Raw genomic sequence first — 65,649 nt, forward strand, 5'->3', positions numbered from 1 at the left:
ATACTTGATTTACAGGGCATAGTCATGTAATTTTTCCTGTCCCAACCGTAAAGCAAATTCTCTCAAAATAGATGCTGCCTACAAGCGCCAATATAGCTGCAACCAGTGCTGCTGCCAAGTAAGTTTGCTCATAATGGATGATGAATTCAGGCTTGGAAGTAAGATCAGTGCAAAAGCCATTACTGCTGCCAAAAAGTAAATTCCCTTAGAACACAATGAGCTTCACTTGCAATCGCCAATATGGCATCCACTGGTGCCACTGCCGTAAAGCAAGTTTGGTCAAATGAGATGCAGTCTTGGGATTGGAAGGCACAAGAGTGAAACAGCTACTGCAGCTGCCATAAAGCAATTTTCCTCACAACAGATGCGACCTAACTCCCTGAAATGGAAGCACTGAGGCAGTCAGTCAATGCTGCTGGCATAAAGCAAGTTCCCTTAGAACGTAAGTGGCCTAGACTCCAAAATGCCAATATGGTGACTGCCTGTGCAACTAACATAAAGCAACCTCCCTCAGAACAGACGCTGTCTGGGGCCAGCAGTGAGGTATCTTCTGATGCTGCATAAAGCAAGTTCCCTTAAAAGACAAGTGGCCTACACAGCAAAGCACCAGTATTGTGGCCACTGATAAAGCCATAGTAAAGCTAGTTTCCTCAGATTATACACTGCCTCACGCCTGGAAACACCAGCATTACAGAAGTCATGTCACTGCCATAAAGCAAAGTTCCTCCTAACAGACTCAATACTGTCCCTAATTGCCAGTATTGAGGCGGCTGGTTCCACTGCTGTGAAGCAAGTTTATTCAGAATACACCCAGAATATGACCCAAAAGCAACATCAGTGTGGCAACCGCTGCCTCATTATAGGTCAAGTTCTATAAGAAAAGTCTGCCCATTCCATGAAATGCCTGCAGTGAGGCAACTACTGAGGCTGCCGTAAAGCAAGTTCCTTCAGAACATATTCAACTTCCACCCGTATGCGCCAATATGGCAGTGGCCTGTGCAGCTCCTCTAAAGTTAGTTCCCTTAGAACAGATGTGGCCTCAGGCTTGAAAGCAGCAGCACTGAGGCACTCACTGCTTCTGCTGTAAAGTAAGTTCACACAGACCAAGTGTGGCCTCTCTTTTGAAGTGAAAGTAGTGTGGCTGCAGTCTTTGAAACTGCTGCCACACCAGCTATTGCTCCTTCAGTGTTCATGTGAACTCGGACATAGTATATGCACAGGTAATAGACAAATAAATCCTGAGTGATGTCACGTGATTGGCACATGATTTTCGCAAAACCATCATGTGATTCTGGCCTGATCATCAAGTGATTCACACATGACCACCATGTGATTTGAACGTGATTCCCATATGACCATCACGGGACTAACTCATTATTTTCACCTGATGGTTACATGATTCCCAAGTGATTCCCATGTGACCATCACATGATTCCCACATGATTTCCACATACCCATCACTTGATTTTCTTGTGACTACCATGTGATTCTTGTGTGACTGCCATGTGGTTTCCATATGGTATTTATGTGACCACCAGGTATTTCCACTGGATTCCCATATAACAGATACGTGATTTCTGGGGACAGTCATATAATTTTTGCTGCCCCTGCCATAAGGCAGGTTCCCTCAGAAGAGGCGTGCCTACACTTCAGAGTACAAATATGGTGGTTGACTGAACTGCTGCCATCAAGCAAGTTCACTCACAAAAGACGCAACCTCAGGCCCGGAAGTGGGAGCAGTGCAGCAGCCATTTCTACTTCCGTAAAGCAAGTTCTCTTAGAACACAGTGAACTATACACCAAATTGCCAATATGGCATCGCTGGTGTCACTACGGTAAAGCAAGTTCCCTTAACAAGACAGCCTCGGGACTGGAAGCCACAATAGTGAAACAGTTGTTGTGGTGGCTATAAATCAAGTTTCCTCACAACAGATGTGAGCTCTCACTCAGTGAAATGGAAACAGTGAGGCAGCCGCTGCTGCTGCCATAAAGCAAGTTCCTTAGAAAAGAAGTGGCCTCGACTCCAAAGTGAAGATATGGTGACCCCCCATGCCACCACCATAAAGCACCTTCCCTCAGAATGAACGCTGCCTTGGGCCCAGAAGCACCAGCAGTGAGGTAGCTGCTGCTACCGCATAAATCTAGTTCTCTTAGAAAAGAAGTAGCCTATTTGCTAAAGTGCCACTATTGCAGCCACTGGTGAAGCCATGGTAAAGCAACTTCACTCAGAAAAGATGGCACCTCAGGCTCAAAAGCACCAGCAGTGAGGTAGCTTCTGCCACTGAATAAACCAAGTTTCTTAGAACAGAAAAGCCCTATACACCAAAGCACCAATTTGGCTACCTGCCGTGCCACCACAGTAAGCTATTTCTTTCAGAACAATGGCTGCCTTGGGTCCAGAAATACCAGTAGCATGGTAGCTGCTGTTGCTATAAAAAGCAAATTCCGTTAGAACAGAAATGGCCTATACACTGAAGCACCAGTATCATAGTCACCGGTGAAGCTGTGGTAAATAAAGTAAGTTCCCTCAGAACATTTATTGACTCGGGCATGGAAAGACCAGCAGTATGGCAGCCATATCTTTGTGTAAGCAAGGTCCCTCATAACAGACTCAGACTACTGTCCCTACGTGCTGATATTGAGTTAGCTAGTGCCACTACTGTGATAAGTTCTTTCAGAACACACTCAAACTAAGGCCCAAAAGTGACAGCAGTGTGGCACTCGCTCCCACAGCCATAGGTCAAGATCCATAAAACAGATTCAGCCTCATTCCCCAAAATGGCCGCAGTGAGGCAGCCACTGCCATTGCCATAAAACAAGTTCCTTCAGAACATATTCAGACTTCTGCACCTATGTATCACCATAGCATCAATATGGCAGCCTGTGTACCTGCCTTAGAGCTTATTTTCTCAGAACAGACCCAGCCTCGGGCTTGAAAGCAGGATCAGTGCGACATTCGATGCCAATGTTATAAAGTAAGTATACTTACATCACACACAGCCTCCTCCTGCAAGTGGAAGCAGGTTGGCTGCAGCTCCTGAAGCCACTGTCACACCAGCTATGGATCCCTCAGTGTTTATGTGAACTCGATGAAAGGATATGCACACATGATGGGCAAATGAATCCTGTGTGACCATCATGTGATTGGCACATGATTCCCACAGGACCAACACATGACAAATTTTCATTTTCATCTGACAGTCATGTGATTCCTGAGTGTTTCCCACGTGATTCACATGTGATCTCCCCATGATTTCCTCCTGACCATCATGTGATTTCTCATGGCTGCCATGTGATTCCTGCATGACTGCCATGTGATTCCCATGAGATTCACACATGGTACCTACACGATCACCATGTGGTTCCACTTGACACCCATATGAGAGATATGTGATTTCCAGGGGACAGTCATGTGGTTTTTGCTTCACCTACAGTAAAATAAGTTCCCTCAGAAGAGCTGTACCTACACCTCAAAGCACCAATATGTTGGCTACTGGTACTACTGCTGTCAAGCAAGTTTGCTCACAATAGCTGTAACCTCAGGCCCAAAAGTGGGAGCAGTGTGGCAGCTATTGCCGCTGCCCTACAGCAAATTCCCTTAGAATACAGTAGGCTACATTCCTCATCACCAATATGGCATTGCCCAGCTCCAATGCTGTAAAGTATGTGCCCTCAGATGAGACTGGAAGCCACAAAAGTCAAACAGCTGCTGGGGCTGCCATAAAGCAGTTTTCCTTACAACAGATGCGACCTGACGACCTGAAATGGCAGCGGTGAGGCAGCCACTGCTGCTGCCATAGAGCACATCTCCTTAGAACACAAGTGGTCTACACCCTGGAGTGCCAATATGGCGACTGCCCTTGCCGCTGCCATAAAGCAACATCTTTCAGAAAAATAAATGCTGCCTCGGGTCCAGAAGCACCAGCAGTGAGATAGCTGTTGTAGTTCATAAAACAATTTCCCTAAGAACAGAAGTGGCCTACACTTTGAAGTGCCAATGTGGCTACCTCCAGTGCCACTGCTGTAAAGCACACCCTCAGAACAATTGGTGCCCAAGCCTGAAAACACCAGCAGTGAGGTAGCTGGTGCTGGTGCATAAAGCAATTTCCCTTAGAAGTGGCCTACACCCCAAACAGAGTATTGCAGCTGCCATGGTAAAGCAATTTCCCTCAAAACATAAGCTGCTTCAGGCCCAGAAACACTAGCATTGCGGCAGCCATGTCACTTCCATGCAGCAAGATTCCTTGAAAGAGACTCAGACCACCATACCTAAGCACAGATATTGAGGTGGCCAGTGTCACTTCTGTGAAACAACTTTTTTTCCAAATGCACACGGAATAAGGCCTGAAAGTGACAGCAGTGTGGCACCTGCTGCCACAGTTGTAGGTCCAGTTCCATAAGGAGACTCAGCCTCATTCCCCAAAATGACAGCAGTGAGGCAGCTATTGCCACTGCTGTAAAACACGCTCCTTCAGAACATATTCAGACTTTCACTCCAATGCAACCATATGGCGATGGCTTGTACAGCTGCTGTAAAGCTAGTTTCCTCAGAACAGATGTGGCTTGGGCTAGAAAGCAGCAGCAGTACAGCACTTGCTGCCACTGAAGTTCACTCAGGCCAGACACGGCCTCTTCCTGAAGTGGAAGGAGGGTGACTGCAGCTGCTACAGCCACTGACATACCAGCTATGTCTTTCTCAGTGTTCATGTAAACTCAGTCAATATATATGCACACTTGATAGGCACAGGAATCCCCCATAATTGCCATGTGCTTGGCACATGATTCCTCCAACTTACTGACTATCATGTGATTCGATGTGACCGGCACGTGACTAGCGCACATTTCTCTCCTGACAGTCACATGAATCCTAAATGATTCCCATGTGACTGTCACGTGATTCCCATATAATTCTCACAGGGTTGTCATGTGATTCTCTCGTGGGCACCACATGATTCCCACGTGACAGGCATGTGATTCTCACATGATAATAGCATGACTTCCAGGTGGTTCCAAGTGATTCCCACATGAGAGGTATGTGATGTCTAGGGGACAGTCATGAGATTTTTGTTACCTCTGCCATAAAGCAAGTTCCCTCAGAAGAGATACGGCCTACACCTCAAAGAGCCAAAGTGGCATCTGCAGGGACTGCTGCCATCAAGTAAGTTTGCTCACAATACATGCAACCTCAGGCCTGGAAGTGGGAGAAGTGAGGAAGCTGTTGCTGCTGCCACAAAGCGAATTCTCTTACAACACAGCAATCTACACTCCCAATTGTCAATATCGTGTCCGCGAGTGCCACCGCCATAAAGCAAGTTCCCTCAGATGAGACATAGCCTCAGGACTGGCAGCTGCAAGAGTGAAACAGCCACTGCATTTGCCATAAAGCAGTTTTCCTCACAAAGATGCGACCTCATTCCCAAAACAGGAAAAGTGAGAAAGACACTGCTGCTGCTATAATGCAAGTTCCCTTAGAACAAAAGTGGTCTATACCCCAAAGTGCCAATATGGTGACCTCCTGTGCTACTGCCATAAAGCAACTTGTCTCAGTAAAACATGCTGCCTCAGGCCCAAAAGCACCAGCACTGAGATAGCTGATGCTGGTGCATTAATCAAGTTTCCTTAGAACAGAAGTGGCCTATACCCTGAAGTGCCAGTATTGTGGCAATTGGTGAAGTAAGTTCCCTTAGAACAGATGCTGCCATGGGCCCAAAAACACAAGCAGTGACGTAGCTGTATCCTCTGAATAAAGCAAGTTCCCTTAGAACAGAAGTGCCCTACACCCCAGAAAAACAGTATTGTACCACCAGTGAAGTCATGGTAAAGGTGGTTCTCTCAGAATATATGCTGCCTCAGGCCCAGTAACACCAGAATTGTGGCAGCCATGTGGCTATCGAAAAGCAAGGTCTCTTGTAACAGATGAAGAATACTGTCCATAAGTGCTGATATAGCGGTGGTCAGTGCAACTGCTGTGAAGCAAGCTTTTTCAGAAGACTACAGGACTATTCCCAAAGGGAGTATCAGTGTAGCACCCGCTCATGCAGCTGTAGGTCAAGTTCCAGTAGAAAAGACTTGGGGAAAGAGTTCCAAAATGGCAGATCAGGTAAACGCTAAGCCTACTGCATCCCAGGGTCACACCAAAATTACAAATAAATTATAGAAAAATCAACCTCAAGAATCATTTGAAGACTAGCTGAATAGAACCCCTATAACTATGGATATAAAGAAGAGGCCACATCAAGACTGGTAGGAATGGGGGAGACAAAAAGCAGGCTGACCCCAAGCCCATAGATGGTGGTTGAATGCCAAGATGGATGCCTCAGTGGCAGAGGTTTCCTCTGAAGAGGGAAGGGTCCCAGCCTGACGTTGGGCTCCCTAACCCAAGGATCCTATGCCGGCAAGGGGAGTTCCCATGGCATCTGGCAGTGAAAATCAGCGAGGGCTCTATTTGCCAGTTCTGCTGGGGCAGAGGGTGGCTGGAAACCCAGATGCCCATTTATAGAGCCCACACACTCACTTGCAAACACACACATGGTCTCTGGTAGAGGGGCGGAAGCTCAGGAGGCCCAGGGACATGCGGAAAAAGACTGAGTTGTGTGGTTTTGGGGTGGGAGCTGTAGGGACAGGAGCCATTGTTGTCCCTGTGTGGAGTCTAACACATGTGTGGCATACATAAGGGCACCATCTGTTCAGTGTTAAGCAAGCCTCCAAAGGGCCAAGTCTGGGACAGCACTGGTCTGGTGGAATTCATACATTCACATCACCTTGGTGATGCCCTGGGTCCCCACTGCTTACACAGTTGGTGCTACATTGCCCAGACACTCTTGACTGTTGTGCTGCTGGCCCACTCTACAGGATGTGGAAGGCTTTTTGTTGCAACTGTGGGCCCTCAGCAGCCTGGAAATTTTTCCTGGTGGGTAGTAACCCAAGACCTATACTGCAGCATCTCTTAGACAGCTCTCAGGAACTAGTGAACCTGAAATGGGTGGTGGCTGGCTGTGGTGTTCTCAGGATGTTTTTGCAGGTTGGTCACAGGCCCAGCACCTGTGTGGGAGTGGAGACTACACTGACTTTGTAGAAAACAACCACACTCCTTAGCACCTTAGAACACCACCCTGCCTACCTAGAGATGCATTGCCAGGAGCACTCTGGGTGCGTTAGTGGCCAACCTTGCCCCACAAGCCACAGAGGCCTTTTATAGTAGCAGAGAGCCTGCAAGAGACTGGAGAAATTTTGGGGGTGGACAATGACCCAAAACCTGTGCCACAGCCACTCTTGGGCAGCTTTTGGGAATTTGCAAGCTTGAGGTAAGCAGTGACTGCCTGTGGTGTTCTGAGGGCATTTCACAAAGAAGTCACAGACCAGGCACTGGTGTAAGAACTGAATCTGCATTAACTCTGTAAAAACCACCGGCCATGTCTTGTGAATCCCTGGAATTTCACTGCACCCAGATTGTGCTGCATTGCCAAGTGCATTCTCAACACCAGTTCAACAAGCCTGGCCCACACACCTAAGAAGGCTCTTTCAACATCTGAACCTTATGTACAGCGAGCAGGTGGCAATAGGCCTAGTGAGTCCTGGGTCTTTTGCTAAGCTACCTCAGGCCCACAACTGGTGGCAGCCAACCTCAGTTCACAGTGAGGCCATGCACACATCTCCATGTCCAACACAGGCAGTAGCCAAACACATATAGCTTTGTGGTTCCTACAAGGTAACCTCAGGCTAATAACAAGCAAGATTGAAATTGGCCTGCCAAAAGACACCCTACCAAAACCCACCAGAAACAGCACAGGTGGGAGCCAGCTGCAGACCACACCAGAGCACTACCTGGTTAGCCCTACAAGTGGCACACCCAAAGGGGGATCTCAGCAGGCACAAGAGCCCACTGGGGCAAAGCCTCCTCTGAGGGGTCAGCCCCCACAGAGCAGCTCACACACTGTGGGTATAGCCAATCCTCACAGGCAGTCAGTCTAGGAGTCAATCCCTCCTACTGATGCGTCAAAAGCAATCAAGGCTCAACTACAACAGGAGAACACACACAACATACTCAAGGGACATTCCTGGAACACATGCACAGGAGATCAGGGTGACTGCACCATTGGACCACATAGGACATATACTATTACATAAGGCCACCCAGCAAAGTCTGAGAGACATAGTAAATCTACCTAATACATAGAAGCAAATACAGAGCAGCACCAGAAATAAAGAAACAAACAAAAAAAACATGTCCCAAATTAAAGAGCAGGAAAAACCTCCAGAAATAGAATTAAATGAAATGGAGGCAACAACCTACTAGAGACAGAGTTTAAAACCCTGAATATAAGAATGCTTAAGAAGTTAATGAGAATTTCAACAAAGAGATAGCAAGCATAAGGACATAGAAATCATAAAACAGAATCAGAAATAAAGAATACAATAAATGAAATGAATACACTAGAAGGAATCAACAGCAGATTAGATAAAGCAAAGCATCAAATCAGTGATCACAAGATAGCAGAATTCACCCAATCAGAACAATAACAAGACAAAAGAATAAAACAATGAACATAGTTTAAGGGAACTGTGGTACAACATCAAGCATAAAAACATTTGCATCATAGGAGTACCAAAAGAGAAGAGAGGGAGAAAGGGACTGAGAACATAGTTGAAGAAATAATAACTGAAAACTTTCCAAACCAGGTGAAGTAAATACACATACAAGCCCAGGAAGCACAGAGTCCCAAAGAGGATGAACCCAAACAGGCCCACACCAGGACACAGTATAATTAAATTAGAAAAGGTTAAAGACAAAGAGCAAATCCTAAAAGTAGCAAGAGAAAGGCAACTAGTAACTTATAAGGGAGCTCACATAAGACTGTCAGTTGATTTTCAACAGAAACTTTGCAGGCCAGACGGAGTGGCAGGAAATATTAAAAGTGATGAAAAACAAGGGCTTACAACCAAGACTACTCTACACTGCAAGGCTATCATTTAAACTTGAGGGAGAGATAAAGAGCTTTCCAGACAAGAAAAGGCTAAAGGAGTTCATTACCAATAAGCCAGTATTACAAGAAATGTTAACAGGACTTCTTTAAGCAGAAAAAAGAAGAAAACAAACAAAACAATGAAGATCGAAAATATGAATAACAAAATGGTAGTAACTATGTGCCAATCAATAATCACTTTAAATGTAAACGGATTAAATGCTCCAAACAAAACACATAGGGTAGCTGAATGGGTAAAAAAAAACACAATACCCCTGTATATGCTATCTATAGGAGACCGACCTCAGATTGAAAGACACACACAGACTGAAAGTAAAGAAATTTTAAAAAGATATTTCACACAAATGGAAATTAGGAAAAAAAAAACCTGGTGTAGCAATACTTACATCAGACAAAACAGACATTAAAATGAAAACTATATAAAAAAACAAAGATCCTTTTATTACAGAATAAGAAAGGGATCAATCTAACAAGAGTGCATAGATGTTTAACCCTATTAAAAATCTATGCACCCAACATAGCAATACCTAAATATATAAAGCAAATATTGACCGACATAAAGGCAGAGGTCAACCGTAACACAATCATAGTAGGGAAATTTAACACCCCACTACAATCAATGGACAGATCCTCCAGATAGAAAATCAACACAGGAACAGAAGCCTTACATGACACACTAGATGAGGATTTAATTGATATTTTTAGAGTATTTCATTCCAAAATGCACCTGGAACATTTTCCAACACAGACCACATTTTAGGCCCAAAACAAGTTTCAACAAATTTTAAAATATTGAAATTATGTCACGCATTTTCTCTGATCACAGCGGTATGATACTGGAAATCAATTACAAGAAAAAAAACTGAAAAGCACAGAAAAACATGGAGACTAAATAATATGCTACTAAATAATGAATGGGTCAACAATGAGATCAAGGAAGAAATCAAAAGATACCTTGAGACAAACGAAAATGAAAACACAATGACCCCAAATCTATGGGATACAGTGAAAGCAGTCCTAAGAGGGAAATTCATAGCAACGCTGGCATACCTAAAGAAACAAACAAACAAAAAATTAAAAATTAAACCAACAGTCTATCTTTACACCTAAGGGAGCTGGAAAAAGAATAGCAAAAGAAGCCCAAATTGAGTACAAGGAAGGAAATAATAAAGATCAGGGCAAAAATAAACAAAATAGAGACCCAAAAAACAATACAAAAGGACAACAAAACCAAGAGATGGATTTTGAAAAGGTAAACAATATTGACAAACCTTTAACCACACTCATCAAGAAAAAAAAGAGAAAGGATTCAAATAAATAAAATCAGAAATGAAAGAGAAGCGACAACCAATACCACAGAAATATTCATTTTAGGAAAATACTATGAGCAACCATACACCAACAAATTGGACAATCTGCAAGCAATGGATAAATTCCTAGAAGCATACAGTCTTCCAAGGCTGAATCAAGAAGAAACAGAAAATCTGAACAGACCAATTACTACCAACGAAATTAAATCACTAATCAACAAGCTCCCAACAAATAAAAGTCCTGGACCAGATAGCTTCACAGGTGAATTTTACCATTCAAAAAAGAATTAACACCTATTCTCCTCAAACTATTCCAAAAATTCCAGGATTTCCTCCAAACTCATTTTACAAAGGCTCCAAACACATTTTACAAGGCCACCATTACCCAAAACCAGATAAAGACATTACAAAATAGCTGATATCCCCAATAAACATAGATGCAAAAATCCTCAACAAAATAATAGCAAACCAAACTCAGTAATTCATTTAAAAGATCATATATCACGATCATGTGGGATTCATTCCTGGTATGCAAATTTGGTTCAATATCCACAAATCAATTAATGTGATACACCACATAAACAAAATAAAAAATAAAAATCATATGGTCATATCAATAGATGCAGAAAAAGCATTTGACAACATCCAGCATCCATTTGTGATTTTAAAAAAAAAACTTTCAGCAAAGTAGGAATAGAGGGAACATAACTCAACATAATAAAGGCCATATATGACAAAACCGCAGCTAACATCATGCTCAATGGGGAAAAGTTAAAAGCATTCCCCTTAAGATCAGGAACAAGACTAGGATGCCCACGTTCACCACTTTTATTTAACACAGTACTGGAAGTTCTAGCCACAGCAATCAGAAAGGAAAAGAAATAAAAGGCATACAAATATGAAAGGAGGAAGTAAAATCGTCATTATTTGAAGATGACATGATACTTACTACATAGAGAGAACCCCAAATATTCCACCAATAAACTATTACAACTGATAAATGAATTTAATAAAGTAGCAGGATATAAAATTAATATCTAGATATTGGTTGCATTTTTATACACTGAAAATGAACTATCAGAAAGAGAAATTAAGAAAACAATCTCGGGGGTGGCCGGGTGGCTCGGGTGTTTGGAGTGCTGTGCTCCTAACACCAAGGTCGCTGGTTCCATTTCCACATGGACCAGTGAGCTGGAGCTGGGCCACTGTGAGCTGGGCCGCTGTGAGCTGGGTCGCGGTGAGCTGCTGCCGTGAGCTGTGGGCAGCCAGTGTGAGCAGCCAGCGCAAGCTGCCCTGAGCTGCCGTAAGTGCCGGCTGGCAGCCGGTGACCGACTGACTCAGCTGTGTAGAGCTCAATGCTCATAATACCAACATGAGTCAGTGAGCTGCATCCTCCATAACTAGACTAAGAACAATGGCTTGACTCGGAGTTGGGGGAGTGGGGAGGGGGAAAGGGGAAAAAATAGAAAACAGTCTCATTCATAATTGCACCAAAAATATTTAGGAAAACATTTAATCAAGGAAGCCAAAGACCTGTATGTAGAAAATTATACGATATTGAAGGGAGAAATTTGGAAGGTACAAATAAGTGGAAACATATACCATGCTTATGCAGTGGAAGAATTAATATAGTTAAAATGTCCATACTACCCAAAGCAATGTATAGATTCTATGCAATCCCTATCAAAATACCAATGACATTTTTTACAGAACTAGAACAAAATAATCCTAAAATTTATATGGAACCACATAATACCCCAAATAACCATGGAAATCCTGAGAAATAAGAACAAAGCAGGTGGTATCATGCTACCTGATATCAAATTATACTATGTGGCTATAGTAATCAAAACAGCATAGTATTGGCATAAAAACAGACACATAAATCAATGGAACAAAATAGAAAGCTCAGAAATAAATCCATGCTTATATGGTCATTTAATTGATTACAAAGGAAGCAAGAATTTACTGGGGTAAACACAGTCTATTGAATAAATAGTGCTGGGAAAACCGGACAGATACATGCAAAAAAATGTAACTGGACCACTTTCTTATGCCATATACAAGAATAAACTAAAAATGGATTGAAGACTTAAATGTAAAGGTTCTAGAAGAAAATACAGGAAGTAAACTCTTAGAATTACCCTTAGTAATATCTTTACTGATATATCTCCTTGGGCAAGGGAAACAAAGCAAAAAATAAACAAATGGGACAATACCAAACTAAAAAGTTTTTTCACTGTAAAGGAAATCATCAGCAAAAAAAAGACATTCTGGGCCAGCCCGGTGGCTCAGGCGGTTAGAGCTCCATGCTCCTAACTCCGAAGGCTGCCGGTTCGATTCCCACATGGGCCAGTGGGCTCTCAGTCACAAGGTTGCCAGTTTGATTCCTCAAATCCCACAAGGGATGGTGGGCAGCGCCCCCTGCAACTAAGATTGAACACGGCACCTTGAGCTGAGCTGCCGCTGAGCTCCCAGATGGCTCAGTTAGTTGGAATGCGTCCTCTCAACCACAAGGTTGCCGGTTCGACTCCCGCAAGGTATGGTGGGCTGTGGCTCCTGCAACTAGAAAATGGCAACTGGACCTGGAGTTGAGCTGTGCCCTCCACAACTAAGACTGAAAGGACAACAACTTGAAGCTGAGCTGCGCCCTCCACAACTAAGATTGAAAGGACAACAACTTGACTTGGAAAAAAGGCCTGGAAGTACACACTGTTCCCCAATGAAGTTCTGTTCCCTTTCCCCAATAAAATCTTAAAAAAAAAAAAAAAAAAGACATTCTGATGAATGGGAGAAGATATTTGCGAAGGATACATCTGATAAGGGGTGAATATCAAAAAAAATAATAATAACTTATAGAACTCAACACCAAAAACAAACAAACAAACAAACAATCCAATTAAAACATGGGCAGAAGACCTGAATAGACATTTCTCCAAAGAGGACATACAGATGGCCAATAGACATATGAAAAGATGCACATCACTAATCATGAGAGAAATGCAAATCAAAACCACAATGAGATACCTCCTCACTCTGTCTGAATGCTTATCATCAATAAGTCAACAAACAAGTGCTAGTGCAGATGTGGAGAAAAGGGAAGCCTCGTGCATTGTTGGTGGGATTGCAAATTGGTGCAGCCACTGTGGAAAACATTATAGAGGTTCCTCAAAAAATTAAAAATAGAACTACCTTATGATCCAGGAATTCCACTCCTAGGTATTTATCTAAAGAAATCCAAAACTAATTTGAAAAAAATATATGTTCATTGCAGCACTATTCACAATAGCCAAGATATGGAAACAACCAAAATGCCCATCAAGATGTCTCTTGGATAAAGACATTGTGGTACATTTATACAATGGAGTATTACTCTGTCATAAAAAATAATGAAATCTTACCATTTGCCACAATATAGACAAACCTAGAGGTTATTATGCTAAGTGAAATAAGTCAGACTGAACAAGATAAATCCCATATGATCTCACTTGTATGTGGAATCTAAAGAACAGAATAAACGAGCAAACAAAAGAGAAATAGACTCATACATACAGAGAACAAAGTGATTGTTGCTAGATGGGAGTGGGGTTGGGGACAGGTGAGGAAAGGTAAAGGGATTAGGAAGTATGGGAAATACAATCAATAATGTTGTAAAGACTATGTAGGGTGTCAGATGGGTACTGGACTTATTGGTGGGATCACAGTACCACTGTGCTGTACACCTGAAACTAATATAAAATAAAATAATATTGAATGTCAACTATAATTAAATATATATACCAGGGGGGTGCCAAAAAATGTACACACATAACTTGTATTCATCTTTTGTTATCGGTATATATTGAGTATTATAATTTTAATACAGTTTTTTCCTTTCTTAAAATGTGTATACATTTTTTTGGCACCCTCTGTATATATTAATATATTTTCACAAGATGTAAAGTACAACATAGGGAATATAGTCAATGGTATTGTAATAGCTATGTATAATGTCAGAGGGCGGGTAGACTTGGTGGGGTTCTCATTTTGTGAGGGGCATAAATGTTTAATTATTACAATGTTTTTCATATTTGAAACTAATAATAAAATTTAATCTAATTTAAAAAATCAACACACAAAACTCAGTTGCATTTTTACACACAAATGATGAATTTAAAACAGAAATTATGAAAACAATTCCATTTACTATACCATCTAAAAGAATAAGATACTTAGAAATTAACTTAGCCAAGGAGGTGAAAAGACTTGTACAATGAAAACTATAAAATATTGCTGTAAGAAATTAAGGAAGACAAATAATTGGAAACATATCCCATGTTTATGGATTGGAAGATTTAATATTTTTGAGATATCCATCTTACCCTAAGTGATCTACAGATTCAATTCAATCCCTATCAAAATCCCAATAACATTTTAAATAGAAATAGAAAAACTCACACTGAAGTGCATATAAAATCTCAAGGGATACCAAATAGCCAAAACAATTTTGAAAAAGAAGAAAAAAGCTGGAATGGTCACTGTCATGCAGGGTGTCATGCGGGGTCTCAGTTCCCGTTCCCCACATAAGAACTCAGGATATGGTGAGGCCAAAAAGGAACACCCACAGAGCCACAGATAGGGGAGTCATACCACTATATTCTCGCTGGCAGCCAGGTAAGACGCACAAAGTAGGATCCACATGATCCACAATCTCCCATCTGCTTTTCTGCCTGTCAACCAACCAACCAACCAACCAATGCAGTCATGGCAGTTACATCAGCAGCCAATTGGCCAACCAGTAACAGCCGACAGCCAACCAGTCACAACCGACGACCATCCAATCACAGTTGATGGTCATTTACTACTTGATGGTCACTTACTACCTTTCCACATGAGGCCGAGAGCTTGGAAACTGCACTCCTGGCTCTGTCCCCACAGTTACAGTTCCTGATTTCAAAACTTGCTATAAAGGTACAGTAATCAAGAAAGTTTGGTACTGGCACAAAGGCAGACATTTAGACCAATAGAATGGAATAGAGAGCCCAGAAATAATGGCCAAATTACTTTTGACAATGGTGCCAAGACCATTCAATAAAAAAATGACAGTCTTTTCAACAAATGGTGCTGGGGAAAACTACATATCCAATTGCAAAGGAATGAAGTTAGACCCTTACCTTATCCCCAAATACAAACATTTTTACTAAGACCCCAATGTTTGAATCTGCCTACCTGTACACACTGGCCCAAAGAAATACATGAGTAGAAGTTTGCAACATAGAAATAAAAATCATTTCATACTGAATTGGACTATCCAGAGAATATTGGAGCTATTGTCTTATAGACCAAACTTTCCAGTGGTGTGTAGGTTACAGATTATATAAGGCAAAATCACAAGACACTATGGGTTTGGGGGTTCGGGGTCATGCTGGGAGCTGATTGGTTAGTGATGAGGTAAGGGTGATAAATCATTTCTTCAGGTCTTGAGGACAGCTCTGAGGTCTGCTCCAGTGTTTCTCTGCCTGGTTTCATGGGAAAGTAACCAAGGGGTTTTTCTACCTTAAGTCTCAGGAGCTTAAACATAACTTAGGTCAAGTGTTATCTTTAGTCTGCAAGAGATCTAGACTTTGTGACCATTAGTCCAGTCCAGGTTATTGTTTTCTGCTGCCTCAGAGGTTGCTGATTATCTGAGGGAAAGTCTAGGTATCTGAGGAGTACAAATATATAGAAAAAGATAATTTCTAGAGCTAGGATTTAAAGCTAAATTTATTTAAAGTCATAAGGTATCTCAATTTCAGTATTAACTAAAAATGAAGACCTAAAATATAAGACCTAAATATAAGACCTAAATATGAGACCTAAAAGTATAAAACTTTTAGAAGAAAACATAGGGGAAATGACATGGGATTTGGCAATAATTTTTTGGATATGACACCAACAGCACAGGCAACAAAAGAAAAAGTAGGTAAATTGGACTACATTAAAACTTAAAATTTTGTCCATCAAAGTCCCTATCAATAGAGTGAAAAGGCAATCACAGAATGGGAGAAATATTTGCAAATCATGTATCTGATAAATCATATATATCCAGAATATATTAAGAACTCTTGTAACTCAACAACAACAAAAATAACCTGATTTTTACAATATGCAAAGGACTTGATATTTCTTTGCAAAGGACTTGACATACAAATGGCCAATAAGCACATGAAAAGATCCTCAGCATCACTAATCAAAAGGGAAATGCAGACCAAAGTCACAATGACATACCATTTTTATACCCTTTAGAATAGCCACAATCAAAAAGGAAGAAAACAACAAATATTGGTGAGGATGTGGAGAAATTATACCCCTTGTGCATTACTGATGGGAATGTAAAATTGGTGCAGCTGATATGGAGTGGTTCCTCAAAATATTAAATATACAATTACCATATAATCCAGCAATGCCACCTCTGGGTCCATACCCAAAAAAATTGAAAACAGGGTCTGAAAGAGTTATTGTACACCCGTGTTCATAGTAGCATTTATCCACAACAGCTAAAAGGTGGAAACATCCCAAATGTCCATTGATGGATAAATGGGTAAATGTAGTCAGAATGTAGTCTATAACTATGGTCGGATACCATTCAATCTTAGAAAGGAAGGAGATTCTGATGCATTCTACAACATGGATGGACCTTGAGAACAATATGATTAGTGAACTAAGCTAGTCACAAAAGGTCAAATACTGTATGATTCCACTCATATGATGCACCTAGAGTAGTCAAATTCATAAGACACAAAATAGAATGGTGGTTGCCTGGGGCTGGTGGGAGTGGAAAATGGGAAATTGCTGTTTATTGACTAGAGTTTCAGTGGGCAAGGTGAAAAAGTTTTAGAAATGGATGGAGGTGATTGGTACAGAACAAAGTGAATGTACTTAACACCACAGAACTGTACACAAAAATAGTTAAAATTATGTTATGTATATTTTATCATGATGAAAAAAATTCTCATCTTCTTATTCAATAAATGTTTTTTGAGCTCCTGCACTGAGCCCTGGGGATTCAGTACTTAAAGAAGCTCTTCACTCATGGAACAAGTAAACAAGTGGTTAAATTACAGGGTGTTAAATGCTATGATAAGGGGAGCAAGGGCCTCCAAACCACCAATCTGGGTATGTGTATTTCTGTGCTTATGGAGGGGAATTCAGGAAAGACTCCCACAGCTACTGGAGTCCAGATTCACATTTAAAGGAGGAAGAAGTAGTCAACTGGAGGGGTGAATAGAAGAACAAAGTATTCCTAGTAGTGGATATCAGCTGTGGGAGGTAAAGAAAGAATGTGAAGTAATGGAAGTGCTGGGAAAGTCAGTATGGTTGAAGATTCTAGGGTTGAGAAATGGGGGAGTTGCCAGATAAGAGGCAATGACATTGAATAGGAGCATAAAATGTCTTTAAAGTCAGGATAAGGTTTGAGTTATATCACCATAGAGTTTTCAGTAACAGATGACAGCTCACTTGCATTTTGCAGCCTAGATGAGGAAGCAGGTGGGTTAACACAAACCACAAATTTTAGAAGTTTAATACAAATCTTGAGCAAGTATTTCTAAATCACAATGATCTGACATGAGAGGTCACTATGCAAGTGTTTCTTAGATTTTTTTCACCCCTCTAAATACTCTAACTTCTTGAAGTTTAGATATTCCCAACCCCAGTTCTTTCCACCTATGCACTCTCCTGTTTAACTGTCTCTACCCACAACAGGTAAGGTGGAGGAAGAGATAAAATAGATCTAGCCAGACCCTGGTTTGCATTGGGGGGGCCAGCGGGGAAAGGTATCTGTTTACGGGAGGGTAGATGTAGGGGCTGGGGCAGCTGTCATTAATTCACATAAATATATATATATATAATCACACACAAGCGCGCGAGGTTTGATAATTAAGTTCACAAACTCATCCTAGAAAAAGTGCCACATACCTCATTGCTGAATATCACTATGGTCATCTTTGAAGTACTCCCCTTGGGAAGCTATGCACCGATGCCAGCACCTAGTCCATTCTTCAAAGCAATTCTGGAACTCTTTTTCAGGAATAGCCATCAGAGCTGTCATCGTATTAACCTTGATGTCCTGAATGTCGTCAAAATGTCTTCCTTTCAATATTTCCTCTACCTTTGGGTAAAGAAAGAAGACATTGGGGGCCAGATCAGGTGAGTAGGGAGAGTGTTCCAATACAGTTATTTGTTTATTGGCTAAGAACTCCCTCACAGACACTGCCGTGTGAGCTGGTGCATTGTTATGATGCAGGAGCCATGAATTATTAGTGAAAAGTTCAGGTTGTCTAACTTTTCAACTCAGTCTTTTTCAGCACTTCCAAATAGTAAATTTGGTTAACTGTTTGTCCAGTTGGTACAAATTCATAATGAGTAATCCCTCTGATATCAAAAAAGGTCAGCAACTTCGCTGCAACAGGTTCCCAAACTTAATTATCAAGATAAATATTATATATATTTATATATATTATATGTAATATATAATATATTATATATATACTATATATCATAAACATATATATATACATATATATATATATGTATATATATTCACGGAAGACTTACAATATGATTTATAGAGTGTTAGTCTCTGAGGATACAATGGTGAATAAAACTGACAGTCTTTGCCCTCATGGGATTGATTGATTGTGTCCTGAAAGAGAAAAGCAATAAAATGAATCACCCTGTGTGGTTACAGACAGTTTCATAATTGTAACTTGTAATGATGAGCGGGAAAAAGAAAGGGGAGGGACACATGCTAGAATGGAGCTAATTAATTTATTTATTATCTAATCAATTTATTTATCAATATGCAATAGCAAAAGTCAAAGGCAATTAATAGAATATGTTAATGTCATAAAGTAAAGGTTAAGACTAAACTATATACATTGATAACAATGTTATATCAAAGGAGTACACATACATATAAGTTTAAGAGATCCCGGAGACATCATCAAAATGGCAGCGTGAGGTGAGCCTCTGTAAAGCTCCCCTGGAATTTACAACTAATCGAACAACAATAGCTCCACAAAGGACTCCCTGCACAGCACAGCAGACAGGCAAGACAAAGAGGCCCACTACTGAATTCACCTAAAAGTGGGCGAATCATGCGAGCTGGGGAGGAGGGAGCGACGAAGTGCGGGCACAGAGACACATGGGCTCAGGACGCAGACCTAGCTCAGTGCTCCGAGCTCGCTGCATCCCGGAGCTACCGCAGCTGTGGGAGAGGAAAGAACTCGGACTGCTAGGGCTCCGCTTATGGACCACAGGCCTGAGGGGGCAGCATATAACACGGCTGAACCCAACGCTCACCTCGGAGAAACCTCGCACAGACCTCGGAGAAAAGACTGAGGGAAGAAGGCTGAAAATGGTGGTTTAAGCCCTCACTGCCAAGCAGAGAATGGAAGACTTAGGCACTGAGACTAGCCACCCCCTTCCAACTCTCCAAGAGCTGGCCCCACCCCCACCTGCCTGGCGCTAGAAGCTGAACAGTAGCAGTGTCAGATCAAAAGAACAGAATATTTGCTGTTCTGAGAACTGTGGACCACAGACACAGATTCACAGCCCAGTGAGTTCCAGCAAAGGGGAGGGAGCTGTGGACGCAGGACTGGCTGTGGTGGTGGTTGCAGCCATTGCTCTGGGCCACCTCTCACAACTCACCCCACCCCTGTCCCCACCTATCTTGGTGGATCACTGCAGGAGTAAACAGAACTGCTGAAATATACGGGCTCTGAATCTGGTGCAGAAAGAGCTTTGGAACTTCAAAAGCTCTCTGCATACCCACACGGACACTGGGCCCTGTGACCCAGGTGAACTATTAACAGAGGAGAAGTCTGTCTCCAGGGAATCCTCCCATTATGTGAGAAGCTGAAATAGTGCAGAGAAAACATAGCACTACTATGTGAGAGAGAGAAAAAGGCTGCAGTCGGAGAGAAAATAAAACATTCTACCAACAAGTACTGGAAAACAAAAGAAAGACCTCTTCCTATTAACCTATTGCAGAAGCCACTCCTGTAGATATCCAGGAAGAGAAATAATAAATCAGTAATTGCCATGAATAACCAAGGCAACAAGACATCTCAGAAAGAAAATGAAAAGTCTCCAGAAAAGAAATTTAAAGATATGGAAATATGTGACTTAAACGACAGAGAATTCAAGATTGCAGTTCTGAAAAAACTCAACGAGATGCAAGAAAACACAGAAAGGCAGTTTAATGAACTCAGAAATGCAATCAAAGAACAACATGAGCATTTTACAAAAGAGATTGAAATTTTAAAAAGGAACCAAATAGAATTTCTGGAGATTAAGAACTCAATAGAAGAAATGAAGAATGAAATAACCAGCTTAGGTAGTAGAGTTGACCAGATGGAGGAAAGAATCAGTCACATCGAAGATAGAAACTTGGAAATGACACGGATGGAAGAAGAAAGAGACTTGAGGCTTAAAAGAAATGAAAGAATTCTACAAGAACTTTCTGACTCCATCAGAAAGAGCAATATAAGAATAATGAGCATACCAGAAGGAGAAGAAAGAGAGAAGGGAACAGAGAATATATTCAAACAAATTGTCGATGAGAACTTTCCAAACTTGTGGACAGAACTGGGTCCTCGAATCCAAGAAGCAAACAGAACACCTAATTACCTCAATCCCAATAGGCCTTCTGCAAGGCACATTGTATTGAAGCTGTCTAAAATCAACGACAAAGAAAGAATCCTCAAGGCAGCCAGGGAAAAGAAGACGGTAACCTACAAAGGAAAGCCCATTAGATTATCATCAGAGTTTTCAGCAGAAACTCTACAAGCCAGGAAGGAGTGGAACCAAATATTCAAACTATTGAAAGAGAGAAATTATGAGCCAAGAATAATGTATCCAGCAAAGATATGCTTTAGATATGAAGGAGAAATAAAGACCTTTCCAGACATACAGAAACTGAAGGAATTTTCTAATACATGACCTGCACTACAAGATATATTAAAGGAGGCTATTCGACCACCATCAACAGGGACAATTTGTGGCAACCAAAACATAAAAAGGGGGACAGTAAAGGCCTGAACCAGAGTATGGGAATGGAGAAAGTAAGCGTGCTGAAGAAAATGGAATACTCTAAAGATCAAACTTTCTTTTAAATAAACTTAAGTGTAACCATTCAAAAAAAAATCCAGAACTGAAATATATAATGTAATAAAAGAAGAAACAGAGGGAAACACCATAGAATACCACCACACAGAAATAATAGACAACAACAAAAAGGCAAAGAAACAATGGAGACACAGCCTTACCAGAAAACTGAAGATAGAATGATAGGAAATCCTCACATATGAATAATCACCCTAAATGTAAATGGACTGAACTCACCAATAAAAAGGCACAGAGTAGCAGATTGGATCAAAAAACTAAACCCAACCATATGCTGTCTCCAAGAGATACATCTCAGCTATAAGGACAAGCGTAGACTCAAAGTGAAAGGGTGGAAATTGACACTCCAAGCAAATGGTATCCAGAGAAAATCAGGTATATTCATACTGATATCAGATGAAACAGACTTCAGGGCGAAAAAGGTAAAAATAGACAAAGATTGACACTTCATAATGGTAAAGGGGACTATACAACAAGAAGGCATAGCAGTCATCAATATTTATGCCCCCAATCAGGGAGCACCGAAATATATCAAGCAACTACTAACAGAACTAAAGGGAGAAATTGACCAAAACACAATTATACGAGGGGACTTAAATACATCATTGACAGCTATGGATAGATCATCCAAACAGAAAATAGATAACGAAATAGCAGCCCTAAATGACACATTAGATGAAATAATCATAATTGAAATACATAGAGCACTTCATCCTGAAACATCAGACTATACATTTTTTTCTAGTGTACATGGAACATTCTTAAGGAAAGACCATATATTGGGACATAAAATCAGCCTCAGCAAATTTAAGAAGATTGAAATCATACCAAGCATATTCTCTGATCACAATGCTTTGAATTTGGATATCAGCTGCAAAAAGAAAGCAGGAAAAAACACAAATACATGGAAATTAAACAAATACTTTTAAAGAACAACCAGGTCAAAGAAGAAATTAGAGGAGAGATCAAAAGATACATAGAAACAAATGACAATGAAAATACATCCTACCAAAATTTTTGGGATGCAGCAAAAGTAGTTTTAAGAGAGAAATTTATATCATTACAGGCCTATCCCAAAAAACAAGAAAAATCCCAAATAAATAACCTCATGTTACACCTTAAAGAACTAGAAAAAGAAGAACAAATGAAACCCAAGGTCAGCAGAAGAAAGGAAATAACAAAAATCAGAGCAGAACTAAATGAAATAGAGAACAAAAAGACAATAGAAAAAATTAATGTGACAAAGAGCTGGTTCTTTGAAAAGATTAACAAAATTGACAAACCCTTGGCTAGACTCACTAAGATAAAAGAGAGAAGATACTAATTAAAAAAGTCAGAAATGAAAAAGGGGAAGTTATCATGAACACCACAGAAATACAAAGGATCATCCAAGAATACAATGAAGGACAATATGCCACCAAATTCAATAACCTAGAAGAAATGGGTAAGTTCTTAGAAACATATAGCCTTCCTAGGCTGAAACACGAAGAACTGGAAAATCTAAACAGACCGATCACCAGTAATGAAATTGAATCAGTCATCCAACACCTTCCCAAAAGCAAAAGTCCGGGACCAGATGGCTTCACTAGTGAATTCCACCAAACCTTCAAAGAGGATCTAATACCAATCCTGCTCAAACTCTTCCAAAAAATTGAAGAAGAGACAGTACTCCCTAACTCATTTTATGAGGCCAACATTACCCTGATACCAAAACCTGGTAAGGACAACACAAAAAAAGAAAACTACAGACCAATATCTCTGATGAATACAGATGCAAAAATCCGAAACAAAATTCTAGCAAATCGAATACAACAATGTATTAAAAAGATTATTCATCACGACCAAGTGGGGTTCATCCCAGGGGCACAAGGATGGTTCAACATCCGCAAATCCATCAATGTGACACATCACATAAACAAAATAAAGGACAAAAACCATATGATTATATCAATTGATGCAGAAAAAGCTTTTGACAAGATACAACATCCATTTATGATTAAAACACTTAACAATATAGGTATAGAAAGAAAATACCTTAACATAATAAAGGCCATATATGACAAACCCTCAGCTAATCTCATAATTAATGGTGAAAAACTGAAGCCCTTTGCTCTACGTTCAGGAACACGACAGGGCTGCTGTCCCCTATTGCCTCTGCTTTTCAACATAGTGTTGGAAGTCCTTGCCAGAGCAATCAGGTAAGAGAAAGAAATAAAAGGCATCCAAATTGGGAATGAAGAAGTTAAATTGTCACTCTTTGCAGATGACATGATGCTATATATAGAAAACCCTAAAGACTCTACCAAAAAGCTATTAGAAACAATTGACAAATTCAGTAATGTTGCCGGCTACAAAATCAACATACAAAAGTCCATTGCATTCCTATATACTAACAATGAAATCTCAGAAAAAGAAATACAAAAAACAATTGCTTTTGCAATTGCAGCAAAAAGAATAAAATACCTAGGAATAAACTTAACCAAGGATGTGAAAGACCTATATGCTGAAAACTATAAGACATTTTAAAAAGAAATTGAAGACACAAAGAAATGGAAAGACATTCCATGCTCATGGATTGGAAGAATCAACATAGTTAAAATGGCTGTATTTTCCAAAGCAATATACAGATTTAATGCAATCCCCATCAAAATCCCAATGATATTTTTTAAAGAAATAGAACAAAAAATCATCAGATTTTTAAAGAAATAGAACAAAAAATCATCAGATTTGTTTGGAACCACAAGAAACCCTGAATAGCCAAAGCAATCTTAAGAAAAAAGAACAATACTGGAGGTATCACACTCCCTGACTTACCTTATACTACAGGGCTACAATAATCAAAACAGCATGGTATTGGCAGAAAAACAGACACATAGACCAATGGAATAGAATTGAGAACCCAGAAATAAAACCACATAAACAAGGACAGATAATTTTTGACAAAGAAGCAAAAAACATACAATGGAGAAAAGACAGCCTCTTCATTAAGTGGTCAGACAGAAAAAGAAGAGAACCATATGATTTCACTGATATGTGGTATATAAACCAAAAACAACAAAAGAACAAGACAAACAAATGAGAAACAAAAACTCAAAGACACAGACAATAGTTTAGTGGTTACCAGAGAGGTTAAAGGGGGCGGGGAGTGGGAAATGAGGGTAAGGGGTATCAAATACATGGTGATGGAAGGAGAACTGACTCTGGGTGGTGAACACACAATGGGATTTATAGATGATGTGATACAGAATTGTACACCTGAAATCGATCTAATTTTACTAACAATTGTCACCCCAATAAAAAAAAAGATCCCAACATATGTTTACTATTGATCAAAAATCACTTGGCTAAATACACAAATAACATTAGTAAGGAGTATCCAAAAGCAGTAATAAGCTCTATAGGATAGTAACTATTACAGTCAATGTCAAATGCTCACCAAACTGGGGGAGAGCAACACTGGAAAAGTCATAAATCAAAACCTTGCCGGGTCTGCAGCTGTGAGAAACTCAGGCGTCTCCCACACTGATGCTTGCTAGTTCCCAAGAATGCTGTTGCTGTTGCTGTTGTTGTTGCTGTTGTTGCTAGAAGTCAAGGCGTTTTCTGATGCAAGCTGCATATAAGTTTTCAAGGTGTTAACCATCTGAAGAATGCTGCTGCTGTAGTCGTTGTTGTTGTTGTTAGAAGTCAAAACATCTTCTGATGTTGTAAGCTGCAAGCTGCATACAAGTTTTCAAGATGCTAAGAAATTCTCAAGAAGGCTAACTGTGGGGAACAACACTGGATAGGTCGGGAATCAGCCAGACCTCACCAGGTTCGCGGCTGGAAGTCAGGACACCCCCTGGTGTTGTAAGCTGCATGTTGTTGGAAGTCTTCAAAATGTTAGAATGATGAAAAATCACCAATGACAAATGACGAAATAATAATTCATAATTATTACACTGCCAATTGAGGTCTGTCTTATATATTTTCTCAGATGTAACTTAGAGCCAAGTTTCTTGTTCCTGTCTCCCTCTCTGGTAGTGGTCACTTCCAGGAGGTTCTGGCAATTACTGATAGAATGTTGCCCATCTGGCCAAAGGGCCAAATCATCTGAACAAGCAACAAAGCCTGGCGATGTGCCTGTCATGTCATCCTGATATAACTTAGCTACTTTTGCACTTCATCTGCTGATGTGGGCGAAACAGACAGAAAGCAACATCATTTCATATCTGCCCGACTTGGGAAGATGAGATCAAAGCGGGAATTCTCTCAACCCCTGATAATAGAATTTTTTAACCCTAAGTTAACTATCACCTCACAACACAGACAGACCAGTAGCCTCATCTCACATCTCCCATACTCAGGAGAATGAGACCAAACAGAAAAGCAACCTCATCTCGTGTCTCCCCTGCTCAGGAGAATGAGACCAAAGTGGGACAGAAAAGCCACCTCATCCCATATCTCCCCTGCTCGGGAGAATGAGATACAGAAAGCAACATTATCTCATATCTCCCCCACTTGGGAGAATGAGACCAAAGGAGGAATTTACTCAACCCCTGATCACAGCACAGAAATCATCTCACATGCAGGAACAGATAAAAACTAACAGACAAAAGCTCACATCAACCAATGAAGGCAAATTTTCCTCAACATCTACCCTACATAACTGCAAAAAAGTTGCTGCTTCCTCCTAGGAGGGGAATAAAACCTTGGATCCTAGGACAGGAACTGGACCCCAGAGGCTCATACAAGCTGCCCACCAGCGAGAACTGTGTGCAACACATGGAATCCTCTGAAGGACAAGGCCAGGTCACCTACTGGGCTGAGATAGGGAGAGGACTGAGGCTGCTGGTAATGAGGTACCTGGCTTATCACAGGCAGTGGAAACTCCTTCCTTATCAAGGTTTTTGATGATTCAAAGTGAAGAATGCCAAACTTTGCTGGTCTATGGGATGCACTGCTATTTCTCTCAGAACAGCCAGTCTTTTGATCATGGAGGTAAAAGAGTCCAAATTTTATTTTTCATGATCAGACAAAAAATGTTTGACTTAAATGCAACCAACCAACAACAATAAAAGGAAAGTCTACTAAAAGATAATACAAGTTAAGTATATATTGATTCTTAAATAATCACTTTTAATGGCTGTGGGGACAGAGCCCCAAAAAAAGCAGTTTCCAGTCTCTCGGCCTCATATAGAAAGGTGCTGGCTCAGGTAGTAAATGACCATCGACTGTGATCAAATGGCCATCAGCTGTGGCTAGTTGGCCGTCAGCTGTAACCAGTGAGCCATTGGGCACTAATATAACTGCCGTGGCTACGCTGGGGGCTAGCAAGAAGATGTTGGCTGAGCCTGCAAGCGGCACAGTGAGGGTTGAGAATTGTGTGGCTCCTGTTTCCTGTTTCTCCAACCCAGCCACCAGCGAGAATATAGAGATATGACTCCCCTACTTATGGCTCCGTGGGTGTTCCTTTTTGGTCTCACCATATCCTGTGTTCTTATGTGGGGAGCAGGAGCAGAGACCCTGCAGGACTCCCCGCACGACAATGGCTAAGAAAGTATATGGAATTGGAATTAATCTAAAGAATCAATGAAATTGAGATCCAAGATGGTGGAGTAGATAAACACTGTGCTTGACTCATCCCATGAACACATCAAAATTACAACTAAATTACAAAACAATCAACCTGGAGAACCATCCGAAGTCTAGTTAAACAGAAGATGTGGGGACAGAGCCCCAAAAAGCAGTTTCCAGGCTCTCGGCCTCACATAGAAAGGTGCTGGCTCAGGTAGTAAATGGCCATCGACTGTGATCAAATGGCCATCAGCTGTGGCTAGTTGGCCGTCAGCTGTAACCAGTGAGCCATTGGCCACGAATATAACTGCTGTGGTTACGCTAGCAAAAAAAGGGGGGAGCTAGCAAGAAGATGGTGGCTGAGCCTTCAAGTGGCACAGTGAGGGTTGAGAATTGTGTTGCTCCTGGTTCCTGTGTCTCCAACGCAGCCGCCAGCGAGAGTATAGTGGTATGACTCCCCTACCTATGGCTCCGTGGGTGTTCCTTTTTGGCCTCACCATGTCCTGCGTTCTTGTGTGGGGAGTGGGACCAGAGACCCCGCCGGACGCCCCGCACGACAGAAGATATAAAGAAGCAGCCACATTGAGACTGGTAGGAGGGGCAGAGACGTGAAATATGTTGGCCCCAAACCTCCACATGGTTGAAAATTGAGGGGATATCTCAGCCACAGAATTTCCCACAAAGGAGTGAAGGCCACAGTCCCAGGCCAGGCTCCCCAGCTCAGAGTCCTGGTGCCAGTAATGGTGCCAGCTCAGAGGAGCCCCTACAACATCTGGCTGTGAAAAACAGTGGGGATTCCACAATCCAGGTGGGATGGAAGGCTGGGAAACCCAGACATTTTCTTAAAGGGCCCCCACACAGATTCACTGGCTTGCAGGCACTCCCCCTGGGCTCTGGCAGTGGGACAGTGACTTAGTTCTCATCATGGCCTCTCTCACATACCTCCAGGTTTAGTACAGGGAGTGACCAACCAGGGATCACTTTGTAGCTACTACCAGGTAGTGGCTGGCCAGTCACAGGCAATGGCTGACATTGGCCTGCAGCAGATCCCCTCCCAAGAGGGCCCCAGAACCAAAATACTGGAGGTTGGCTTTAGACCACAGCAGAGCACCACCCAATCAGTCTCACAAGCAGCACACCCCAAGGACGATATCAACAGGAACCAGTGCCCACTAGGGTGAATCCCAGTCCATGGGGTAAGGCCCCTGCACAGCAGACCATAAATTGTGGATGTGGCCAAACCCTACAGCCAGTCAGCCTGAAGGTCAATCCCACCCACTGACATGCCAATAGCAATCAAGCCTCAACTATAACAGGAGGGCATACACAACCCACATAAGGGACTCTCCAGGAGCACCTGACACAGATGACCAGGGAGATTGTGCCACTGGGCTCCACAGGGCACCTACAACATAAAGCCACCCAGCAAGACTGGGAGATGTAGCAGATCTACCTAATACATAGAAACAAACACAGAGAGGCCGCCAAAATGAGGAGACAAAAAACTGCATCCCAAATGAAATAACAGGAGAAAAATTCAGAAAAAGAACTAAATGAAATGGAGGCAAGCAACCTACCAGAGATAGAGTTCAAAACAATGGTTATAAGGATGCTCAAGGAACTTAGTAAAAACTTCAACAAAGAGATAGCAAGCATTAAAAAAAGACATTAAACCATAAAGAAAAGAACCACTCAGAAGTGAAAAATATAAATAACTGAAATGAAGACTGCTCTAGAAGACATCACCAGCAGACTAGTTGAAGCAGACAATTGAATCAGTGACTTAGAAGGTAGAAAAAAAACACCCAAACAGAACAGCAAAATTAATTTTAAAACTGAGGATATTTTAAGAGACTTCTGAGACACATCAAGCATAACAACATTCGTACTGTGTTTCCCTGAAAATAAGACCTAACTGGACAATCAGCTCTAATGTGTCTTTTGGAATAAAAATTAATATAAGACCCAGTCTTATTTTACTATAATATAAGACCTGGTCTTATATAATATAATGTAATATAAGACCAGGTCTTATATAAATTTTTGTTTCAAAAGCTGCATTAGAGCTGAGTGCCTGGCTAGGTCTTATTTTCGGGGAAACACGGTATCATAGGGGCACCAGAAGAAGAGAGTGAGCAAGGAATTGAAAACCTATTTGAAGAAATGACTGAAACTTTCCTAACCTGGTGAATAAAATAGACATATAAGCCCAGGAAACGCAGAGTCCCAAAAAGATGAACCCAGACAGGCCTACACTAAAACACATCATAATTAAAATGACAAAGGTTAAGGTCAAAAAGAAAATCCTAAAAGCAGCAAGAGAATCCTAAAAGGCAATTAGTTACTTACAAGGCAACTCCCATAAGATTGTCAGCTGATTTCTCAACAGAAATTTTGCAAGCCAAAGGGATTGGCCTGAAATATTCAAAGTGATGAAAAGCAAGGACCTACGATCAAGAGTACTCTACTCAGAGAGGCTATCATTTAAAATTGAAGGACAGATAAAAAGCTTCACAGACAAGAAAAAGTTAAAGGAGTTCATCACCACCAAACCAGTATTACAAGAAATGTTAGAGGGACTTCATTGAAACGAACAAACAAAAACAAATAAAAATTAAAAATATAAATAAAATGGCAATAACTACATATCTATCAACAATTACTTTCAACGTGAATGGATTAAATGTTCCAATCAAAAACACAGGGTGGCTGAATGGATAAAAAAACAAAACCCTTACATATGCTACCTAGAAGAGACTCACTTCAGATTGAAAGACACAGACTGAAAGCCAACGGTTGGAAAAGATTTACAATAGCCAAGATGTGGAAGCAGTCTAGGTGTCCATTGATGAATGTATTGCTAAAAAGGAGAAAGAATGAATTGCTATATATATGAGAGCTGACAATTAAGTGTGCAAACTCATCCTAGAAAAAGTGCTCCATATCTCATTGCTGAATATCACTATGGTCACCTTCGAAGTACTCCCCCTTGGGAAGCTATGCCAGCACCTAATCCATCCTGCAAAGCAATTCTGAAACTCTTTCTGGAATGGCCACCAGAACTGTCGTTGTATTAATCTTGATGTCCTGAATGTCATCAAAATGTCTTCCTTTCAATATTTCCTTTATTTTTGGGTAAAGAAAGAAGTCATTGGGGCCAGATCAGTTGAGTAGGGAGGGTGTTCCAATACAGTTATTTGTTTACTGGCTAAGAACTCCCTCATAGCCAGTGCTGTGTGAGCTGGTGCATTGTCATGATGCAAGAGCCATGAATTGTTGGAGAAAAATTCAGGTCATTTTCGTCTAACTTTTTCACACAGCCTTTTCAGCAATTCCAAATAGTAATCTCGGTTAACTGTTTGTCCAGTTTGTACAAATTCATAACGAATAAACACTCTGATATAAAAAAAAAATAGCAACATCATTTTGACTGTTGATTTGGACTGACGGAACATTTTTCGTCATGGAGAATTGGCTGACTTCCATTGTGCACTTTGACGCTTTGTTTCAGGGTCATATTGGTACACCCATATTTCATCACCAGTGATAACATGGCCCAAAACATCATCTTGCCTCTCCAAAAGATCTTGACAAATTTTGACTCCCCTTTGCTTTTGTTGATCAGTGAGCTCCTTTGAGACAGGACCATTTTTGCACATACCTTTCTCATGCCAAGATTTTCCGTTAAGATTTTCCTAACTGTTTCTCTATCAATGTTTACTTGGTCTGCTATGCTTCTCACAGTCAACCGACAAATTTGATGCACAATTTGACAAATTTTTGCAATGTTTTTGTCAGTTCTGCTTGTTACTGGCCACCCTGACCTCTCTTCATCAGTGATGCATTCTCTCCCCTCAGAAAAACATTTAATCCATTTGTACACTGCCGTTTTCTTCATGGCATTATCTCCATAAACTTGGACTAACGTGTCCCTGATTTCACTTCCACTCTTGCCAAGTTTAACAAGATATTTAATGTTTTGTTCTTTGCTTTAATTCAAGCTCAGACATTCTCATGACGGCACACAAAAACACACAACAATAATGAATGCCACTCAGCAAGACACCTCCACACGTCGACACGAACACAACTGTAAGACACTGATATACCAAGGTTATGAAATCTTACTGAGCTGTTTGTACAGTGCTGCCAATGTAAGCACACAGTGGCAAGTTTGCAAACTTAATTGGCAGACCTCGTGCAATGAAATATTCCTCGGCCATGGAAGGGAATAGGCTCTTGCCATCTGTGGCAGTATAGATGGACCCGAAGTGTATTGTGCTGAGTGGAGTATGTCAGACAGAGAAAGTCAGATGCAATGTGATTTTGATTATATGTGGAATCTAAAGAACAAAATAAACAAACAAACAGAAGCAATCTTATAGATATAGAGAATATTTTGATGGTTGTCAGATGAGAGGGGGCTTAAGGGAGTGAGTGGAAAAGGGGAAGAGATTAAGAAGCACAATTTGTTATTACAAAGTAGTCATGGGGATATAGAGTATAGCAAAATGAATACAGTCAATAATACTGTAATAATTATGTATGGTGTCAGATGGCTACTAAATATATTGAGGTAATAGATGGGAGGGGAGTTGGGGGACAGGGTGAAAAAGGTGAAGGGATTAACAAGTACAAATTGGTAGTTACAAAAAATTCATGGGGATGTAAAGTAAAGCATAGGGAATAGAGTCAATAATATGGTAATAACTCTGTTATAGTGTCAGGTGAGTAATAGACTAGTCAGGGGGATCACTTCTTAAATTATACAAATGTCTAACCACTATGCTGTACACCTGAAATTAATATAAAATAATACGAATGTCAAAATAAGCAAATAAATTATTTTAAAAGAGAGAAGAGAGACAGCTAAGAAGGCAATTGAGGAAATTAAATGGAATACTAGTGATTAGTCAGTTAACTCAAAAGAAGGCAGAAAGTTAACATTCAATATTATTCAGCTTCAGCTTCAGGTGTACAGTGCATTGGTCAGACATCTACACAGTCCATGAAGTGGCCTCCCCAATAAGACAAGTACCCATCTGACCCCCTACAAAATCTTTACAATGTCATTGAATAATATTTAATGTCAACTATAATTAAATATATACAGTGGGTGCCAAAATACATATACACCTTTTAAGAAAGGAAAAAAACTGTATTAAAATTGTAATAATATATACTGATAACAAAAGATGAATACAAGTCATGTTTGACTTCTGCAATTACAAGAGGTGCTCAAAGTGGTTACCGTCAGCATCCAGACACTTCTGATTATGGCGAACTACTTCAGAAACGTTAACCAAAGTGTCCACTTGTGTCACTGTGCATGCCATTTCAATTTCTTCCCAAAGTACCACCAGTGTAGCCACTTTTTTTAAAAAAGATTTTATTGGGGAAGGGGAACAGGACTTTTATTGGGGGAACAGTGTGTACTTCCAGGACTTTTTTTTTCCAAGTCAAGTTGTTGTCCTTTCAATCTTAGTTGTGGAGGGTGCCATTCAGCTTCAAGTTGTTGTCCTTTCAGTCTTAGTTGTGGAGGGCGCAGCTCAGCTCCAGGTCCAGTTGCTGGTGCTAGTTGCAGGGGGCACAGCCCACCATTCCTTGCACGAGTCGAACCGGCAACTTTGTGGTTGAGAGGATGCGCTCCAAACAACTGAGCCATCTGGGAGCTCAGCGGCAGCTCAGCTCAAGGTGCCGTGCTCAATCTTAGTTGCAGGGGGAGCTGCCCACCATCCCTTGCGGGATTTGAGGAATCGAACTGGCAACCTTGTGGTTGAGAGCCCGCGCTCCAACCAACTGAGCCATCCGGGAGCAGCTCACCTCAAGGTGCCGTGTTCAGTCTTAGTTGCAGGGGGCGGGGCCCACCATCCCTTGTGGGACTCGAGGAACTGAACTGGCAACCTTGTGGTTGAGAGCCCAGTGGCCCATGTGGGAATCGAACCTGCAGCCTTCAGAGTTAGGAGCATGGAGCTCTAACTACCTGAGCCACCGGGCCAGCCCTCGTGTAGCCACTTTTATACGGTACACTACATCCTTTAAAGTTTCCCATAGGTAGAAGTCAAGGGGTGTTAAGTCAGGAGAAAGTGGGGGAAACTCAACTGCAACTCTTTGTCCTATCCATTGTCCTGGCAAATTATCGAGGTAAGCTCTCACGTCTCGGTGGAAGTGCAGTGGGGTGCCATCTTGTTGGAAGTAAAATTGATCATTCCCAAAAACATCTTTTGAGCGTACGTCATACTACACATTGCTACCGTAATTCGATTCAACTTCAAAAAGTAATACATAGATAACATCTCTTAAAATGTGTATACATTTTCTTGGCACCCCCCGGTATATATATCACAGGATGTGGAGTACAGCATAAGGGAATTGAGTCAATGGAATTGTAACAGCTATGTACAATATCAGAGAGGTAGTACGATATCAGATTGGGGTTGGGGGGTTATCACTTTGTGAGGGGTAAATGTCTATTACATTATTTTGTACACCTGAAACTAATAATTTTTTTTAAAAAGGCAGAAAGTCACCATAAAGGTGCAAAATGGACAGTAAGTAACAAGATGGTACACTTAAACCCAATCGTATCAATAATTACATTAAATATAAATGGACCAAACACTTTTTAATGGAAAAAGTCCTTTTATTAATGTTGCTGAGACAACTGGATATTTGTATGGAAAACATGAAGCTGGATCTGCCATCCCTGAGGAACTGGCTTGCACCTCAAACCTTTGGAATGTTAAAACAATGCAAAATAACCTTTGAACTGGGCTTGCGGCAACCTTGTGCCCTAAAGAACTGTTTGCAGATAATGAGACAGCAGATATTATGACTACCAGACTGACGGCTACTAGACTGAAAAATAAAAACATCATTTAGAATTAACAGTACTATATTATCTGCACCAATAGAAATACCTTCCTTCTATTGATGTAGTTGTTCCCCTTCCCTTTCTCTTAAATACTCATTGCCTTTGTCTCCTAATTGGAGCACTATTTGGGCTTCTGCCTGAATCAGTGCATCCCAAATAGCTATTCTTTGACCTCAAATAAATGCGTGTTGCCTCGAACTTTGAAAGTTATTTTTTTATTTTTAAGTTAACAAACAGATGGAAATTTTTTTTTTCTGCAAACTTTTTTTTTTTTAATTTTACAATGCACCATAGACATTTTTCCATGCAATGGATGAAAATCTGCTACTGAAACAGAGGGCTGCAGCTGGATAATGAGAGTGAAACCTAAAGCAGAGTATTAGCATAAGGTTAAAGCCCAGGGCCTGGCAAATGCCTGCCGGAACACTACACAAAAGGAATGTCTTCAAAGCCCCTCTGTGGGGCCCTGCAGCCACCCCTGAGTTCCCTTGGGCCCCTCAGGTGGAAGGGGTCCTGTAAACTTTTTTGCATCCACATAAACCCCCCCAATTTCTGTCTGGTTTTCTTCACCTCATCCTCTACCCTAGCCATCTCGTCAAATTCTCTTATCATCTCCTCATTGCTCAAATGCATATCATGAATGGCTTCCTTGTACTCCTTGAGGCACTGAGCCAGCCCTTTGTTGGTTTTTCTTTTGGCTTTCCTGGGTACATCATCCCCAGCTGGGCGCTTTCCTGCAGCCCTTGGTTCGCTGGCTGGTTTTCCTTCTTCTTTTGGCTTTCCCTCGCTCACTGGGTTTCCTTCTTTTGGCTTTCCCTCATTCTCTGGTTCTCCTCCTTCTTTTGGTTTTTTCTGGCTCTCTGGCTTTCCCTCGCTCTCTAGCTTTTCCTCTTCTTTTGGCTTTCCCTCCTCTGGCTCTTCCTTATCTTTAAGTATTTCCTCTTCTTCTGTCTTTCCCTTGTTTTCTATCTTTTCCTCATTTTCTAACTTCTTGTCTTCCAGAGTACCAGCTATTGCTGGCTTTCCCGCATCCTGTGGCTGTTCTTGGTTTTCCATCTTTACTTGCTTCTCAGGCACTGCTTCATTTTCATTGCAGAGTTTTTCCATGTTAAGATGTCCCCTCCTTTTCCTGTCCTGCGGGATTTTCTGGATAGCTTCCTCCTCCTTTTCCAGGCTAGCCGAGTGCTGAGAACAACAGTCACGCAGACCTGAAAGAACCTGGCGCAACAATTAGGAGCTCGCAGACGGCTCAGGGTCGGACAGCAGCGGAGGGCGGGCACCCAGACTGGTCCAGATGGAAAATTTTTGATGATACAAAAGAGAGGAGAAAAGAATTGCTGAAAAGGTGTCCCTAAGTAGGGGTGGGGATATAGAGAACTGAACGGGTTGGCCATAAAAGGCTGCAGGGATGGTTCATTTAAGGTTATCAGGTGTGGTGGGTGGGTACAGCTGATGATAGCTGGGCAGATAGTGTGAGCCTGTGAGATTCTCTTCTGGTATCTTAGCAACACCTCACTCTGAGAAACCACAAGGCAAACCTCTCTTTTGAGGTCATGGATTTGTAATGAACTTGTACAGGGAAAGTGAGAGGCAAGGGCCTGGGAGACACTTTCCCTAAGGTAGGAAATGCCAGGATCAATGCAGGGAAGCAGAAACTGCACAACAATGGTACCATTATGCACATCACAGGGGAAGCAGCGTTACCATTTAGTTTTTACTTTATTTGTTCCTAGATCAAGTCTCCCAATTACCAATCTTTTACTTAGCCCTTGCTTCCTCCAAATATGAAGACCTCCTCTAGGTACTAGTGTCAAATCTGCCAATTTGACCAGCTTAAATGTTGTGCTTAATAATCTAAGGCCCATCTATAATCAGGAGCCTGTACATCTCACTACCTTAAAATGCTACATGAAAACTCATTGGTTCACAAATATTAACTGCAACATCCTAAAACCTTAAGACATTTAAGTAGAAGGAATTAAAGCTGTCAGGATGTACTGTATCTGGCAATCACCTCCTGCTAAGTAGCAAAGTTGGACAGGTCATGGAATGCCATTAGACTACTTGTCACAGAGGGAAACTTGTCAAACACCCAACCCATTAAGTCAAGAGAATTGACTATATAGACTGTTATGTCTCTTCTGAGTTTGAATTTGTGCCTAAGTCAATAACTCTATATCTACACCAAAGAAAGAAAAAGAAAAACAAACCAAACTGTTCCAATCCTACAAGTTTATATGCCATAAACAGTATTATGCTAAATTTATTCTGATATTTCAGGTAACTCTAATTAATACACTCACAATTTTGACTGATTGCTAATCTAAATGACCAAAATTGATAGACTAGCCCTGCAACCACACAGAATCATGTTTTCAAGGAATGTATATGCTTCTTTTCCACAGGAGCAGAGAGGTCAACAGGTGATTCTGCTCCAAAACATACAGAAAACATCGTTTGCCACTGCAGAAGACAAATCTATTAACATAAAGATAAGACAATTAATCTAATTCTACTGAACACCAGCAGCCCAACTGTCACTCATGTACCTCAGGGGTAGATAAATTTTGTCTATAAAGTGCAGATAATAAATATTTTAGGCTTTGCAGACCATACGGTTTCACTTGTAGCTATTCAACTCTGCCATTGTAGGGCAAAGCAGCAAAAGACAACACACAATTGAATGGATGTAGCTGGCTCCCAATAAAACTATTTATGGACACAGAAATTTGAATTTCACATAACTGTCATGTGTCATGAATACTCTTCCTTTGATTTTTTTCAATCATTTAAAAAAATGTAAAAAACACTCTTAGTTCATAGTTCCAACAAAATCTCATGACAGGCCATAAAGTTACCCAATAGAGACAATTTATACAGAAAATTAGTGATAGTTTTGTTGACCCTGAGAAGACTATATCTGCTGAAAATAACCAGTCTAGCAGCCGTTGTTTGCTGAGGATTCTCATGCACAATGTGTATTAGAGGAAAGCTGAAAACTGAGCTGTGCTCCTGCCATCTGAATCAACCCTTATAAGATAGCTCCTAGGATCAAAATTCAACCAATAGGACTGAGACTTTCCCACTCCAGTCAGAGCTGCACAGCTCTACTCTCATTTGCATTTTTGTCAACCAATCAATACAGTGCTTTTTGGATCAAACTGCAAGGATTTGGAATACTCATCTGCATGAGACATGACCAATCAGGGACTGGGGGTGGGTACTCTTCTTTATATAAACCAGCTTCACTTCTGCCTCAGTGGAGTGCACTTTTAATTTCCCTCAAAGATGGTGTTTCCCAGCCAAAGCTGTAGCACTGGAGCTGTAACACCTGAGCCAACTTACCCAGGAGCTTCACCTGAGGTCTCACAGCCAAGCTATTTTCACTAAATAAACTCTCCCCTTTACCACACCCCCAATTCCTATTGGTGCTGAACTGGCAATGACGCCCTTTGGTTGACAGTTTCAAAATCCTTGTTCTGCTAACAGTAGAAGGAAATAGTTATTATTATTGCCCTTCTGGAGCTTTAATAGACTGTCTAGGTCCCTCAACCTCTTGCTATACCTGAAAAGTTAGAAGATGCAAGGCTTTAGGAAAAAGTTAAGGTGGACAAAATATCAGGCAGACACTACAGAGCCCTCAGTCTTCAGGCACAGTGGTCAAGGACTCTAAAAAAAAAAATTCCGGTTACATCTTTAAAACTTTTACTTATTTTAAGTGTGTTTTTTCAGGACCTATCAGCTCCAAGTCAAGTAGTTGTTTCAATCTAGTTGTGGAGGGCGCAGCTCAAGCACTTCACTCTAACCAACTAAGCTAACTGGCCACCCCAGGTTATACCTTTTAAAAATGTACTGTTAAGGGCTCCAGTTCAGTAAGACCCAGGTGGGAGGCTTCCGAGCTCGAAAAATACAATGCACATAATAAGCTATTAAACAAGATTTTAAAACACTGGCAATGACAGCTGTGGACAAAAAAACAAGTCACATACTAAACCTGACAAACTCAGGGGAGGCCTGCATGGTGGGCCTTACGAACTCAGAGAACAAAAGTAACCACATAGGATGCTCTGAACATAAAAATTCCTAACTAAAAGCAGGTCATGGCGAGTAGTCACATCCTTGGCCTGCAGCTGCCTTGAGAAAGGTTAGTCTTTACCTTAAGTGAGCCTGTCTATTGTCTTTTTGCATCTAAGATAACAGTACCTTTGAAATGTCGAGTAACCTTTTCCAAATCCCTCAAGGCACAGCCGCTGACACTACAGCAGGAGACCACAGAACCCGTTATCTTGTTGGCCACATACCTTCTTTATGTACTGTAATTGTGTCTCTCCATTTTGCTTTTTATCCAATGCCAGAGATTCCACGCCCCCCCCCAACTTTGCTTTCTCTCATCCCCTTAGTCTACCACCAATGGATTTCATGTAATCCTTTTTACATCTTTTCCTTTGATTCTAATGTATAAAATATGCTGCCAAACTGCCATTCTCCCAAGCATTTTCTTAATTCCTTGAGATTCTGCTTCCCTGAAATTGTCTATTTGGCTCAAATAAACTCATAAAAATTCTCTACAAGTTTGGATATTTCTTACATTGGCACAGTTTTGCACCCCTCTGGTACTCCTGTTAACTAAGGGTGACCTGTCCCTGGGCTGTAGTCACAAAGGACCGGCGACATTTCAGAGCCGACAACTGCACAGACCGCCAACAGTTCCCTGTGCGATAACCCACCCGCTTAATGAAAGAAGCCAGCTTCTCCGTCTCCTTCCCGGGTGCCAGATGGCACAGAACACCCCCTCTCCCCGCCCCACCCCCAGCAGTTTCGACATCTGCCTCACTGAAGGAGGGCAAAATGAAAAAACAGATAAGCACAAAGCCGCTGCAAATAAGGAAAATGGTGCTGCTAATCGCCCTCCACCGTAAGCAACTCAGACAACCTCTCGCGCCCTAAAGACCACGATTCCGGAGTGGGACCTGATATCGCTGTTTTTAGGCTCAAGCACTGAGAAATCTCGCGGGAGCTCGGCCACCTTGGGTGTGGAAGGGTCAGGTGACCCTCACAGCTCCGCCCACATGTTCCTTGCGTGTGAGCCAGCCTCACGCATGCGCTGGCGGGGCAGGGAGTTGGAGCGTGGGGTGGCGGCCGGCAGGATGGGGCTAAGTGTGCGGGCCGTTTTCTTTGACCTGGACAACACGCTCATCGATACGGCGCAGGCGAGTAGAAAAGCCATGTTGGAGGTAACTTCCCCGGACGGAGTCAGCGCGTCCCACCCCGTACCGCGCGCTGTCCTGTTCTCTTGGCGTCCTTTCGCCCCTCTCCTTACACCGCGCCCGGGGTCAGGTGATCCCGCAGGGGCCCCGGAGGCACTGGCCTCTGGTCCTTTGAGACACACACACCATCCCCCGCTTCCCGGAGGAGCGGAGAAGAAGGATGAGTGGGCTGGGGAGGCTGCCTTCCCTCCAGCCGTGCGGCTTAGGTCACCTGCCTATCTACGCATAGGCTCTGTGAAGCTGGGTTCTTGAAGTAGGTTCCAAGCGCTTTGGGACCCGGAAGGATATCATTAAAGCTGCCACGTTGGCAGAGTTACTCACAAACCTGGAAAGACCATCACACCACGCCGCGAGTCACCTGTTTTTTTGCCAGGACAGGTTTGAATTAACCAGAATGAGTGCAGGCAGCAGGCGCTCTGTGATTGACCTCAGGAGAGGGTTGTCCCCTCACTGCGTGTTCTTCCGTGGATTTTTGAGGAGGCTCAAGAAGCTACACAGCTATCAGTGGTGAGCCTGGACTTAGTCGACTGCAGAAACTGCCCTCCTGTCACCCTTAGTAGATTTCTGAGGGACACTCAGAAGTCCACCCTGAGGCGTGGCTCAGCAGCATCCTCTCCTCTAGACTCACACATGCTGTGTTAGACCTTTCCTGTGCTCTTCAAGCCCCTAATCCATCCCAGCTTTCTTTCCCTCTGCCTTCAGATTTAAGGAGAAAACCAAGGATTATCAGATGTGAAAAGTCCATTTTCAAAAGCTAATCCTTCCCACCCTGAATGTCCCTTCCTCTTTATACTTCATTAGTTAGGTGTTGTCTCCTGGATCTTCATCCTCTGTGCATTCCACCCGTGCATATTTTGGTCTGCCCTGTACTTTAAAAACAAAACAAACAAACAAACAGAATGTTCCCTTGGGACTTCCTTCTTCCACTAGATGTTACCTATCTCTTAACAGCCGTGTTTTTCAGGAGGAATCTACACCCATTATCTCCAAGTGTCTAGCTCCTGTTTATTTCTAAATCCACTGCAATGTAGCTTTCCTATTTGCCACTAGCATGAAATTGACTTGACAAGTCATTAGGCATCTTCCAATTTGCCAGAATCAATGGATCTTTTAATTTTATCTTCATGACTTTACTGAGGCATTCCACACTATTGACCATTCCCTTCCATTTTCACACCCTTGACCTTGACCTCAGGGACACCAGCCTGTGCTATATTGCCTCTAGTATCTCTAGCTGCAGACGGTACATGTTTACCTATGTGTTCTTGGCAGACCAAGCCCAATTAGTCCAAATCATGCTGTAGGCCAACAGTTCAGGCTTTAAAATCAAGCATTTGAGTTTAAATCACAGCTCTCCCAATACCTAGCTGAAAGTACCTGAACAAGTTTTTCAACCACTCTAAGCCTCAAATCCTCATAAAATTTGAATAATGATATTGGTCCTCAACAGTCTTATCAGGTAGGCTTAGTATAATGCAGTGGAAGTACATTGCATCCAGTGTTCACTTGATGAATTGTACCACTACCCACCCTGTCACCCAGTCCATCATTTGCATAGCCTCCTGGCCTTTGTCTTAGTTAAAGCTGGACTCTTATCATCTAGACTGTTGCCGTGGTCTTGTCCACATTCGTGTCATCTTAAAATTTGTGAAACAAATGTTAGATTGTACTTCTCCCTGATCTTTACACCTCCCTTATGGCAGCAGTGTATTTTGTTCCGATATCTCCTAATGCACTTGCCAAAGGATATTACAGTTATTTTTTTGCAACTCAGATGCCCACAGCTAAACTAAGCTTCCTAAGAGGGAACTGTCAGTCATCTCCATTTGACACATAGTAAATGCTGAAGGAAAGCTGGATGGATGGATCAAAATCCAGGTCTCCCCATACTTGGTTCTGTTGCCAACTTCTTTGAACTGTGTGCTTCTGACTATACAAGGAATGCTTTATCACATAAAAATATAACAACACCCACAAATGTTGGCCTATTTAAAAGTAATATTCCAGCTTTCATAAGTCACTCTGAATGAGTTATGAAAAGAGGAAGGGGGAAAGGTCTAGCTATTGCCTTGGGCTTGGGGATGAGTCATATACTTACTATTTAGATCAACTTTAATTTTTTAAAAATCTTCTGGGAAAGTTATTTCCACTCTCTCAGGCCTGTCTCAGTGTCGCTACTCAAGAGGAAGCCTTATTCAGAAGTTTAGGGTTTCTCTGAACAAAGCAAAAAAGATATCTGCAATTTAAGTTTTACTTTCTAGGAAGGATAACTGATCATAATACATCAAATGTATTTATAACTGTGTTAGGCAAATTGGAGACGGGAACAAATTGTAGTTTTACATACGTTGGTCAGATTAGGTCACAGTAAGTGGAAAATGTTTGAGCAAAGACTTGAACTAAAAACAGGAGTTCTTGAATAGTTAGGCTGTATACAGGCAGTCATAGTTTGTGAGCATGTATTTTTAACTTTGTTTTATTTGGAGTTCAGCCACTTCATATCTTAATCATAGTATTATATGGTTGTAGCCCTCAAAAAGTCTTCTTAAATCACAATTAGCTAAATGTTAGTACTGATAGCATTAACTTTAATTCTGGGTCCAGAGAGCAGGATGTAGAAGAATAGTTTCCTTTTTGTACATTATTAAGATACAGCCTTAAGTAGAGTTGTTTCTTTTCTTTTTCAGTTTTAGGTATACAAAACAACGTAGACTAGACATTTACACCCCTCACAAAGTGATAATCCCACCAAGTCTATTACCCATCTGACATTGTATGTAGCTATTATAATACCATTGACTATACTCCCTATGTTGTACTTTACATCCCGTCACTTTATATATACTGGGGGTACTAAAATATATATACACGTGACTTGTGTTCATCTTTTGTTATCGGTATATATTGAGTATTACAATTTTAATACAGTTTTTTCCTTTCTTAAAATGTGTATACTTTTTTTTGGCACCCTCTGTATATTTGATTACAGTTGACATTCAGTATTTTATATTAGTTTCAGGTGCACAGGGCAGTGGTTGGGCATTTATATAATCTATGAAGTGATCCCCCTGGTAAGTCCAGTGCCCATCTGGCACCCTACATAGTCTTTACAACATTATTGATTATATTCCCCATACTGTATTTCATATCCCCGTGACTATTTTGTGACTGCCAATTTGTACTTCCTAATCCCTTCACCTTCTTCCCCATCCTCAACCTTCCTCTCATCTAGCAGCCATCACTTTGTTCTCTGTATGTATGAGTCTATTTCTATTTTGTTTGCTCATTTATTCTGTTCTTTAGATTCCACATTTAAGTGAGATCATATGGGATTTATCTTGTTCAGTCTGACTTATTTCACTTAGCATAATAACCTCTAGGTTTGTCTATATTGTGGCAAATGGTAAGATTTCATTATTTTTTATGACAGAGTAATACTCTGTACTATACAATGTACCACAATGTCTTTATCCAAGAGACATCTTGATGGGCATTTCAGTTGTTTCCATATCGTGGCTATTGTAAATAGTGCCACAGTAAACATAGGGGTGCATGTATTTTTTCAAATTAGTGTTTTGGATCTCTTCGGATGAATACTCAGGAGTGCAGTTGCTTCGTCATAAGGTAGTTGTATTTTTAACTTTTTGAGGAGACTCCAAACTGTTTTTCATAGTGGCTGGGCCAATTTGCAATCCCACCAACAGTGCACAAGCATTCCCTTTTCTCCACATCCTCACCAGCACTTGTTTGTTGATTTATTGACGATAGCCATTCTGACAGAAATGAGGCGGTATCTCATTGTGGTTTTATTTGCATTTCCCTGATGATTAGTGACATTGAGCATCTTTTCATATGTCTATTGGCCATCTGTATGTCCTCTTTGGAGAAATATCTATTCAAGTCCTCTGCCCACGTTTTACATTGCTTGCTTTCATTTGTTTATTTTTTCTTTTGTCTCCCGTGCCTGAGAAGATATATCAGTAAAGATATTACTAAGGGTAATATCTAAGAGTTTACTTCCTATATTTTTTTCTAGTAGTTTTATGGTTTTGGGTCTTACATTTAAGTCTTTAATCCATTTTGAGTTTATTCTTGTATGTGGCATAAGAATGTGGACCAGTTTCATTTTTTTGTATGTCTCTGTGCAGTTTTCCCAGCACCATTTATTCAATAGACTGTGTTTACCCCAATGTAAATTCTTGCTTCCTTTGTCATAGATTAAATGATCATATAGGCGTGGATCTATTTCCGGGCTTTCTATTCTGTTCCACTGATCTATGTGTCTGTTATTATGGCAATGTCATGCTTTTATTGATTACTATAGCCCTGTAGTATAACTTGATATCGGGTAGTATGATACCTCCTGCTTTGTTTTTATTTCTCAGGATTGCCGTGGCTATTAGGGGTCTATATGGTTGAAATATACATTTTAGGATTATTTGTTCTAGGTCTGTGAAAAATGCCATTGGTACTTTGATAGTGATTGCGTTGAATCTATATATTACTTTGGGTAGTGTGGACATTTTAACTATGTTAATTCTTTCTATCCAAGAGCATGGTATAAATTTCCATTTATTTGTATCTTCTTTAATTTCTCTGTTCAATGTCTTATAATTTTCTGCGTACAGTCTTTTACTTCCTTGGTTAAATATTTTCCTAAGTATTTTTTTGATGAAATTGTAAATGGGATTGTTTTCTTACTTTCTCTTTCTGATAGTTCATTATCAGTGTGTAAAAAATGCAAACTGATTTCTGAATATTAATTTTGTATCCTGCTACTTTGTTAAATTAATTTATAAGTTCTAATAGTTTTTTGGTGGAATCTTTGAGGTTCTCTATATATAGTATGTCATCTGCAAATAAGGACAGTTTTATTTCTTCCTTTCTCATTTAGATGCCTTTTATTTCTTGTCTGACTGCTGTGACTAGAACTTCCAGTACTGTGTTGAATAAAAGTGGTGAACGTGGGCATCCTAGTCTTCTTCCTCATCTTAAGGGGAATGCTTTTAGCTTTATCCCATTGAGTATGATGTTAGCTGTGGTTTTGTCACATATGGCCTTTATTATGTTGAAATATGTTCCCTTTATTCCCACTTTGCTGAGAGTTCTTTTGTTTTATCATAAATGGATGCTGGATATTGTCAAATGCTTTTTCTGCATCTATTGATGTGACCATATGACTTTTATTTTTTATTTTGTTAATGTGGTATCACATTTATTGATTTGTAGATATTGAACCAAACTTGCATACCAGGAATGAATCCAAATTAATCGTGATGTATAATCTTTTAAATGAATTACTGAATTTGGTTTGCTAATATTTTGTTGAGGATTTTTGCATCTGTGTTCATTAGGGATATCGCTTTTTTGTTTGTTTTCATTTTTGTATTTTTTTTAATGTCTTTGTGTGGTTTGGAATCAGGGTAATGGTGACCTCCTCAAATAGGCTTGGGAGGCTTCCGTCCTCCTGGAATTTTTAGAATAGTTTGAGGAGAATAGGTGTTAATTCTTTTTTGAATGTTGGTAAAATTCACTTGTGAAGCCACTTAGTTCAGCACCTTTGTTTATTGGGAGCTTGTTGATTACTGATTTAATTTCGTTGGTAGTAATTGGTCTGTTCAGATTTTCTGTTTCTTTTTGATTCAGCCTTGGAAGATTGTATACTTCTAACAATTTATCCATTTTTTTGCAGATTGTCTAATTTGTTGGCGTATAGTTGTTCGTAGTATTTTCTTAAAATTGTATTTCTGTGGTTGTCACTTCTCTTCTTTCATTTCGGATTTTATTTATTTGGGTCCTCTTTTTCTCTTGATGAGTCTGGTTAAAGGTTTGTCAATTTTTGTTTATCTTTTCAAAAAATCAGCTCTTGGTTTCATTGATCTTTTTTATTATTTTTTTAGTTTCTTTTATTTATTTCCTCTCTGATGTTTATTATTTCCTTTCTTATGCTCACTTTGGGATTATTTTGCTGTTCTTTTTTTCATTTCCCTTAGGTGTAAAAATAGACTGTTTATTTGAGATTTTTTTTCCTGTTTCTTTAGGTAGGCATGCATTGCTATAACTTTCCCTCTTCGGACTGATTTTGCTGTATCGTATAGATTTTGGGTCATTGTATTTTCATTTTCATTTGTCTTAAGGTATCTTTTAATTTCTTTCTTGATCTCATTGATGACCCAGTCATTATTTAGTAGCATGTTATTTAGTCTCCATGTGTTTGTGTGTTTTTCAGTTTTTTTCTTGTAATGGACTTCTAGTTTCATACCATTGTGGTCATAGAAGATGCTTGATATATTTCAATCTTCTTAAATTTATTGAGACTTGTTTTGTGGTCTAACATGTGGTCGATCTTGGAAAGCGTTCCATGTGCACTTGAAAAGAACATATGTTCTGTGGCTTTAGGGTGAAATGCTCTAAAAATATCAATTAAAATATCAATTAAATCCATCTCGTCTATTGTGTATCATTTAAGGCCACTGTTTCTGTGTTGATTTTCCATTTAGAAGATCTGTCCATTGGTGTCAGTGGGTTGTTAAAGGCCCCTACTATAATTGTGTTAATGGTTGATCTCTGCCTTTATGTTGGTCAATATTTGCTTTATATATTTAGGTGTTCTGCTGGGAGCATAAATGTTTACTAGGATTACGTCCTCTTATTAGATTGATCTCTATTATTATGTAATGTCCCTCTTTATCTCTTATTATAGTCTTCATTTTAAAGTCTACGAGGTCTAACAAGTTCATGAACTTGTTGCAAAAATGTTGCTAACTTTTTTTGATGTCAGAGGGATTATTCATTACGAATTTGTGCCAACTGGGCAGTTAACCAAGTTTACTATTTGGGTGTGCTAAAAAGACTGCGTGAAAAAAGTTAGACGACCTGAACTTTTCGCCAGCAATTCATGGCTCTTGCATCACAACAATGCACCAGTTAACACGGCTCTGTCTGTGAGGGAGTTTTTAGCCAATAAACAAATAACTGTATTGGAACACCCTCCCTACTCACCTGATCTGGCCCCCAATGACTTCTTTCTTTACCCAAAAATAAAGGAAATATTGAAAGGAAGACATCTTGATGACATTCAGGACCTCAAAGGTAATACGATGACAGGTCTCGACAAGAGTTGGAATGGCCATTCCAGAAAAAGAGTTCCAAATTGCTTTGAAGGGTGGACTAGGCACTGGTGTTGGTGCATAGTTCCTAAGGGGAGTTCTTCAAAGGTGACCGTAGTGATAGTCATCAATGAGGTATGTAGCACTTTTTCTAGGATGAGTTCTCAAACTTAATTGTCCTACCTTATATTTGTTTATTAAGTATTGCTACTCCAGCTTTTGTGTTGTTCCCATTTATGTGAAATAGCTTTTTCCACTCCTTTACTTTCATTCTGTATGTATTTCAGTCTTTCGATCTGAGGTGCGTCTCTTGTAGACAGCATATGCATGGGTCTTGTTTTCTTATCCTTATGTGTTTTGTTTGGAGCATTTAATCCGTTTACATTTAAAGTGATTATTGATTGGCACATAGTTATTGCCATTTTATTATTATTATTTTCGATCTTCATTGTTTTGTTTATTTTGTTTTCTTCTTTTTTCTACTTAAAAGTCCTTTTAACATTTCTTGTAATATTGGCTTGTTGATAATGAATTCCTGTAGCTTTTTCTTGTCTGGAAAGCTCTTTATCTCTCCCTTAAGTTTAAATGATAGCCTTGCTGAATAGAGTAGTCTTGGTTGTAAGCCCTTGTTTTTCATCACTTTGAATATTTCCTGCCACTCTCTCTGGCCTGCAAAGTTTTGATAATTAACTGACAGTCTTATGGGAGATCCCTTACAAGTTACTAGTTGCCTTTTTTTGCTGCTTTTAGGATTCTCTCTTTGTCTTTAACCTTTTCTATTTTAATTATAATGTGTTCTGGTCTGGGCCTGTTTGGGTTCATCCTCTTTGGGACTCTGTGCTTCCTGGGCTTGTATGTATATTTACTTCACCAGGTTTGGAAAGTTTTCAGTCATTATTTCTTAAAATATGTTCTCCGTCCCTATCTCCCTTTCTTCTCTTTCTGGTACTCCTATGATGTGAATGTTGTTACGCTGGATGTTTTCCCAAGGTCCCTTAAACTATCTTCATTTCTTTAATTCTTTATTCTGTTTGTTGTTCCAATTGGGTGTTCTCCGCAACCTTGTCTTCTAAGTCACTTGTTTGACTCTCTGCTTCATCTCATCTGCTGTTTATTCCTTCTAGTATATTCTTCATTTCAGTTACAGTATTCTTAATTTCTGACTGGCTCTATTTTATGGTCCTATGTCCTTCTTTATGCTTGCTATCTCTTTGTTGAAGTTCTCACTAAGTTCCTTAAGCATTCTTATAACCAGTGTTTTGAACTGTGTTTCTGGTAGGGTTTTTCTTTTTTTGCCTCCATTTCATTTAATTTTATTTCTGGATGTTTCTCCTGTTCTTTTATTTGAGACATGTTTTTTTTGTTTCTTCATTCTGGCTGCCGCTCTGTGTTTACTTCTATGTATTAGGTAGATCTACTGTGTCTCTCAGTCTTTGCTGCGTGGCCTTATGTATAGCATGTGTCCTGTGTGGTCCAATGGCACAGTCTCCCTGGTCTCCTATGTGTATGTTCCAGGAGTGTCCCTTGAGTGTTTGTGTGTGTTCTCCTATTGTAAGTAAGCCTTGATTGTGTCAGTGGGCGGGATTGACTCCCAGTCTGACTCACTGTGAGTCAGCCAACAGTGTATGAGCTGGTTTGTGTGGGCTCATCCCTCAGAAGAGGATTGGCCCCTGTGGGCTTTTATGCCTGTTGAGACCCCGTTTTCGGGTGTGCTGCTTGTGGGGCTAACCAGTTAGTTCTCTGGTATGGTCTAAAGCTGGCTTCTGGGTGTGGTGATTTTGGTATCTCTTGGTAGGAGCTCCCGTGCACGCTAGTTTCAGTCTTGCCTGTTACCTGCCCATGGCTACCTGGCAGGAACCACAAAGCAGTATGTATTTGGCTGCTGCCTGTGCTGGACCTGAAGGCATGTGGGGTTGGCCTCACTGTGAACCGTGGCTGACTGCCACTAGTAGTGGGGCTGAGGCAGCTTAGCAAAAGGTCCAGGGCCCCCAGGCCTATTGCCATCCACTGGCTGCCTGTAAGGCCCAATCATTGAAAGAGTCTTCTTAGGAGGGGAGGCTAGGCTGGTTGACCTGGTGTTGAGAGTGCCCTCGGCAATGTAGCATTAGCTGGCGGGGTGCAGTCCCAGGGAGTCATGAGACATGGCCAGTGGTTTTTACAAAGTTAATGCAGATTCAGTTCCTGTACCAGTTTCCAACCTGTAATTGTTTCGCACAGTGCACTAAGAACACGGCAACCAGCCACTGCTTGCCTCGGGGCAGTGCCTGGCATATGACCACTTTGCGAAATGCCCCTAGCACACCACAGCTTGCCACCACTTTCCTTGGGCTGGCAAATCCCTGAGAGCTGCCCTGTAGGGCCTGAAGCACAGGTTTTGGGTCACTGTTCACCACCAAAAGCTCTTCAGGCTGTCACTGGGCCATTTGCTGCTGTAAACGTCTTCCATGGCTTAATAGGGTGGGGCTGGCCACCCAGGCACCAAGAGTGCCTCTGGCATTGCAGCTATAGGTGGTGGGGTTTCCTGGGAGCTAAGGGGTGTGGTTGGTTATTTCTACAAAGTCAGTGCAGTCTCGATTCTCGAACTGGTGCCGGGCCCCTGGGCACCCCGCAAAAATGCCCCAAGAACACTTCGGTCAGCCACTTCCCACCTCAGGTTCATAGGTCCCCAAGAGCTGCCCAGAAAGCTGCTGCAGAGCAGGTCTTGGGTCACCGCCCACTAGCAAACATTTCCCAGGCTGCCATGGGTAACCCACCACTGCAAAAAGGCTTGCACAGCAGGTGTGGTGGGGACAGCAGTCCAGAGTGTAGCACCAGCTGTGCAGGGGGTGAGGACCCAGGGCATCACCAAAGCAGTGCACACGCACAGATTCCACCTGACCAATGTGGTCCCAGCCTTGGCCCTTTAGGGGAGGGCTCAACGTTGAAAAGATGGCACCCTCCTGTAGGCTACACATGTGTCACACTTCACACTGGGACAACAATGTCTCCTGTCCCTGCAGCCCTCGCACCGAAGCCACACAGTCTTTCCCTGCATGTCTCTGGGCCTCCCAAGCTGCTTGCCCCTCCACCAGAGACAAGGGGAGGGAGTGTTTACAAGTGAGTCTGTGTGTGAGCTCTATAAGAGGTTGTCTGGGTTTCTAGTTGCCTTCTGTGTCACTGGGACAGGTAGACAGAGTGCTTGCCGAGTTTCATTGCCAGATGCCGTGGGAACTCCTCTTCCTGGCACAGGACCTCTAGGCTGGGGAGCCCAGTGTGGGGCTGGGACCCCTCCCTCTTTAGGGGAGACCTCCACCACCGAGGTATTTCTCCCAGTGTTGAGCCACTGTCTGTGGATTTTGCGATCAGCCCATTTCTTGTCCCTACCCCTTCTACCACTCTCAATGTGGCCTCTTCTTTATAGCCTTAGTTATAGGGGTTTTGTTCAGCTTGTCTTCAGATGATTCTTGAGGTTAATTGTTCTATATTTGTAATTTTGGTGTGGTCCTGGGATGAGGTAGGCATAGGTTTTACCTAATCTGCCATCTTTGTTAAATAGAGTTTTGAAGTAGATAAAGTTTTAGCTTGTATTATGTCTACAAATTGATTCCCCATTCCCACTCCCTAGCCTCCACTATCTTAGGGCATCTTTCTTCAGGTCTGTAAGTACCTGGTGGGCTTATTCTACTCACAGTTTTTTTTCAAGCCTGCCTTACCCCTTGCACAAAATGTCATCACGCCTCCAAGTTAGAGCTCTTTTTCCTCCACCCCCAATTAAATCAAAACTCCCATTCTCTCAGTGCAAATGTTAGGAGAGTTTATACTAATAGTAACATGTACTAATTCAACTTGGGTATTATTTCTGTTTGATCTAATATTAATATGTGAATGACTGATACACTTTTTTCCCAAGGATGTTAATATTATTAAAATGCTACTTGTTTTCTCAAATGAATCTGTAATTAGTTGCTGTGTGACAAAATGGGAAAGTTAATTCAGGGGATGTAATGGGAAGAAATTTTGAACCGTGGGAGTGGTATACTATGCCTTTACAAGAATTTCCTTTTTAAGATAAGCTAATTCTGCTTTTTCAGAGACCCAAGAATGTACTTAATGAATTGCCAATTGCAGTAACATAAAATTGGTTTTCTATTGGGAGCTCTCTGTTTACTATGAGTTAGCTCCTATTTAAGCTCAAGCATGGTGTAGTCCTAGAGCCCTGCTTCTTTTTATTGTGTAAACATAACGTTGCTGAAACTGTAGAAAGACCTTCAGTCATAGCTCAAGAGTAATTCAATTGACATTATTATAAAAGATGGTGACATAGCAACGAAAGTTGAAAAAACTTGATTTGTTAATTGAAGTTTAACCTTAGGAGGCAAAATTTTTCAGTGTTTTGCCTTCACCTAAAATTCTTAGAACTGGTATATTTTTCTTGGACTAAAAACTTGTATTAATTATTATATTTTCTGATGAGCACAAATAGCCTAAAAAATCTTTACTTTTGATGTAAGTGATTGTTGTACTCTGAAGGAAGACTGTGTCTATTCCTCTTTCTTCTTTTCAGTAGGTGAATTGAGTGTCTGATGTGAATAGCGTACCACTTATTCCCTGTATAGTTTAGGGCAACACATTTTAACTTGTTTGACTTATTTTTTCAACAGCAGTCAATTTTTAGTCCAAACTACGTGCACTGCACTCATCCTCAAAGATACAAAATAGTCTTGGCATGGTTGACTTTCCCCTGTTGTCCCTAAGACAGGGATTTCAAATGCATGTAGTTTGTTTGGGAGGTAATCCCAGGAAGCGCTCTAGGGGTGTGGTGAGTAAGACAGGGAAGGGAAGGAATTGAATATAGATTACATAAAAGAGCAGGTAACTGGTGTGAACAGTTAGAGAACTATGGGAGACAGTATGCGGAACATACTTTGTTTGTCCCTCCCAAGGGGCAAGAAAGCTATAATGTTTATTCACCAATTTCTGTCCATCATTGGTTGAGGCCTGCAACATTTCAGCCCAGCCTATGTGCATGGGTGCTCCTGTGGCCAAATAAAGCCTTCAGGCAGAGAAGCCCAAGCACTTACAGTATGAAGACGTTGGCATGTATATGAAGAGTGTGTGCCAAGGTGATTTGGGTAGCATCTGCTACCGTGTTTCCCCGAAAATAAGACTGGGTCTTATATTAATTTTTGCTCCAAACGACGCATTAGGACTTATGTTCAGGGGATGTTATCCTGAAAAATCATGCTAGGGCTTATTTTCCAGTTAGGTCTTATTTTCAAGGAAACACGGTCTAGCCTGGGACTCAAGGGCCTTTACATACTGATTCCAAACAGCCTCTCCAGTCTCATCTCTTAGCATCCTCCCTCACATGACTTCCATTTGGGCTGAAGTAAGCTTCTTGCCTTTCCCAGTTCACAAAATTCCAAGATCTGTGTCTTTGTTCGTGCTGTTCCTTCTGTCTAGAATGATTTTATCTTCCTCCCAACCCCACCTTAGGGGGTTGGTAACTCTTCAGTTGAAATATTTCTTCCTCTGCCAAACCTTTTGCAACAACCTTGTGGAATATCTTGTATCTTTCATTTTATTTCCACAGTTATTGTTCATAAGATTGTCATGACACTTAACCCAGTATTTGTAGTGGTTGCATACCTGCTTTTTCCTAGTCAGATAATGTCATGAGAACAAGGGATCCAGTTTCCAAGTGCCTAATACAGTAGTATAAAGGCAAGCATGTGGGCTTTGGAAGTAAGCAAGTGTGGGTTTAAATCCCAGCTCCAGCAAGTTGCTTAGCAGTTCTGAACTTCCACTTCCTCATCTTCAAAAGGGAACTCCGTTGCAGACTTAGAAAGGTAGAAATAATGTATGTGGGCATTGGGCATAATGCTTGTCACATTAGGGTTTTAGTAAATATTAGAAGACAGGCCAAATGGATAAGAACCTAATGTAATAAAAGCCAAGATAAAGAGCTGTGGGAACATGAGAAGGAGTCCTTAATTCTGAAAAGGGAATCAGAACCAGGGTAACAGAGAGTGACTCAGAGCTACTTGAATTTTTTTTATCTGGGAAATTAGGTTTGGAAGAAGCACTGAGTGGGTCATTAAACTGCTGAAAACACAGAACGTGCTTGATTCCATTAGAGCTATATACACGTTTTTAAAAGTACAGAATTGGATCCTCTTTTATATGATGGTCAATTCAGGTCTTCAAAACATAAAATGCATATAGAAGAGAAAAGCTGAGATGAATTAGCGTTATTTCTGGGAAGAATCCAAGTAATAGGTGTCAGAAAATTGCAATATTTTATGAAATATAAGCACAAGTTTTATTTTCATGTCTTCATGATCAGAATGAAAGGTGGTAGATGTAAACTGCCAAATGAAGGACTTTTTCGTTTGGCAGTTTACGTCTACCACCTTCAACTAAAACTGATATAGGAATGCCTTTCAAACTTTATACTCATAGTCAATGATAAGATATTAATATTCATTGATGTTCTTGCTGTTTCCCTCATGATGCTATTACTATTATGATATGCTCTCATTTCTTTCGATCACCTATTCTAATGATTTTTATAGGAAAGCACTCTATTTTACAATGATGGGAAACACACAAGAAACTTTTGAAAAAGTTATCGATGAAATTTTATTTAACCTTATCTCAAAAATGAGATGAGAAAACTTAAAAAACAACATCAATACACATACACACACACACACACACACACACACCCCATTTTTTTTTAGCTATATATAAAGAATCTTTTTTTAGCTATATATAAAGAATCTTTTTAGAATAGAAATTGGTAAAAAAAAAAAAAAAAAAAAGAATTGCTTGTCTAGAGAGGTTGGGAGATCTTCACTCTGGTATTCTTTAAAAATGAGACCAGTTCCCATCAGAAATGGTGTAGTAATAGAGCTGCATTAAGACAGAGGCGTGGAGTCAGAATCTCTGCTCTGGGTTTTATAGGATCACATCTTCTCACGGCATGACAATTAAAGACATAAAGTGTGTTAATGGAGTTATTTTCCTTTATTTAGGTGATAAAGCTCTTACAATCAAAATACCATTATTACAAAGAAGAGGCTGAAATCATCTGTGACAAAGTTCAAGTTAAACTCAGCAAGGAATGTTTTCATCCTTCCAATATCTGCATCACTGATATAAGGACTTCACATTGGGAAGAAGCAATCCAGGAAACAAAAGGTGGTACAGCTAATAGGAAATTAGCTGAAGAATGTTATTTCCTGTGGAAATCTACACGTTTACAACATATGACAATAGCAGAAGATGTCAAAGCCATGCTCACTGAACTTCGAAAAGAGGTCTACCTACTTCTGTTAACAAATGGAGACAGACAGACACAGAGGGAGAAGATCGAGGCTTGTGCCTGTCAGTCTTATTTTGACGCTATCGTTGTAGGTGGAGAACAGAAAGAAGAGAAACCAGCACCTTCCATATTTTATTACTGCTGTAATCTCCTTGGAGTACAGCCTGGGGACTGTGTGATGGTTGGTGACACACTAGAAACTGATATACAAGGAGGCCTCAATGCAAGGCTGAAAGCAACAGTCTGGGTAAATAAAAATGGAGTAGTACCACAAAAGTCATCTCCCATGCCACATTATATAGTTTCTTCTGTGCTAGAGTTACCTGCTATTTTACAAAGTATAGACTGCAAAGTCAGTATGTCAGCTTCAAGCACATAAAAGGGCATGATTATGTATTTTACAGCATTCAAACTAAAAAAATTTAAGACATTCTATATACTATGACCCAGTTCCAAGAATAATTTTACTTATGATTTAATAGCCAACCAACCATTTAATGGTATTTACATCTGGTGTTCAGAATACAAGTTAGTTTTAGTAGTGTGATCAAGAAAACTTGAAGAAATATGTTATTCTGTGACTTGAGGTTTTTTTAAAAATTACTTTATTAATTTTTTAGCATCTGGGATCCAAGATACCAAATGGGATAGCTTATACATGGATGCACAAATACAGGTTTTATGTTCTGGCTTAAAAATACACATTGTAAATCATATATAATAGAGATTTATCAGAACAACTAGATCTAGTTAATATAAAGTAAATATCAAATCACATGCAAATCAAAGGCATTTCAAAATGAGATTATTTTATGTATTTTTAAAAAATACAGTCCCATTCATTTATTTTAGCTTTTACTTCCATTGCCTTTGGAGTCAAATTCATAAAATGCTCTTTGAACCGAAGGTCCATAACTTTAGTACCTATGTTTTCTTCTATTTTATTGTGTCAGGTCTTATGCTTAAGTCTTTGATCCATTTTGAATTAATTTTGGTCCATGGTGTGACAACATGGATGTATTTTGAGAGTATGATGCTAAGCGAAATAAGTCAGACAGAAAAAGCAGAAAACCATATGATTTCACTGATATGTGGTATATAAACCAAAAACAACAAGAGAACAAGACAAATGAGAAACAAAAACTCATAGACACAGACAATAGTTTAGTGGTTACCAGAGGGTAAGGGGGGTGGGGGGTGGGAGATGAGGGAAAAGGGGATCAAATATATGGTGATGGAAGGAGAACTGACTGTGGGTGGTGAACACAGAATGGGATTTATAGGTGATGTAATACAGAATTGTACACCTGAAATCTATGTAACTTTACTAACAATTATCACCCCAATAAATTAAAAAAAACAAACCGTATTTTCACCTACTTTGTATACTTTCTTTTATGAATCTAATTTTTCTGCATGACCTTTTCTTTGGTGGGGGGGGCTCCAACTTTCCTATATTGTATACATAACAAATAGATTCCTCCAGTAAAAAAAATCTTAAAAATTAGCACGTGGTGCTCCTTTCCCATGACATGTTCATATCTTTCCAAAGTGAACTTGTAGTTTCCTGTTAGTCTTTACCTCTCATGGAAGTATTTTTATTATCTTTTCCCAGGTACACAGTGGAGTTGAGGGGACTATACTGTCTTGCTGGGGATAAGTGCAAGCCACATGTCACCAAAAGTCATTTGCCTTTTGTGGATACATCAGTGGGGAATTGCCTTTGCGCAGCCTACCCAGGCACCCCCACCCCACACCATGCCCCATCTATTCTCTACTGACTGAATAGTTTTACCCAAGTGATTAATAGAAAATTAGTTTTTGCTATGAACCATTTCCAGGTTGCCATTTTAATATTTGACTGGCTTTTAGTGTTACCATCTGCCTTAAGTCTCCTGTTTTTCAAATTTTGAGAAATATATCATTGTTTCACAAATTTCTGTATCCAATTCAGGGTTCACTTTGAGCTTACTAATTAATTACTCCATGGCAAGGCATCTTGCAACTAGAAAAATTTTATAGGCAGTCTCATGATTTCACCAACTTATAATCAAATGGCAATTAAAGAAAAAAGAGTGATGGCCAGATGGCTCAGTTGGTTAGAGCACGAACTCATAACAACAACATTGCTGATTCAATTCCTGCATGGGATGGTGAACTACGCCCTCTGCAACTAAGATTGAAAATGGCAACTGGACTTGGAGCTGAGCTGCACCCTCCACAACCAGATTGAAGGACAAAACTTGGAGCTGATGGGCCTGTTCCCCAATATTCCCCAATTAAATTTAAAAATAAATAAATAAATCTTTAAAAAGAAATAATGACTTTGGTTGTATTTTGGTAAGATTTTTTTCATTTTTATATAAGAAACTACTAAAGTAAAATGTTAGACTGTTAGGGTTTATATAGCTATGACTTTTTCAAGTATCGTATGATTCTGATACTTAAATTCTGGATTATGCCTCTATGAACCTATTTCGTTTCCTGTCTACTACCAAGAACAGAATTCTCTGCTATTGTGCAAATGCTCTGTTGTGTTTACTTCTCTTGATTTCTAAAAATTTGATTGTGCCATTGACTGTCCCAGGGTGCTATTGCTATACAGCTGAACATTTGTGAACAGGGTATGTTTGTGCATAGTTCCAGGTTTGATGCCCATGTGACCTCAATTATATTTTAGCTATTTGAAAATTATTAAGTTGGAGGATCGTGACAGAAAAATAATTATGTGCAAGATTTCTCTAATAAATGATGTGTCATACTGAGTGTCCTTTTGGCTGTTCCACAGGATGGATGTAGGCAGTGTCGCATTCATTATGCTGACTGGAGGAGGTTCGTCACTTGTAGATCACAGTGGCAAATCTCAATATGATAGCTCTTAGGATGTTAGGGGAGCTGTTATTCAACAAAAGTCATCTGGGAGATGGAAAATGAAATAATTGCGTTTCCTTATCTTCACAGTTTGTATTTTATACAGTGCAGTAATGCAATATTTCTTTCTATTTGCTCCCATCCTTAGAGAAGGACTTTGTGGTTTTCTACCTTCTGAGTGGAATGTTACAGAAGATAGGAAGAAATCTTGGAATAGACCTATGATTTTATTAAGGTTTTTGTTATAAAATTCCTTAAAATTAAAAAAAAAAATGATGTAACAGTAGTGTCCTCTCATCTTAATTTTTTTTTAATTTCCCCATAGTAGTATGCTCAAAGTCATAAAGTCTCAATTGTCCAAAGGCTGGCCCAAACACTATAGTTAGAGAAGAAGGCCTAAGGTAGACACCTAGAATACTGACTTAAAGATGGATGTTTTTTAATTCCATATATACATTCACCCACTGGTGCACAAACAAATTAGATCTGGTAGTGATAGGGTACGTAGATTGATAGAAATGATCAGGAAAAGGAGAGACCTAGCCCTGGTTAGAAGCCCCTTCCTGCATCTCCAGTTAGGTCAAAACCCCTTACAGCTGCCCTCACTTAGGGTACAAATGCCTTATTAGCCCAGCAGGATTCCAGGCTCAGGCTTATCCCTAAATCAAAGGGATGTATTGTTAGACACTAGAGAGAGAAAAAAGCCATCCTGCTTATCAGAATATACACCCTGCTTCTCAGGGTCATTTTAATAAGCTCAGACAACCTTGAGAACAAGAAGGGAATACGAGGTACACCAGGTGGGAGAATGAGAGGTACTACAGAGAGGGGAGAGACAATTGTACCCATAGAAATAAAAACTCATACAATGTAAGGAGAGGCTCTCTTGGGTCAGCCCACTCCATGTCTCGGAGGGTGCTAGCTTTTACTAATAAACTTTTTGCTGTTCTGTGCTACACAAACTATGTCTCTTGACTGAATTCTTTCCTTCAAGAAGACAAAGAGCCAAGGTACAACGTCACTGCCAGTAACAGTAGTGCCCAGAACCCAAAAGTATTGCAGAAAAGACAGTTACAGTTTATTATAGTTACAGAGGTACTTGGTTTAGCACTTTCAAACGTATTTGCAATTGCAGTAAGAAACATTCTCCATCACAACCCATTAAACATTTATTTACAGTGAATATATATGTGTGTGTGTGTGTGTGTGTGTATTAAATAGTTTTATATATTTAACTGAAGCAAGATTTATAAAGCAACTTCCTTACTATATATGATACTCAAAGTTTTTCATTCCATCCTCTTTTTAAATTAGGGAATATATCCATTTTGGAATAAGCACTATTTGTGATATACAAGCCAAAGGAATAAAAAAGGGTGAATGGCAAAAAATCTCATCTCTTTCCCAGGGACTCACTTCCCTGTCAGCAGCTTCCTGGGTATCTGTATATACAGGTATACTTCAAAGATATTGTGGGTCCTGTTCCAGACCACCACAATAAAGCAAATACCATAATAAAGTGAGTCACATGAATTTTTTGGTTTCCCAGTGCATATGAAAGTTACATTTACACTATACTATATTAAGTGTGCAATAGCATTATGTCCAAAAAAATGTAATGTTGATCATTTTATTGAAACGAGAATGAAGAGTGACTGCTTAATGGGTACGTACAGGTTTTCCTCTTCAGGTGATGAAAATGTTCAGGAACTAGATAGTGATTATGGTTTCACAGCATTGTGAATGTACTTAATGCCCTTAAATAGTACAACTTTAAATGATTTAAAAGTTAAATTTTATTATGGTTTCTTTGTTAGTGTATGTCATTCATATTCCAGTTGCTGAGTACCTAATAATTAGACGTGTATCTAATCTTTCTGTACATCTCCCAAACTTGAAATCTGTACTTGAAAATCTAATAAAGTAAAATAACAGTAAAATACACTTTGAAAACCACACATACAGCGCTTTACTGAGGGTCTAGCAGATGTCGGTAAAATAAGATAGTTCCAGTCTCCCCTGAAAACAGCTGCTGTTACATTTAACTCCTTGGAATAAGCAAATTTTGTGGGAATTCAGTGGGTTAACTCCTCCATCTAAGAATAATAAACAACATGGGGCAAAGAATAGTTTGTACAATCAGTGTAGACACTGAGGCTGGTGAAATGGCTTATGCAAAGTTCCACAGTGCAAGAGCCTGGCCACAGACAGTCCCACTCTTTCCAGGCTGACCAAATTCTTTGCTAGCCCCAGCACACGTTAACCAATCCCAATGAAGTGTTGGATACTGTGGCAGGTTAAAGAAAATGAGAGGTTCACATTTGGAAAACCAGATAGTCAAATATAAAAACTAAAGAACTTAGTAAGAAAAACATGTGTAACCAGTGTGCCAAACAAGGATGACACTGGGGTGGAATCAAAATGAACTTTTCTGTCCCCTGTTCCTTTAACATTGACTCAAGCCCTGCCAATGAATAAAAACTAGATGAAAATTGCAGCCTGTTCTGCTCATTCCTGGGGAATAGTTCTATGATCACTTGAAATCACAAGTACAATCTTGACTCAGACATGTGAAGGATCCAACCCAAAGATTAGTTCACACCTCAATCTTTGTTTATGAGCAGAACTACCCAGCACCCTGCCTGTCCCCCCTGCAAGACCTGTACTTACTGGAGCTTCTCTACGGGGATGGTTGTCTACTTCTACACTCATTTCCTCCTTGCAAGCTGGGGAATGGAGGGTGGACATGGAGGTTCTCACTTCCCTGGAGCCTGCTACTGTCATGAGTTGGCTCCAAAGCCTGCAGGCCCAACAAGTTTTCACAGCTCTTTGGCTCAGGGGTATAGAGAAAATTATCATCAACATTTTAGAAAATAGGGTAAAACTTACGTCTATGGCTTTGTGTGCATGTGTGAAATTGGATGTGTGAGTACATGTGGGTATGGGGAATGTGAATAGTAGAGGGAAAGTATGTATATGAGTGTGTCTAGAGGTGTGTTAATGTGAAGCAGGTTGAGTATGTACAGTGTATGTATGCACACGTATGTGTAGAAGGGATGTATATGTGTATGCATAGTGAGGTCTGTGTGTGGTAGGATGTGTGTGATTGGTGGTGGGGAGTGGATGTAGACTGTCTTGTGGATATGTGTGCGTGGCTATACGTTTGGGAGTGTGGGTCTAGTGGGCCTGTGTGCATGGATAAATGTAAGTAGTGGGGCTTGTATAATGGTGTGTAAAGGGATGCGTGTCTATGTAGTGGGGTTGTATGAAGGAGTGTGTGTGTGAGTACTCTGCTGAGTATTGTGATAGATTTGTGTGGAGCTCTGTGTATAGTGTGGTGCTTATGTGTGTTTGCATGTAAGAGACTAATGGGTGTTTGTGAGTAGTGAGGTGTGTATTTAGTCGTGAGGTGTGTTTAGTGGAATTATGTGTGAGTGGTGGGGTGTATATGTGATGAGGCTGTGTGTGTCAGGAGCAGGATGTACGTGAGGAGTGGGATTGCATGTGTAGGTGTGACAGCAATTAGGTGTGTGCTTGTTGGGGTGTCTGTAAAGTGGAGCTGTGGATGGCAGGGTGTATAGGTAGTGTGGGGTGTGCCTAGTCAGGTGTGTGTGTGTATGTGTATGTTAGGTTTCTGGGTGTTAGTGTGTCTAGTGCTATTGTGTTAATGGGGGGGCCTGGGGTGTGTGTGTGTGTGTGTGTGTGTGTGTGTGTGTGTAGTGGTAGCTGACTAAGAACAATGTGGAAAACATATAGTTCTTTATTGGGTTAAAACATGCCTGGGTGAGAGACAGAGAGAGAAAGAGACAGACTCAGACTGAGAGAGGGGCAGACAGAAAAGCTGGGAATCTCTTTTAAGATGCCGACCAGGGCTGCCACTTGTTTCTATGCCAGTCATTTCCTCTGACCCTCCAAAGTTCCTTTTTAAAGGAGCTCTTATCCTTGGCCTTTTCTCTAAATTTCTCTGGTTGATGGGTTGGCAGCCACCAAGTGAGCCCAACTGCACAGGTCAGATTCATCCCACAATTTGTGACTCAAAGGCTCTGGCTCATGGGCTCCATTCATGAATGCCCATAGGGGCCAGACTAGTCTAAGGGTGAGCCAAGTAGGCCAGGGCACAGAGTGGTGTGCACTGTGGAAAACCCAGGAGGGGTGATCCACAGGAAGACCCTGATCATCAAGCCAAGCAAAACAGATCTGAGGTGAAAGCACAGGGCTCTTGGCTTATGAACTCAGCACGCCTCACTTCTGTAGAGTGAACTCTTAAAAGGAAGAATGAGGTAAGGCCACAGAAAAATAGAAAGTGGACCTGTGGCGAGAGAACAGAAAGAAGTAGGTATGTAAGGAGAAAAAGGGTGAGGGAACTGCAGGTGACCAGAGGTGTTATAGACAGAATTGTGTCCCACCCAAATGTCATATGTTGAAGCCCTAACCGCTAAAGTGACTATATTTTAAGATAGGGTCATGAAAGATGTAATTATGGTTAAATGAGGTCATAATAGTGGGGCCTGAATCCACAAGCACTGGTAACCTCATAAGAAGAGGAAGAGACAACAGACATACAAGGTCTGAAAATTAAGTTAGCAAACTCATCCTAGAAAAGGTGCTACAATACCTAATTGCTGAATATCACTATGGTCACCTTCGAAGTACTCCCCTTGGGAAACTATGTACCAACGCCAGCATCTAGTCCACACTTCAAAGCAATTTTGGAACTCTTTTACTGGAATGGCCATCAGAGCTGTCATCATATTACCCTTGATGCCCTGAATGTCGTCAAAATGTCTTCCTTTCAATATTTCCTTTATCTTTGGGTAAAGAAAGAAGTCATTGGGTGCCAGAGGGGGCTAGATCAGGTGAGTAGGGAGGGTGTTCCAATAGTTATTTGTTTACTGGCTCAAAACTCCCTCACAGAAGGTGCCATGTGAGCTGGTGCATTGTCGTGATGCAAAAGCCATGAATTGTTGGAGAAAAGTTCAGGTCGTTTTTGTCTAACTTTTTCATACAACTTTTTCAGCACTTCCAAATAGTAAACTTGGTTAACTGTTTGTCCAGTTGGTACAAATACATAATGAAAAATCCCTCTGATATCAAAACATATTAGCAACATCGTTTTGACTCTTGATTTCGACTGATGGAACATTTTTGGTCATGGAGAATTGGCTGACTTCCATCGTGCATTTTGACGCTTTGTTTCAGGGTTGTATTGGTACCACCCATGTTTCATCACCAGTGATAACACGACCAAAAACATTGTCTTGCCTCTCCAAAAGGTCTTGGCAAACTTTGATTCTCCTTTGCTTTTGTTGATTGGTGAGCTCCTTTGGGACGGGACCATTTTTGCACACACCTTTCTCATGCCAAGATTTTCAGTTAAGATTTTCCTAACTGTTTCTCTATGGACATTTACTTGGTCTGATATGCTTCTCACAGTCAACCGACAAATTTGACACACAATTTTACGAATTTTTGCAATGTTTTTGTCAGTTCTGCTCGTTACTGGCCACCCTGACCTCTCTTCATCAGTGACGCATTCTCTCCCCTCAGAAAAACATTTAATCCATTTGTACACTGCCATTTTCTCAATGGCATTATCTCCATAAATTTGGACTAACGTGTTCCTGATTTCACTGCCACTCTTGCCAAGTTTCACAAGGAATTTAATGTTTGTTCATTTTTCTAATTCAAACTCAGATATTCTCACGATGACACAAAAAAACATGCAACAACAATAATGAGCGCCACTCAACAAGACACGGCCACACATCGACATGAACACAGCTGTGAGACACTGATATACGAAGGTCATGAAACCTTACCAAGCTATTTGTACAGTGCTGCCAACGTAAGCGCATGGTGGCAAGTTCGCGAACTTAATTGTCAGAGCTTCGTGTGTGTGTGTGTGTGTGTGTGTGTGTGTGTGTGTGTGTGTGTGTGTACACACAGGAAAGGCCATGTGAGGACACAGGGAGAAAACAGTAATTTGCAAGCCAAGGAGAGAGGCTTTGAGAAAAACAAAACCTGACAACACCTTGATGGACTTCCAGTTCCAGAACTGTAAGACAATAAATTTCTGTTATTTAAGCCACCCAGTCTCTGGTATTTTGTTATGACAGCCCATGCACACTAATACAAGAGCTAACAGTTGTCATGCCCTTGCAAGACATGTTTCCATTTTATCATTCAGTCAGTAAATATTAGAGCAGTGCACGCACACACCGTGTGTGTGCGTGTGCGTGTGTGTGTGTGTGTGTGTGTGCACGTGCAGTGGATGCCTTTGGCACTGAGTCCACAGCAGGGAAACCAACAGCCATGCTGTTATGGAGCTCACAGGCTCAAAGGATGTGGCATATCTCATGGAACCTTTCAGTATATCCCCGCTGCTATCCCTATGCATGAATGGTATTGCAGGCTCCCCGTGATTCCTGGCCAAGAAAACAGCCCAAAGGACCTGCAGTGCTTCAGGATATTCTGTCCAGTGAACTATGAGGATTGTTTTTTACTCCACTAGAGTGCAATATAAACCCTCTTCAGGGACCAGAACCAACTCAAGGTTCTGGACTCCTCAAGAGCCTTCAGCATAGGCAATCATACATGCACTTAAAGGAGACTTTTATTCTAAATCAGAAAAATTGCAGTATTAAAACTTTTTTTAAATCCCATAGCAAGAACATTATATTTCTCTCAATTCTCAATTATCTCTTCTACCTTTTTCTCTTGAAATTAAAAACCTTTCTTAAAGAACAAAATTCAGCTGATTTAATTTTAAATGTCTTATTGGCTTTATTCAATGACTTATGAATCAGGCAGCACCCAATCTAGCAGATTAAAAAAAGAGCTCTGAAGAGCTGTGCAAGGTGAGAGTTTTTTTTTTTTTTTTTTTTTTTAATTTATTTTTAATTTATTGGGATGACAATTGTTAGTAGAATTACATAGATTTCAGTTGTGCAATTCTGTATCACATCATCCATAAATCACACAGTGTGTTCACCACCCAGAGTCAGCTCCCCTTCCATCACCATACATTTGATCCCCCTCACCCTCATCCCCCACCCCCCAACACCCTTACGCTCTGGTAACCACCAAATTACGTTCCCCAGATTAATTTTCAAACCCCGTGGCCATCCAAGGTGAGAGTTTTTATAGACCAAAATGAACAGGAACAAGCAAGATATACTGTTCATTTGCTGCTTGTTAAAGCAGAGTTACGTTTCTTATATGGAGAAATAGGAAGTCTTAGAGCCAGCTCAGGTAATTTGTGCCAAGCAGAGAAGAGCTGATTGATTAACCTAGGCATTCCTTTTCTGGGAGAGTCAAGCAAAGAAACTTAGTTTAAGTTTTGGTTTGCTGATATGGGGCTTAGTGTGAGTGACTCCATTTTGGTCTTAATGTATTTACTTTAACAATTATTCTCTTGATCAGACTCTCAGCTTACTGAGAGTTGTGATCAAAATTGAAGAGTAAAGCACTACTCTTGGTCACCGCTTTGTTATCTGCATTGGTCTCTGTGTAGTATTCACAGGTCACAGAGTTGTGTTCATATTTTTATAGATGGCCATTTTCTTCATCTTTCCTTCCTTTGGTGTTCCAATTTCAGTGAGATGATCTGTCACCTGGCCAGCAGTTGTGAACATGTATTTGAGACCTGTTGTTTGACAGGTTATACAATTGTATCTCAACATTCCCAGAAGTATTTATCCAAGTAAAAGAGGGATTAGCAATAGCACAAACACCTCCCTGCTCATCAAGAAGATAGTCAAAGGTTTATTGTTTAACAGAGAGAAAACAAAACACTAATTTTTCACCCTAGTGTACTTTTGATACTAAAACTCATTCTTTAAAAACTTAAATAAATTTATTCCAATCTTAGCCAGCTTGACCACACATAATTTTCTTTTGATTGGTGCCCTGGTGCCTAATGAGTTTATAAATCTTTCCTTACTCCAAACTGCTGTTTTGGCTTTTGATGCATCACATACATCAGGACTTTTGGCCTATAACACTTAAACTAGCTTTTATTTAATGAAGATTGTCCTAGATCACATGAACTTGAAAACAATTGTAATTATTTCCTACCTTTCTGTGAGTATACTTGACTTATATAAGTTTTTAATTTCCTTTAAACCAATTTAAAAGAGCTATTTAGAAATTAACTTTGGCAATACCATCTAGAGGTAGAAAAATATCACCCATCTATAGCATACATCTATAGACATACACAAATATAAAGACAAATGCAAACAGAGATCTTATAGCTTTCATTTAAAATTTTTAGACACGTATGATAGTGCAAACTCACTAGTTTATAAAAGAACAGTTGGATCCGAATTGTGTTTCTGGAAGATGGAAGTTAAGGTTACCTGCTCAGATGGCTTAAACTTTTCATTAATATTTGTACAGAAGACTTTAAAGATTTTTCATAGGTTTAGTTTCCAAATAGCTCTTTTTTTTTTTTATTCTGATAAGAATTACCTCTGATAAAAGTAAACTGGCATCTTAAGATGCTTAACGATAGAGCTGGGATGACTATGGGTGGAGCTGGGCCCCTTGTTAACTCTCTAGTCTTGACTTCCTGTTGAACTTTGTGGTAACTTCTGGGGGAGGAATGTGAATAAAGGGGGAAGCCATGTTGGTCTCCGCCCATCTTTTTTTCCATGTGGGCAGCCAGTTGGGACACTGGCCGACTAGTGTGCATATACACTCTCCTTGGTGGCTTGTTTCTTTTTCTTTTCCTGAATAAACCATTCTTTTGGTGAATTACTTGGAGACTTATTTGTCCAGTCGACATTTATGGTGGCCCGTAAGAGGACCAAAGAAGAACGGAGCTCTGGCAGCTTTCTAACAAGTGAGAAAACCACATAGGCACCTACTGAATTGTTAAGCTCTGCATTTTGCTCCTCTGCTTAGGGACTGCTGAGTAAGTTCTCCCCTGGATCTGAGCAAGTGGATTTTTGCATATGGTGCTCTCCAGGCTTTATTCGGGAATTGTTTAAAAAATTTTTTTGTCATTTTTGTTGCTTGGTTGTTTATTTGTTGCTGTGTGTATGTGTGCGAATGCTTTAAGGCCTATTTCTTTGTGTATTCGTGGCACATCGGCTTGATTTCTTTGGAAAGCAGGCTGTCCTTTGAGATAAAAACTGGCCTTTGCCTAATGCCCCTTGGGGATAAGAGGTTATTTCTACCGAAATTGTTCAGTTTTAGCTGGCATTAGATCGTGCTGTCTCATTGAG

The 65,649-nt window shown here is 40.5% G+C and overlaps 2 protein-coding genes across 4 annotated transcripts; one reads left to right on the top strand and one right to left on the bottom strand.

Moving 5' to 3' along the window:
* Positions 1-34,124: 34,124 nt before the first annotated feature.
* On the bottom strand, positions 34,125-35,149 carry LOC117015971 (transcription elongation factor A protein-like 4). The gene has a single exon (XM_033094929.1). The coding sequence runs from the start codon at positions 34,971-34,973 to the stop codon at positions 34,293-34,295; it is 681 nt and encodes a 226-aa protein (XP_032950820.1). The 5' UTR covers positions 34,974-35,149; the 3' UTR covers positions 34,125-34,292.
* A 3,805-nt stretch (positions 35,150-38,954) lies between these two features.
* Positions 38,955-55,714, top strand: NANP (N-acetylneuraminic acid phosphatase). 3 transcript variants are annotated; one of them, XM_033094283.1, is made up of 3 exons: positions 38,959-39,100; positions 53,259-53,795; positions 55,164-55,714. In XM_033094283.1, the coding sequence occupies exons 1-3, from the start codon at positions 38,966-38,968 to the stop codon at positions 55,206-55,208; spliced, it is 717 nt and encodes a 238-aa protein (XP_032950174.1). In that variant the 5' UTR covers positions 38,959-38,965; the 3' UTR covers positions 55,209-55,714. The 3 variants fall into 3 exon arrangements, with proteins under 3 accessions (XP_032950173.1, XP_032950174.1, XP_032950172.1); XM_033094282.1 differs by lacking the exon at positions 55,164-55,714 and having other exon boundaries at positions 38,955-39,076; positions 53,259-54,468; XM_033094281.1 differs by lacking the exon at positions 55,164-55,714 and having other exon boundaries at positions 53,259-54,468.
* The last annotated feature ends 9,935 nt before the right edge of the window (positions 55,715-65,649 follow it).

This window comes from Rhinolophus ferrumequinum, chromosome 23 (assembly GCF_004115265.2).
Source record: "Rhinolophus ferrumequinum isolate MPI-CBG mRhiFer1 chromosome 23, mRhiFer1_v1.p, whole genome shotgun sequence".
NCBI lineage: Eukaryota > Metazoa > Chordata > Mammalia > Chiroptera > Rhinolophidae > Rhinolophus > Rhinolophus ferrumequinum.

Excerpts from the sequence above, each read along its gene's own strand:
- LOC117015971 (XM_033094929.1), bottom strand. The coding sequence starts at position 34,973 with ATGGAAAAACTCTGCAATGAAAATGAAGCAGTGCCTGAGAAGCAAGTA.
- NANP (XM_033094281.1), top strand. The coding sequence starts at position 38,966 with ATGCGCTGGCGGGGCAGGGAGTTGGAGCGTGGGGTGGCGGCCGGCAGG. Across the intron at positions 39,101-53,258 it reads GTAGAAAAGCCATGTTGGAG|GTGATAAAGCTCTTACAATC; the intron begins GTAACTTCCCCG and ends TCCTTTATTTAG.